Source organism: Nuphar pumila, chromosome 12, assembly GCF_984573655.1.
Source record: "Nuphar pumila chromosome 12, dmNupPumi1.hap1.1, whole genome shotgun sequence".
Lineage (NCBI taxonomy): Eukaryota > Viridiplantae > Streptophyta > Magnoliopsida > Nymphaeales > Nymphaeaceae > Nuphar > Nuphar pumila.
In genome coordinates, this window is record NC_143260.1 from 38731029 (window position 1) to 38803117 (window position 72089).

General features: G+C 38.3%; 4 protein-coding genes and 1 pseudogene across 6 annotated transcripts in view; 2 read left to right on the forward strand and 3 right to left on the reverse strand.

The window, feature by feature from the left end:
* Nucleotides 1-4532: 4532 nt before the first annotated feature.
* LOC149820775 (serine/threonine-protein phosphatase PP1-like) lies at nucleotides 4533-9572 on the reverse strand. Its single transcript, XM_089983240.1, has 4 exons — nucleotides 9247-9572; nucleotides 6419-6978; nucleotides 6147-6350; nucleotides 4533-4921 (listed from the first exon to the last, which is right to left on the reverse strand). The coding sequence occupies exons 1-4, from the start codon at nucleotides 9416-9418 to the stop codon at nucleotides 4898-4900; spliced, it is 960 nt and encodes a 319-aa protein (XP_089839366.1). The 5' UTR covers nucleotides 9419-9572; the 3' UTR covers nucleotides 4533-4897.
* Nucleotides 9573-22228: 12656 nt separating this feature from the next.
* LOC149820776 (late embryogenis abundant protein 2-like) lies at nucleotides 22229-23716 on the forward strand. Its single transcript, XM_089983258.1, has 2 exons — nucleotides 22229-22487; nucleotides 23331-23716. The coding sequence occupies exons 1-2, from the start codon at nucleotides 22417-22419 to the stop codon at nucleotides 23563-23565; spliced, it is 306 nt and encodes a 101-aa protein (XP_089839384.1). The 5' UTR covers nucleotides 22229-22416; the 3' UTR covers nucleotides 23566-23716.
* A 16537-nt stretch (nucleotides 23717-40253) lies between these two features.
* LOC149820777 (uncharacterized) lies at nucleotides 40254-40667 on the forward strand. Its single transcript, XM_089983835.1, has one exon. The coding sequence runs from the start codon at nucleotides 40254-40256 to the stop codon at nucleotides 40665-40667; it is 414 nt and encodes a 137-aa protein (XP_089839961.1).
* Nucleotides 40668-60630: 19963 nt separating this feature from the next.
* On the reverse strand, nucleotides 60631-61560 carry LOC149820778 (uncharacterized protein At5g01610-like). The gene has a single exon (XM_089982288.1). It carries the CDS (start codon nucleotides 61349-61351, stop codon nucleotides 60866-60868), a length of 486 nt encoding a protein of 161 aa, XP_089838414.1. The 5' UTR covers nucleotides 61352-61560; the 3' UTR covers nucleotides 60631-60865.
* A 4574-nt stretch (nucleotides 61561-66134) lies between these two features.
* LOC149820779 (exocyst complex component SEC15B pseudogene) overlaps nucleotides 66135-72089 on the reverse strand; it is a 13471-nt pseudogene continuing 7516 nt past the window's right edge. Inside the window, exon 2 of one of the 2 annotated variants that reach the window (XR_016426417.1) lies at nucleotides 66135-66601. The product of XR_016426417.1 is annotated as an exocyst complex component SEC15B pseudogene, transcript variant X2 (transcript). Of the gene's footprint in view, nucleotides 66647-72089 lie in introns of both variants that reach the window. The other variant, XR_016426416.1, reaches the window with a different exon arrangement.

The window sequence follows — 72089 nt, forward strand, 5'->3', positions numbered from 1 at the left end:
GGCTTGAAACACTTTGGGCTTTAATATTTCATCATAAAAATGAGTAATCATATGGTGGGTTTTGGTTGGAGCAATACTAACAATGGGAATTGGATCAGGACTTTGGTTGGAAAGAGTTTGTTCTATGAGACCAGTGACATAAGTTGAGGTACTTGTTGGGCTCAGCTCACTATGAGATAGAACATGTGGTGCACTTTGATCTCGAGTGGATTCTACTGAAACGATTCTATTTGAGGTGGTCAAAGTAGAAATAACAACAGGAAGTTGAGCCTGAGCTGGTTTGGAAGAGGTGATCTTGAATCTTAAAAGGGAAGCAATTTTCAAAAAAAAATAGCATGGTGTGATGTGTACATTTTTCAGACATTGAACTAAGACAATAGTACCCATGGTGTTGTGGAATATAACTTATAAAAACTTATTTTTCAGATTTGAAATCCAATGTCTCTTATAAGGGTGCAGGCAAGGAAAACAAACACATCAGAAAATTCTTAAAAAATCATAGCCAAGATCTCTATTAAACAATTTCTTCATGAGAGAGACACCATTAATGACTTTAGAGGGAATATGATTAATAAGATATACTACAATACTAAAAGCAAATGTCTAATATTTAGATGGTACTCTAGCTTGTGCCATCAATGACAGTCATGTGTCTACAATATGTCGATGCTTACGTTCAACAACTCCATTCTGCTCACGAGTGTAAGGACAAGAAATTTTATGTCATGTGACACACTCGACCAAATACTTGGAGAGAGGTTGATACTCTCCTTCCCAATCAATGTGAAGATATTTTATCTTTTTTCTCATGATATTTTCAACATGCATCTTAAAATTTTTAAAAACATTCATCATATCGGATTTATGCTTAATGATATAAAGCCAAGCAAACTTAGAATAATCATCTATGAATGTAATGTTATATCTATCACTATTACTGCAAGTCACTAGGGCAGACCCTCACACATCAGAATAAATTGTCTAAAGGACCATAAGAAGTGTTTGAGAAACGTTCAAAAGGTAAATAATAACTTTTTCCTTTCAAACACACTTCACACATTATTATAAAAAAACTTATCGTATCGCAACTCAAAATTATCTAACATTTGTTGCATTATACTAAGTGCAGGATAACCAAACCTCTTGTGCCACTAACCAATGGATGTCTTCTCACCAATATAAGCCTCTTTTGACGTGTTGCCTATATGAAACTGATAAAAGCTTTTCCTACTTGTTCCATATAGAAGACAATTCTCTGTAAGACAATCCTTCACACAACAATGGTTAACATGAAATTCAAAATAGCCATTATTATCCTTGTATAACCTTTGAACTGATAACAAATTCTTAGTAATACTTGGAACATGTAATATATCCTTCAAAATTAAACCATGACGATCAATGTGATTAATTTTCAAACATGAGTCATCTCTAATTTTTACTAAGTTGGGGCCTTGATATTCACTGTGAATGGACAAATTGTTGATGTCATTGGTGACATGATGAGTGGCTCTAGTGTTAAGGTGCTAACCTTTCTCACTATACACCAATGTATTAGGATGAGGCTCAACATGAAGAACCGTGGGAGGAGCCAAAGTTGATTTACCTTGAATTTGGTAACACTAATGAGTCGTATGACCTAGTTTATCACAATACGAGCACACAATCTTAGGTCTCTCACTTTGATTAGCATTGTTGTTAAACCTTCCACCCAACCTGCCTCTTCCTCTATTATTTTCACGATCCCCCCTACCACGACCAGGTTGCCTGGTCGTAAAGTTGGATGCCGAGACAGTCGTGTCTATGGTATCTTCATCAATGTCTTTAATATGAACTTCATGAACTAGCAACAGACTATGTAACTCGTCGAGTGTAATAGGCTCTTTTCGAGTTTCTATTGACATCTTGAAGGACATATACTCACTTGTGAAACCTCTCAATATTTGAAAAATCATGTCTTCTTCGTCAATGGGTTTAGAAGCAATTGCCAACTGATGAGCAATAGCTCTAGTTTGTTGAAAATATTCATCTAACAAAAATTCCTTTTCTTGAGATCCTACAACTGCAACTTCAGTTGCATGGATGCGGGATCTTGTATGAGCAACGTACGAACTATTTGAGTGTTGATCAGTTAAATATGATCCAACTCAAGATGAGTTGATCATATTTCAGTCACTCTACATAAGTTGAATTTAAATCAAGAGAATTTTCAATAAACCTAGGAGGAGCAGTCTTGCTGCCAACAATGTATCCCATAAGTTCTTATGTATGTAAAGTCAGTATGAATTAAGACTCCTAGAGAAGATAATTCTCTAAGGTTAATTTAATGGTGCACAGTACTGGGCATGGATGAAGACGAGAGGCTGGAGACCATACCAGATATATTCGCAAAAGTCGACATGTTCCCAACTGTCAAACTTGAGTTGTGCTCCATCACGATCAGCTGGAGAGGGATACGAGACACGACTGGTTATGGTATCTTTGATACCATAAAACGACCCAAAAGAATATTCACACACAACGAAACACAGTTTAACGTGGTTCGGCAAAGAGATGTGCCTACGTCCCCGGTGAAAACACTCACTTCATTGGCCTGAGAGCTTGGTATTCATTGTATTTATAACCATACAAGTCCTTTATGAGGAGTTTTCTTGGGATACAAGTCTACACGTTTTTGGAGACTACTGTGTTTTGAGAAAGCTTGCTCCTTAGGTAAGGTGTCCTTGTTGGACAACTTTCCTTGAATCTCTTCTTTCTAGAACTTCTCTTTTAGTTTTCCTTCTTCTAGTGACAATCATCCTCACTGGGTAGCGTAGATAGCTTTGGCAACTCTCTTCTTGCTCATCATGGAGTCTTGAGCCAACGTAGGTTCTTGATCTGGATCTGATACACTGGATGGTCCAATCGAACTATGTGCTCTAACAATTTCAATGCAAGGCGAATCTTAGTTTTGCTGGCAAATTCGTGTTTCTCTTTGGCTAGATCACAATTTAGCAAAAGGGTAAAATCATCAAAATTTGACGAAAATCAGGTGGGTGGCCGTATGAGAGAAATATTGTGATATCTTGCAGCTACACTAAAATACCATTATTTTCAGGGATAGTACGGTCATTTTCCAGAAATTTTTTTCTCATACACAGGAAAACAGTGAGCAGTTTTTCTCATAGGCAACATTCGAACAGAGACCCCTCGGTTATGAAAACATACAATGGAATTTCCTCTTCAAGAACGTTAAAAGAGTGTCACCTTTCACCTTAGAACGTGGGAAACAGGCCAGTTTCGTATAAAAGTGGGTCACTTTCCCACGGTCGGTGAAACAAACATTACCACGGGAAAGATGTGGTGGGGCCTACATCTTTAATGCGAAATCCCTGTTTTCATATGAAAACGGTGTAAGGCCTCCCCCATGGAGAAGCAGGTTACAGCGAGAGAGAGAAAGAGAGAGAGAGAGAGGGTTTCTCACGAAAAAACCTACTTCCTGCAGGTGAGCAACACCTTCTAAAGTGGGAAAAAAAAGTCACAAAAATAAAAAGCAGGAGAAAGACTTTGAAAACTGATCAAATGTGCAATACCCGGAAGCAGATCAGGTCATGCTGAACATGAGCGTTTTTGCTCATGCCGACATCGTGGCCATCCGATTTGCATTTTAAAAAGCTCAAAAGTCAACAAAACTACGTGGCATTCATCCAAAATGCAAACAGATGGCCACAATGTCGGCATGAGCAAAAACGTTCATGTTCAGCATGACCTGATCTGCTTCCGCAATACCCACGCCTTGTTTTAGACCACCAAGACTTTGCATTGTTTTAGAACACCAAGACTTTGCATTCCCAAATATTCATGATCTTTTGGAAGCAAGATCCCAAAGTTACACACAAATAAATGGGAGAGCTTTAAATGGAAAAGCAAAACGCATGAACGCAGAAGCAAAATACAACATGAGAACTACTAACGAGATAAATGAACTCTCTATTGCATGACCCTTATACAATGAAAAGACGGGGGAAAATAAGTTATACAAAATGCTGCAAATTTTCATGGCTTATTGTGCCCTTGAGACAATTTACAGAACCTGTAGAAGCTTTGTGATCACCATTGAGGCATACAATCATCAGAAAGGTTCTACACATCATGGATAGTAAACAAAATAATTGGTGAAGGGACACTGCAAGGATGAAGCACCGCCACAATCTGTTCTCTAGGGAACATTTGAAAGTGGGAAAATGACAGGAAAGAAAAAGGTACAGTATTTCCAATTGTTCCAAACAAGAGTTTTTCATATGAATTTTTTTTCCATCTCTAGACATGGAAAAAAAATTCATATGACAATCTCTCTCTCTCATTTTTCACGTCACTAGGACAAAAGAAATCATATGAGAACATCTCATATATAAAATTTTCATTTCACATGAGATATTTTTTCACTTCCAAACCGTGGCCTTAGAAAAAAAGTTTCTTGGCTGTTGGTTCAGAAAAGTTCATCAGTTCGAGAGGTGCACTTAAAATCTGGTTAAATAATAGACACTAGTCATGTTAAACAGATACTGAACAAGCAGTACAAGCTGAAGATATGCAATGTTTACATAAGTCCACAAGAGAACGCAAAGACTTCTGGTTATGCTGAAAATTCATCAAAGACTCTCATTTATGAGAGCAACATGACAGACATCCGATAATACTGTACAAGAGAATTATAAAATCATTATTTGACATATCATACAATCATCAGCAATCACAACTAAGCAATAAAATATATGCAATCGAAGATTGAGCAACACAAGCATTGGATGACACCCCCAGTTTTAAGCTTTGCCTGGAGAAGAATTTCAGTGTAATCTCCACAAAATGAAAGACTTCCTGAGATTTATTTGGCCAGGAAGAATATATGAAGATAAACTCATACTTTTCCCCCTTTGCTGACCTGCACATGGCAAGGAAGCAAAAATGAGGAAAAAGACAAAAACTCTTGAACTCATGCATCCAGCTAAGCACTAGCAGATATATCCACCTTAAGGTAGCGGAATGCACTCATCCAGCTACCCTTGCATCTGGGACACATCCTACCAAAATGGGATGCAAGGAACTCTTGCATCCCATTTTGTGCAGGACGCAAGAGTCCAGCATTTGACATAGGACGTGGGGCCCATGGGGGATGGGACACAACAGTCCCAGCAGACCCCTGCATATCAAATGCTACCTTATGGTGCTATTGCTATATTAGCAACTCAAATGGTGCAATAATGCATTATCAAGAGGCAGACAAATAAACAAAAGAGAACCAGATAATTATACAGTACAAATATGACAGTGTCCATGGTGAATGTGAGATCTATCAAACGAATCACCTACAGCATTACTGGTTTTAGTAAATGTCAGAACATGTGAAGGTATTTTCAGCTAGATTAAAAATACCCTACCAGCACTTGGATATGTGATTGTTTCAATACCAATATGTTAACGATACCATTGTTGTTTATAGTGTATCGTACGATACATATCATTCTTTTTAAAAAAATGATACGATACACACTTGTATTGCGATACAGGTGTGTATTGTATCTGTATCATATGTAATGTACGATACTAGCTTGTATCATACTGTATCGTATGATACAGGGTGTATCGTACGATACTGTGTTAGCACACTTTGTGTTAGCACACTTTAAAAAGGACCAAAAAGTAATTTCGCATTTTTAGGTTTTAAACACCTCTTGAGGGTCGACTCTCTCATTTGATAGAGAGGTATCCACACACCCTAGGTGTCGTGAGAGCAATTTGGGGGCCGATCCGTGCGCAAAGGAGAGGGATTTTGCGATTTCATCAAGAGTGCATTTTCACTATTTTTCCACTCAAAGAAGTGGGTTAAGGTAAAAAACTTATTTCTTCATGTGCATGTGCATGTATAAGAAAGTTGCACTTACAATTTGACCACATCTCCTACATCATGCACAAGGACAGATGGGTTGGCTAGTAGATGATTCTGGCAAATCTTAAACTAAGGTGGAGATGTGCAAACTTGTTCTCATTAATCTGAATATCATCACATTCTTGATATGCATCCATGCACACATGAATAAAGAAGCCTCCCAAGTCTATCCTTGACAAAATCAAAATAATGGTTTTTTTTCAGAATTTAAAGATTATACCTTCTTAGGTGTTCTTGGTAATGGACCAGAATTGCTAACTGCAGGTCTTGTCTCAAGTGGTCTCAGAATTTGAAATGAACAGATTAAGGATCCATCAATACTTAAAAAAGCCCCAGCATTGTCAAACTCCCCGCAATAGTTTGGTGCTGAAAATATGGTTACTAGTTTCCTTTTCCCAAAGAACTCATATCCGTCCTCTACCACCTGAAAAATCAAGAAATTACAGAACATTCCAAATGATACAGGCAATAATCAACAAGATGTTCACTGACCTGATGAGCCCGGCATATGAGTTCTAAGTCATTCTTTTGCAAAAAGTCAGCAACAACATCAGCTCCAAATGAGAAAGATACACCTCTATCACTCTCTCCCCACCCTTGAATTTCAGGATTTGGATCAGACCAAAGCAGGTCACAAAGGAGACCTGCATCAGGTACATCGGTTGGCCGCTCAATGCTGTTTATCTGGCTCAAACTGTCTAACTCTCGGGAAAGACCTCCGTGCATGCAAAGAATCTTATCTTCTATGAGGGCAGCAACAGGAAAGCAATTAAAGCAGTCTGTGAATATCTTCCAGAGTCTAACATTAAATCTCCTTTTGCACTCATCATAGAAACCATATATTCTGTTTATTTTTGAGCATTCATGGTTTCCTCTCAAGAGAAAAAAATCATTTGGATACCTAATTTTATATGCCAGAAGCAAACATATTGTCTCCAAGCTCTGTTTTCCACGATCAACATAGTCTCCAAGAAATAAATAATTTGCAGTAGGCGGGAAGCCACCCAATTCAAACAATCTTAATAAGTCATGGTATTGCCCATGTATATCACCTGTAATAAAGAAGCAATTAAACAAAGCAAGGATGGAACTAATTAACAGGAGGAATGCATTCAAAACTTAGTGCAACAAGAAGCAGCAATAATCCTATAGCACTTCTTGCTTTCCTCACTCAAGCAGAAGAATACAACTCATCTTAAAGGCCCAAAAGAAATGACGGAAAAATAATAATAAAACCACAACAATATTACCCATAATAAACATTCATGCCCCTCCCAGTACAAATGTGCATGCACACCTGCGCAGTGCATAGGGATGGGAAACGAGACGAGCAGCTCATTGTTCAGCTTGGCTCGGAGATTGAGCTCAGCAAGCCAAGCTATGAACCAGCTTGTTTAGGTAAATGAGTGGAGCACAAACATGACAAGCTTGGCAATTATAGGCTCGTTTTACAAATTATATATTTTATGCATTAGTATTATATATATATATATATATATATATATATATATTATACATAATATGCAAATTATACATATTTTATACATGTACTGTACATATATTATATATTTTTATAATATTACCAAGCTTTAAAAAACACTTAAAAACATTTTTTAGAAAACAAGCCATCTCGTGATCGGCTTGCAACGAGCTCGGGCTTGACTGGGCTCGTGATGAGCTCACAAGCCGATCCCGAGGTAACGAGCCAAACCTGAACATCCCAAGCTCAGCTCATTTACCAGCCCTAGCAGCGCGTGTAGAGACACATGCAGCACACAATCAATTTCAAGATATTCTGTTTAGCATCTATTACGCCAGTTGCATCATGTGCATTTACATGCATAGTTATGACAATATTTTGTGAGTTGGAGTCTACGCTAGGTCTCTTATTGTCACAATGGAACTCAAAGGAGAGTTTTCTGGAGGATTTGCTCATCCATTCATGGTCCATAACACCCATACTATGGACAATTTTAAAGCTGTTCCATGGGAAACAGTAAGGTTGTGTTTGCATCACAGAGCGTCCCATTTTGGGCAGGACATGGAGCCCATGTGGGATGGAATACAACGATCCCAGAAGACTTCCATTGTAAATTTGAAAATATGCATGTGAATTAACCCTTATAATCCTTGTATTTGGCCTTTAGCTCTGCATTTGCTCAAGGAATCCTCATGGTCTTGAGTGAAGCCTTGAGAATACAGAAATATGTACTGAACCTAAAAGTTCATATCAGACAATCTTTTTCACCAGATGAACCCACAAATTTCCAATGGCATTTGAAATGACAGACAAATTTCGAATATATAATTCCTGTAGAATATGTGTGCTTCATCTCGGATATTACTGCTGCCACAGAGCATGAAGCACAGCTTGTGTAGTGCTTGGATGCACCTGCTTATCCCAACAAGGGGAGGTAAGACGGAAATTGTGCTGTGGAGTAGGGCACAATCTCCCAGCTTATGCTATCTAAATTCCCCTTCTTTTCTAGGAATAACCATAATGAAAGACTGTACATACTTCCTCACACCATGAATGGAAACAAGAATCCGTAAAATCAAATAGGAAACTCTCGTAAGGGTATAACAATGATGGATTCGCTTCTCCAAAGTAATGCGCTACTTAAAATGGGGAAGTTTAACAACTATCTAAGAATTTGTCGGGCGAATGAGATGGCGATATTACAAAAGGACTCACAAGACAAGAACCACATTGAAATGCAACCGCATTGTGGCATTGATTAAAGCAACTACATGCAAGATTATACTAATAGCTAATCAGATTTCCTCGCTGCGGTTTGCCCCAAAATACAAAAACACGATTGAATTCAAACAGAACAATATCACAATTAAAAGGCATTCCATCAAGTACCCAAAATAGTAATAACAATCATAAGACAAACCCCAAAGCATGAATTGCAAAAGAATTTGAGTGACAAGAAAGATCATCCAAGTAATCAAACAACTTAACTCATACAAAAGAAAAAGAACCAAGTCTAGATTCAGTAATTACTTTCAAGTACACCAAATTATTCACTAAAAAAAATGTCAACCAAAAAAAAATTATCACCCAATTCGAAAAACCAACTCTCACACATCAACCACCGTCAAAGCATAGAAACAAGGAGAATTTAACGCCCAAAAAACTCAAGAAGCACATTCAATCAAAAGGAACAGAACCAGCTCAAAATTCCAAAATCAAACACAAAGCACTAAAACCATTCGAAACCAACCGAAACCCACATCATAATTTAAACAAAAAAATCCCATCCGAATCACACCACCCATCAAATTCGACCAAGAAAATGACCCCAGAAACTAACCGCAGACATTGATGGGTGCCTGGAGTTCGAGGAGGTTGGGCTGAGAGAGGAAGACTTGCTTAGATCTCACGCAGAGCATCCGGATCTCCTCCTCCGAGAGCCTCACTTGCTTTCCCAGCTTCGCCTGTTTCGGCTGCGCTAGTCGACCAATGATATCGTCGATAACGTCCATTTTTCCCTACCAAACGCCACAACCAAACACGAAGAAGGAAAAGTTTTCCGAAGAGAGAATCAAGAAGAGCAACGAGAAGAAGGAAACCCAATTCCGGAATCGATATTCCGAAATCGACTCGGTGGAGAATCCATGGCGGCCTTTATCAAAAGAGTCGAAGGAGAAAGAGGAAGAAATCCGGAAAACAACAAAAGAAGAAAAAAAATATCTTCTTTAGTTCTCAAAGTCAATTAAACGGCACCCCTAGAATGAATTTAACGTATTTTACCAGGGAGTTAAAACTTAAAGGTTAAAGTAAAAAACATAAATTCCCACAGATAGCCTTGACATTTATAAAATGACAAGAATACCCCTATTATTCGGCTACTAGTCAACGTTAGGACTGGATTTTTATTAAAAACAGATAAAGCGTAAAAATACCAAAATATTCTTATATTTTTTCAAATTAACGGTCTTGCCTCTATTCTGTGATTGCCTAGTCAACGTTTTGATCGATTCGGTCTATGGACCCAATCCAGTCGTAGTCTGAGGCTCTGAGTAGCTAATGACTAGGTGAGCTTGGTCAAATACCAAAGGTTCCGATGACGTACCCCAGGCAGACCGAGCCATGTAGAACAGATCATGTCGGTCTGGGTTTTGGACTAGCTTAGTCGGGTGACCATCCATGCTAGAAGGATGTAGTTTGACTAAGCGAGACTCAGTGCTTGGTCTTCCTACTAGAAGACCATTTCCAGGAAAAGCTTCAAGTTTGGAGTAGGCAAGGCTCGGGTGGGCTTTACATGGCTAAGTTGGATATTAGTGAGACTCGATATTCAGTTCGGTCTGACCAAACTAGTTCCTTCTGGGCTCGGTCGAGCCTGGGGAGGCCATTGAGTCTTGCCAGAGTTAGCAAAGTCTATTTGGCTCTTGTCTGAGTCAACTCAGTAAGTTCTAAGTTTGTGGTCCGAGCTAGGTTTCAGTCAGACACCACCTAGCCCCCATTGTCCAACAGCCCAAGTTTTTGACAATTTTTATCAGAGACCTAGTCGCGCTGGCTAAGCCTATCGTAGTTACAGTCACTATTCTAACAAGTGTACATAGTGACAAACATTTTTATCGGCAAAAATCTTGTTTTTTAAAAACTTGCAAGAAATTGAAATTTTTTCATAAATCTTGTTTTTTTTCTAGCAAAATCTTGGCAATAAAAAATTTAAAAATATAAAAAGTATTTTTTATAAGAAAATATTAATAAAAATTATTTAAAATTAAAAAGACATGGGTTTTTTTATGATAAATAGCCATTTTAAATGTAAATATCACATTTAAATCACAATATTTAAGTTTTTTTTATAAATCTCGCAATATTTTGAAAATCTCACAAGAAATTGCCATTTTAAACTTTCAGGTAATTTATCATGATATTATCGCGACATTTTAAAAAATCTCACGATATTTGTCACTATGACATTGTAAACCTGTGACACACCCCTTGCTCCCGAAAAAGTTTTTTCAGACAGAAAAAATCTGGGGTTAGGCAGACCCCTACCAGTTATACAATCATATCGTTTGGGGTTCGAGCTTGGAATGTCTCAATACAAGGTGACGTGCACTAACTGCTCCTACCAGACAACCGATCCGAAGAAGTTGTCAAGCTTTTGTTGAGCAAAGGCTGCATTGGCCTTGCATTCGTTAATGCAAAAGGCTGATGCTCGTCAGAATGGAACTCCGACCACCCGTCTAGTGGCCAAGGGCCCTTACACAGCACCAAGGGCTCACGGTAGCCCTGGGTTGTTTTTCAAAGATGGTAAAATCATAATTTTAAAGGTTGGTTAAAAATAAAAGTCAACTATAAAATGACAATCTAAGCCGGTTTAAAAACGCGTTTTTGACGTATAAAAGGTTAGCATCTCATTGACCAATTCCAGATATATATTGGTAGGGAGGACTTTTTTTTTTCTTGTTTGGTGTATTTTTGAAGAAATGAAAAAATGTATCAATAATAAATAGATAATAAAGTCTTATATTGTGGAGGACTCAACCAACGAGCTTATTCTAAAACACGGACACCAAATTATGTTCATCTTAGTTATTTATTTCATTAAGCAAGTTTCTCCTAGGGATGGCAGTGGATGGGGAAAACGGAGCCCCGCCCATTTGGATCAGGGATGGAGGTTAAAATCAAAACTCATGCGGGGGTGGAGGCAGGGATGGACTTACGCTTTTCCGCACCCTGCCCCGTCCCCAATCCTTCTTTAGGAATAGCAATGGACTGAAGGGAAACGGGGCCCCGCCCTGCCTCGTCCCATTTGTACAGGGGATGAAGGACTTGAAACACGGATGAAGGCGGGGATGGAGGTTAAAATCAAAACCTGTAAGAGGATGGAGGCAGGAATGAAGGGCAGGATTTTGAGATGGGGCAGGAATGGAGGGCAGGATTTTGAGATGGGGCAGGAGTGGAGACCTTGTCCTCCGCCCCCGCCGCTACCCTGGTCCATTGTCATCCCTAGTTGCACCAATCTTATATATTGTTATTGTGGACTCCATCACTCGACCTGTTTGTGGGTGCAAACGGATCAGATACGGGTCATGTCAGATCCAAATCTAAATAAAAAATGAATTGCTTACAATATATCAAAATTTCATGACTTAAAAAATCCTACTTTTATGTCAAAAAAACATGATCCAAAAGCATGATTCCTATCAAAATAAATTATCTTGAGTACATTCATAAGGTTTAATTGACAAGTTACAACTTACAACCATGATTTATATTAAGTGGGAGTAGGTATAACCCATCCATTGACATCCTTACTTGAAAATATTGTTTTTTTGTACTTTTGAATAACACCCATTTTGAAAATATAGTGTTTTTACACTGATATTAACAATATAAAACTTATTTTAATATTTTTATTTATTGATTATATTTTTAATATTATTTTGATATCTGGTATACCAATATCATTATGTGGTCTTGGCTACATAGCAACCGTAAGTACAGTAGGCAAAGCCAGTGTGGCTAGGTATGTGGTCTTGAGAAGCAGATCAGGTCATGTTGAACATGAGCATTTTTGCTCATGCTGACATCGTGGCCATCCAATTTGCATTTTAAAAAGCTCAAAAGTCAATAGAACCACGTGGCATTCATCCAAAATGCAAACAGACGGTCACGATGTCGGCATGAGCAAAAACGTTCATGTTCAGCATGACCTGATCTGCATCTGTGGACTTGGGGGTGATTTCTCTGTGTAAATATTAGAAAAAAAAAGGAATTCGTGACATAAAATCTCAGAAGCAGATCAGGTCATGCTGAACATGAGCATTTTTGCTCATGCCGATATCGTGGCCATATGTTTGCATTTTGGATGAATGCCACGTGGTTTTGTTAACTTTTGAGCTTTTTAAAATGCAAATGGGATGGCCACGATGTCGGCATGAGCAAAAACGCTCATGTTCAGCATGACCTGATCTGCTTTCTGAAACTCGTATCGCCAGTTGGCTGTCTGCATATAAGAAGAATGCCAACTGTTTTACACCTAAAGGTTATATATGGAGAAAGTAAGCAATTAATTGCTCCACGACTCGTTCGTTACACCGAATAAGAAGAGGAACACCTTTCATACGAAAGACACCTTTCTCGACAGAATCACTGGCGATGATGTGGGAAAAGATGTCACACAAAAATCATGGGGCCACTTGAATAAACGAGTTTCACGTAGAGTGGAAAGTGACCCACTTTCGCACCATAGTGGGCCATTTTTCTCCAATTCTCACATGAAATTCTTGACTTACAAGTGAAATGGTGGTTTTCTTGTCGTCTAACGTAAGCTAATTCACACGGAAAAATAGAAAAAACGTAAGCTAATTGTGATGTCAAACCCTTAGAATAGGTCCGCCGTGTTTAAATTTGTTTCACGTAGAGTGGAAAATGGCCCACTTTATCACCAAAGTGGGCCATTTTTCTCCAATTCTCACGTGAAATTCCTGATTTTCAAGTGAAATGATGTTTTTTTTGCTGTGTAACGTAAGCTAATTCTCATGAAAAAAAAAAACATAAGCTAATTGTGATGTCAAACCTTTACAATACATCCACTGTGTTTAAATTTGCTATTCCAATGTACTCGATGGGTTGAACATCATATTTATTTTTTTTTTAATTTATAACACGAAGAAACCACACTCAGCATGAAGACCTGGTTGCACTGGCTCAGCCTGTCATACCTCCGGTCATCGTGTCGGCAGCGTAAAACGCCAATGCTAGGAACCCTGCTCTTAAGGCCTACCCATTAGCTTGCACAGAGATGCACTGCCCATGAGAATTGAACCTTAACAATATGTCGTCTAGCAGCCAAGGCCCCACCCCACTATGCCAACCCCCCTCGGGTTACACGATACCATCAATTCAGTGTTGGGATAAACCACCACATTGGTGGTGGTTACCCACGATGTGGATAACGCTTCCCCACGGAAGGTGTTCCTCCTGTTAAACCCGCACTGAATCAGGAGAGAATGGTTGCACAAACCGTTCCCACTCGCCCTGATCATCGACAAATACAGAGTAAAAAATTAGTTTTTTATATACAAGAAAATATGAGAGAAGGTTTAGAGCCTTACCTCTCCATTCAGAGTATTTTCATCTGGTCGCGGGAATCGGTCCTACTCAACGACTGCATCCGGCAGCCAACGCTTGTAGAGGGCCACAGTCCGGTTGAAGAGAAACCACTCCTTGCTTCGATCAACCTCTGCTCCAGCCGACCTCCACCACCAGCAGAAGTACTCTTATGGCTGCCTCAGGTACACAGTCATCTCCTATTGATTTGTTGTTTTAACACAGTGTTTGCTTTGTTGTGTTTTCTCTATCCCTGTGCAGGCCACCTCCATTAAGAGGAGGCGATCCCGAACAACCCTACAATGGGTTATGGGCCCACACCCCACATTCGCTGTGCGGGGTGTGTTTCTAGTCGTCTGGCTGGCTGTGCAGGTTGTCGTAGGGCGACACTGCAGCTGGTCATCGGCACCGGCGACTGTCATTGTAGGGTGACAAAAAAAAGGTTTCAGGTTTTTACCTGTGGCCGTTGGGCTGCAGAAGCATCAGTTGTCGCCAGTGGAAGCCGCGGAATGATGCTGACTTTCTGGTTGGCATCTATCCGGCGATGTCAGTATTTGGCCGACGACGCAGCACAAGGGTTTCATGTTTCTTTTACTGTCGGGTGAGGAGAGATGATGCGCCGGTCCAAGCTCCGTGAGGGTCGCCGGCAGGTGTGGCAGCTCGCCGACAGGCGACATTGGTCGCCGACAGGCGACGTCGGTCGCCGATAGGTAAATGGCAAAACCCCCTTTTTTTGGCTTCTTTCACTATTTTTATAAATAGATACCCTCGTGTTTCTGTTTTTTTATTTTTAAAATAGTGAAATCGGGTCCATATATTGGGTTTGATCTGGTTCATTCCAGATCTTACTTGGATCCGACTAGTGCTGGGTCTTACCTGGATACGGCTTCCAACTAGGTCAAACCTGAATCTAGTTATATACCGGGTTAGACCCAGATCAAGTTAAATCGGGTCAGACCCGAATCCGGTTATATATCGGGTCTGACCCGGATCAAGTTAAAACTGGGTCATACCCGAATCCGATTATATACCAGGTCCGACTCGGATCAAGTTAAAACTGGGTTAGACCCGGATCCGGTTATGTATCGGGTCTGACCCGAATCAAGTTAAACTAGGTCAGACTCGGATCCGGTTATATATCGGGTCCGACCCGGATCAAGTTAAAATTGGGTCAAACCCGGATCCGGTTATATACCGGGTCTGACCCAGATCAAGTTAAAATCGTGTCAGCCCCGGATCCGGTTATATACTGGGTCCGACCCAGATCAAGTTAAAATCGGGTTAGACCCGAATCCGGTTATAAACCGGGTCTGACCCGGATCAAGTTAAAACGGGGTCAGACTTGAATTCGGTTGTAATCCGGGTCCGACCTGGATCCAGTTGAAACCGAGTCTGACCCGGATCCGGTTATATGCTGGGTCAGCTTCAGATCCAGTTAAAGTCGGGTCCGACCCAAATTCAATAGGGTCCAGGCACTATTTGGCCTGAACCGGATCAAGGACTGATTCAGCCCTTTTCGAGACCGATTCAGAGTCGTTTTGACCGGTTCCTTTTAGTTTCTCACATGTTTCGAGATGCTAAGACCATGTTTTCATAAATATAAGAAAATACAAGGATTTTGGCATATTGTTATAGGGTTTTTATGAACCTTTGTTCATACTTGACACTGATTCATAAGGTTCAAACCCTTAGATAACCGGTTCAAAGCTATTTCAGACGGGTTCAGAGTGCTTTCAAACCAGTTCCTGCTTAAGGACCTAAGGTTTTACCCATTTAAGCTTGTTTTTGTTATTGTTTATATATTTATTTGAAATTCTGCATGCGTAAATGATTGTCTAATATTGGCATTAAGGATAGTTAGATGACTTAGTGTATTCACGTCACCAAAGTGACGAATACATGTATGTCATCAAATAATTTCAATACTATCATACAGTTTAAGTCGATATTAACATTGTACTTAGATTCGTGAAACGATAAATGACCCAAAGGTAGTTTTATCGTGTTTGAAATTTAAGTAGGGTGGAATAAGGTAAATGTGTTGAGATACATCACATATGTGTATCCAAAGGTACCTTGTGTCGATGGTCTAACTTCACAAGAACCTTAGTTTTACCGAATATGGTCGGTAGGCGAAGTGGTTTTGCGTGTCGGAACTCTTACCAAAGTAGAACTCCGATGACCCCCTTCACTCGCCTGAAAATAAGCATATTAAGGGCTTTTATTCATTTGCTTTTTTCATTAAAGTTTTAGTCTTGTACGAATGCCTTTTTGATACATGTCTTTTGTTGTGCAGTTTCTAGTTCTGTGATTTTAAATGGTTTTAGTTATATACCTTTTCTAGATGGATCAAATTTTAGTGATTGGAAAGAGATTGTGTTTTTTACATTAGGGTATATGGATCTGACCCTAAGGATAGATGAACCCGCTGCTCTAACTGATCAAAGCACTACTGAACAAAAGAGTGTTTTTGAGAAGTGAGAGCGCTCAAATAGACTTAGAATGTTGCTTTTGCAATCTAAGGTGGCTAAGAATATTCGTAGTGTCATACAACAATACAGGACAATTAGAGAGTTTTTAAGTGCTATTGAAACACAATTTATGAGTTCAAACAAGGTTAGAGTCAGTACCCTGATGTCTAAACTCATATCTATAAAATATACTAGAGGGAAAAACATTACCCTGATGTCTAAACTCATATCTATAAAATATACTGGATGGAAAAATATTTGTTGGCACATTTTGGAGATGAGGAATATAGCGTCTAAGCTAAATAACATGAAGCTCAACATCTCTGAATCTTTCCTAGTGCATTTAGTTCTAGCATCCTTACTCTTGGAATACGGACCTTTCAAAATCTCTTACAATACACATAATGATGAATGAACATTCAATGAACTTATGTCCAATTGTGTTGAAGAATAAGAGAGGTTGAAAGGGAAGAAGGTGCAGAGTGCACATATGGCTTCTCATGCATCCAAGGTAGGATCAAGGAAGAATGCATTTAAAAGACATGATAGGAAGAAGCCAACTAGGGATAAGTCGTCCCAAGACAAGCAATCTGACTCTACTCTCATAAAGTACTTCTTTTGCAAGAAGAAGGGATATAGGAAGGCAGATTGCATAAAGTACAAAATGTAGTTGGAAAAGAGAAGTAATTTGTCATTTGTTTCTTATGAATGTAATTTATTATAAATTCCTAAAAATAGTTGGTGGATTGATTCTGGTGCTACTGTTTATATTTTCAACTGTCTACAGTTGTTCATGAGCAGAAGGAAACCAACAATGCATGAGAAAAGTCTCTATTTGAGAAAAAAGATGTGTTCACATATGAAGGGTGTTGGAATATGCATGATTACTTTAGATACAGACGTAGTTTTAGATATTTATGATATCTTTTATATTCCATCATATAGTAGAAACTTAATTTTAATTTCAAAATTGGATAAATTTAGATATTGTTTTAAGTTTGAAAATTCTAAATTATTCATTTATAAAAATTCAATTGAAATTGGTTCTGCATTAGTTTATGATAGTTTGTATAGATTGAACGTGAAGATCCAAACTCAGGAATCTCTAACTTTTGAATACGCATTGGTTGAAAATAAACGTAGCTTGATAAATGATAAATCTTACATGCTTTGGCATCGAAGGTTTGGTCATATCTCTGAAAAGAGAATAAAGACACTCGTAAATGAAGGAATCTTGAAAATTTTAGATTTTACCGACAATGACCCATGTGTTGATTGCATAAAGGCTAAGCATACAAACACATATAAAGAAGGTGTCAAACGCAGTAGTGAGATATTAGAGATAGTTCACACAGATATATATGGACCTTTTACCTCCTGTTATATAGGCAAAAAATATTTTGTCACCTTTATTGATGACTATTCATGATATATGTATCTCTACTTGATTTTTGAAAAATCTGATGTTTTTTAGATGTTTAAAAAATTTAAGAAAGAAGTAGAGAAACAAACCGATAAAATTATTAAAATAGTTAGGTCAAATAGAGGTGGTGAATATTATGGTAGGTTTATTGAGATGGGGCAAAGGGAAGGACCATTAGCGTGATTTCTCAAAGAGGAAGGCATTGTGCCTCAATATACCATGTCTGCTAGTATCTATCAGAATGGTGTAGCTGAAAACAGAAATCGTATGCTTAAAGAAATGGTCAGAGCTATGTTGAATTATTCAACACTTCTGATAAAGTTGTGAGGTGAAGCCTTAGGGACTGCTGTGCATATTTTGAATAAGGTACCTACAAAATTTGTGCCTAAAACTCCTTACGAGATATGGATAGGTAGGAAACTATCTTTGTCTTATATGCACATATGGGGATATCCTGCAGAGGCTAAGTTGTATAACCCCTACATTAAAGCATTTGATCCAAGAACAACCAGTGGATATTTTATTGGTTATTCAGAAAGATAAAAAAAGGTACAGGTTTTATTGCCCATCTCACTCACCACAGATTATTGAAACAGATAAGGCAAAATTTCTTGAAGGTTCAGTAGGATTAAGTGCACTTTAAAACCTTGGTTTTGAGGATGTACATGATCTAGTTTTGTCACTTGTTAAAAAAAATAGTGAAAGATACTGCATTATTATTCCTAATGATGATGTGGTTGATCATTCGGTTGTTGATGCACAAATCCAAAGTGAATCTATTGTGAACAATGCGGAACAACACGAAGAAGATGATCAGGTCCAATCTGAACTTGAAGAACGACCTATTTGGAGATCTACAAGAATTAGGAGATCTGTCATACATCCTGATTATGTGATGTACCTTCAAAAGCCTGGTGATTTTAATGGATAATGACCCGTTGACTTTTATGAAAGTTATAGAAAGCAAACAATCTACATACTGGATAGAAGTCATGAAAGAAGAGTTAAATTCTATGGCTAAAAATCAAGTGTGAGATCTTGTCGAGTTACTTAAAAGAGTAAAGCCCGTAGGGTGTAAATGGGTCTTTAAGACCAAGAAGGACTCCAAAGGTAACATAGAGAGACATAAAGCAAGATTGGTTGCTAAAGGATTCACCCAAATGAAGGGCATTGACTATAATGAGGCATTTTCTTCTGTCTCAACTAAAGAGTCAATGGGGATAATTTTGGCCCTCGTAGCTCATTATAACTTAAAGCTACGCCAGATGGATGTGAAAACAACGTTTCTCAACGAGGATCTGAATAAAGAGGTATATATGGATCAACCTCTTGGTTTCTCTAAAAATGATTGTCTGGTTTGCAAGCTCAACAAATCAATACATAGACTTAAGCAGCCTTCCCGACAGTGGTATATTAAATTTTCCAAAGTCATTATGACTTTCGGGTTTACAGAAAATATTATTGATCAATGTATATACCTTAAGGAAAGTGAGAATAAGTTCATTATATTGATGTTGTATGTGGATGGCATTTTACTTGCGACTAATGATATAAAGTTGCTTTCAGAGACAAAACAATTTCTTCCATCACATTTTGATATGAAAGATATGGGTGAGGCTGCTTATGTTTTTGGCATTGAGATACGTCGATACAGAGCAAAAGGTTTTTTAGGCCTCTCCCAGAGTTCCTATATAGATAAGGTGTTAAAGTGATATGGGATGGAGAATTGTTCTCCTAGTTCAACACCCATAACAAAAGGTGACAAGCTGAGCCTAAACGATTGTCCACAGGACGATATTGACAAAACACCGATGAGTACTTATCCATATGCATCAGTTGTTGGCAGCTTGCAGTACGCACAGACATGTTCTCGACCAGATATTTCTTTTACAGTATGAATGCTTAGTAGATTTCAGTCTAACTCAGGTTTACCCCATTGGAAGGCTGCCAAGAAAGTCTTGCGGTACTTGCAAGAGACAAATGACTATATGTTGACATATCATAAAGTTGATCACCTTGAGGTCATTGGCTACTCAGATGCGAACTTAGGAGAATGCCTTGATAGTAGAAAGTCTACTACTGAGTACATCTTCTTACTTGTTGGGGGCGCGATCTCTTGGAGAAGTAGAAAGCAGACAACCACTGTTGCTCACACCATGAAGGTAAAATTCATAGCATTGTACGAGATTACCTCGCAAGCTATATGGTTAAAGAACTTCATATCACAGTTAAAGGTGATTGATTTCATTGGGAAGCCACTGAAGATCTACTGTGATAATAAAGTTGCAGTATCCTTTTTTAACAACAACAAAAGTACTACATCATGTAAGCATATGAAATTGAAGTATTTTGTTATTAAAGAAAGGACATAGAATCATTTAGTGCATATTGTTAATAATGATACCAAAGAGATGATCGTTGATCATCTTACTAAAGGGCTAGCACCGGGATTATATTCCGAATATGTAATGAGGATGAGCATGTTAAACTCTTTTATGACATGCATATAAATAAAGTGATCACTTTCTGTTCATGATTCTCATTATTTTTGTTGTTAATCTCATGAGGATTAGAGATTCAACTAAGGACCTATAGAATAGAATAAAAAGGTCATTCTATTCATCAAGTTATTCCCATAAGGTTTTTTGGTTAAAAGTTTATAGTCGGAACAAGCAGAAGAATGTTGGAATAAACCACCACATTGGTGGTGGTTACCCACGATGTGGATAACGCTTCCCCACGGAAGGTGTTTCTTGTATTAAACCCGCATAGAATCAGGGGGGAACGGTTGCACAAATCATTCTCACTCTGTGCCTATAAAGGGGTATCATGAGTGACCCCCTGATCATCGACAAATACAGAGTAAAAAATTTATTTTTCATATACAGGGAAATATGAGAGAGGGTTTAGAGCCTTACCTCTCCGTTCAGAGTATTTTCATCCAATCGTGAGAATCGGTCCTGCTCACCGACTACATCCGATAGCTTGGGCTTGTGGAGATTTCATGTAACTCTTTTTTTTTTTTTGAAAAAATATATGAAAATGAGCAAACACGTTTTAATGACATTATCTACATTATAAGTATGTCAATTTATAAAGAGTCTTATTTTTGCTTTTATAATATTTTTTTATATTTATAACTAAGAAGATATCACACCCTGCACCAAGACCTGGTCGCACTGACTCAGTCTGCCATACCTACAGTCATCATTCCGGCTGAGTAAAACTCCGAGGCTAGGACCCTTGCCCATGGAGCTCTTTTCTAATATTTAGGATTAGGATTTAAGATATCAGAGAATCAGATATCGAGTTTGGATCAATGGTTAGTCCGAACCAGATTCATTTGTATCCCTAGATCCAGCACCTGCACAGTGCACGATTCTTCGTACGATCGTTCGTAGCGCCTTCGCAGCCTCAAATGCGGTCAAAAGCTTTCCATCAAAAAAAGAAAAAACATTTGGTCAAAAGATTTAGAGGGTTCTTTTAGACCACGACCCAGAAATTTAAGGCATTTCGGTAATATAAAGTCAGAAGAGGCTTAGAGGAATTCACGGCCGTCGGTTGGGTTGGGGCCGAGCTCGAATCTCCACGCGTATTCCTTCTTGGTCAGATGACCGAGTAAAATTTTGACACGTGTCATAATCACGTGACCTTCCACGAGAGTCTCGCTGGACCCCTCGCGAAGCGTCCGCGTCGGTCCACTCTTTTTGAAAAGTCGACCTCTCTTACGATTTGACGAAAATACCCCTAAAATGAACATTTGCCAATTAAAAAGGCAGCGTGGTCATTAGTGCAACTGCCCTTTATGGACATATTCAAAAAAGGAAAGGGCATATTTGGCAAAGCAGGAAATATCGCGAACAATCGTGTAGTCAATTTTGACCCCTTCTTCAGCCGCGGGTTTCTTGGGGGTGTCAACGGGTCGGGTTTAGTTCGAATATAGGTGAAACCAAACCTAAATCTGATTTGAGACTATGGTATCGAGTTTGGACTCGGATCCAATCAGAATCACCAAAACCATACCTAGATCTTATAAGAATTACAGACCCAGACCATACCCGATAAAATAATATTTCTTATTTTTTAAATTAAAAAAATGCAGTTTCGAGTCCAAACTCGAGTCGGGTCGGGTGTGGTATGAAATTTCACAAACCATATTCGGCTCCATATATTAATCCTACTTTTCGAGTTCGACCCGGATTCTAATCAGACCTTATTTATCACTGTTCATAGGGTTTGGTATGAATCGGATCAAAATTAAACCCGACCCAATTAACACCATCGTCGAGTGCCCTCGCTCTATATAATGACCCTGAAGGAGGCGACGAGCATCGACAGAGCAGGGGAGGCGGAACGAGTGATACGGTTGTTCTGGTGCGAGGAGGGTGAGAAAGAAAGAAGATTAAGGAAAAATCTTCTTCACCCTTCTTAGCATTAGTTCCCGTCTCCCATCATTCTCCAGAAAGAAAGAAAGAAAGAAAATCCCCAATCATTTTAAAGGGATAAATCAGGAACAATGGCCCGCTCTGTCGCAAACTCGAGATTTTTCTCTGCTGTTTCCGATCTCTCCACCATCTTCATCAGCCGGTATGCAAAACCCATTTTTTCTCGTTTTCTTTTTCTCGGTTTTAAATGGTGTTTTGGATGTTACCACTTGTCTCAAAAAACTGAGATAAGTTGGCGTTTTATGTTATGTTTCATAACATACAACCTCCCATCTTATTCCATTATCCCATCTGTGAGTTAAGAACTCTCTTATGTTTTTCATTCAGTGTTCTTTGTTCCCTGTTGTTTTGGGGGATGCCTCTGTGGACAAACTAAATTTTTTTGAGTTTTTTTTTATAAATCGGTTCTTATAAAAAAAATGTGGGGTCAGATTCGCACCAAAAAAACAAACAAAAGTGCTGAAAATGCACTTGGATATTCACATTACCCTGTATGACAGGAAATATTTACTCAGGTAGCGTGTGCCTTGGATATCTATGACATAACCTATATTGGTAGCTCCCAAGGCCCCTTCATTATTTTGGTAAGGGTTACTTGTAAATGTTACCAACCTGACGGAAGGTCACAAGGTCGAAACTGGGTGCACTCTCGGGGTGGGCAGCCAGGCTTCTAAGGTTTTACTAACCCGAGACCAGCCAATTTGCAGTTGGTTGTTGATAGGGTTTTTTCATACTTAGATTGGTAAAGTGGTCAACATAGGTAAGATCACTAATGATAAAAATGGTCTATTGAGGGATGTAACACACAAAGTGCCCTGAAGCAACTCTGGCTTTATACAAGTGGAATCCATGCGTTGAGTGGATTCAATTGTTTTTGATGGGTTACTTCAATGAATGCGCCCATTACATCTTTTTTTTTTTTTTTTTTAATATTGGAGGAATCCTAGATGGTGTTGGCAAGTTCTCAATTGGTTCATGATTTCAGGCGGAATTTCTCGGCTCGATCGTCCAGCGTGGTGGATAATGCGGTGAGAGGGGGCAGCCGGCAGGTGATGCAGAGGGTGGAGGAGAATCCTAAAGGCGTCTCCGGTGAGAAGTCATCATGGATGCCGGATCCGGCCACCGGATACTTTGTTCCAGAGGACCAATTTGGCCGGACTGATGACGCCCAACTGAGACAGATCCTTTTGAGCCAGAGATCCGGCAGTGCAAGAAACTAAGAGACAGAATAACAAAGGAGAGGAGGAGAGTTTTGGTGTCTTTGTTGGTATTTTATCATACTTTAGATATGGGGTGTAACGGTAAACGGATCATGGTTATATGAATTCTTGCATGTACGACGATATGGAAGAATTTCTTTTTATTACCAAACATGGGTTTTCTTTTAATTTATTGAACTTTTTTTTTATTTATATTTTATAAGTAGAAACGGTTCCCAAAATGGGATTTAGTTGAACTGGCTCTGCCTGCCATACTTATGGTCGTTGTTATGATAGCATAAAACTTAGTGGGCTTACCTCTTTCAACTAAGAAGTCGCCAAGCTTCTATTTGCTAAAGGGGTGGCACCCATGGGATTTGAACCTATACCAGCTGCCTAGGTCCCATCCCACTACTCACTCGTTGGAGCTTATTTTTTCAAATTTTTGTGGAACTTAATTTTCTAGATGTCAAGTTATGACGGTTGGAGCTTGATTGCATAATGCAATTAGGTGATTTCGTGCTCGGGTTCATTGGGTTAAAAACCTCAGGTCTCTCTTGCCCATCCATCAGGCGATACAGTTTTAATCTCTTAAGAAAGAAGACGTGTACCTGCGGGTTTTGAACTCGTGATATTCTCTCTCATCAGGCAAGCGGTGTAGGGATGGCAGAGGACAAGGGGGGAACTGCCCTGCCCCCCCCCCCCGCCTCACCTCGTTTAGAGTGGGGATGGAGAACATGAAATGAGGATGGAGGCGGGGATGGAAGTTTAAATCAAAACCCGTGCAAGGATGGAGGCGAAGATGGACTTACACTTTCCCCCACCCCTCCCCGTCCTCGATCCTTCTTTAGAGATGGCAGTGGACCGAGGGGAAACGGGACCCCGCCCTGCCTCGCCCCACTTGGACTGGGTATGGAGGACATGAAACAGGTATGGAAGTTAAAATCAAAACTTATGCGGGGATGGAGGGTAGGATTTTGAGACGTGGCAGGGGTGGAGACCTTGTTCCTTGCCCCCGCCCCGGTCCACTGCCATCCCTAAAGACGTGTTGTTAGCATAATTTCTGTCAAATCTAAATCCGCATTGGTCCAACCTCAGCAAATAGGATTGGATAGCCGTGGATCTCTTTCACATCCATGTCCATTGAAAACCTTGCCCTATATGTTTGGTTGCATCTCTTGTGATTTGGAATCACATGAGATTCATTTTAAATGTCATTTCAAATCACATTCTGTTTGTTATTATTTGCATGAGATTTAAAATCACAATGTTTGGTTAGTAGTGCAAATGAGAGATTCCAAATCACATTTGAATGCAGCCAAACATAATCTCTTTGTTTCTTCAAATACAAAAAAAAAAAAAACAAGCCTCATTCATTGGTCTGGCAAGAGTTATAGATCAAGTTAATCACAGAGTTTAGCTTGGAGCCTTAGTAGAGTAGAGACTAGTTGTCAGGGGCGGCTATATATAGGAAACTAAATTAAGGTGGATACAAATGCATAATAAAAATATACCAACTAAGTCGGTATCCCATGTGGTAAGTGGGGTGTCTGTCAAGCTGAAAGCTCAGGAATCGAATGCCACATGAGGTGGCTGTTGTTCAAGGTTCCGCCTAACCCCAGCTTGCCTTTTATCAGATACCACCTTATATCTTAAAAAGAATGACACTGAGAGGAGTCAAGATCGAAGGGAGGGCAGTAAAAAAGTCGGGTCTGGGTAGTACCCACCCTGAACCCGACCTTTCAAAGGGCACTGTGGGTCCACCCCTGCTGGGTTATGATTGGGGGGTAAGTTGACCCAAAGAAGAAGTCTGGCAAGACTCAGCTTAATCGGCTAAGCTTCACAGTATTCCACGCATAAATGGGCGAGTGGAATCATTTTTTATTCTTGGACGAGCTATTCGTGGCCACCAATCATTTCTTTCTTTCGTTGATTCTGCAATGATAATTGCATACTTGACTAGACTAAAGGACCTTTGTCCTCTTTAGAATCTAGGCACAAAATAGAGAGAGAGAGAGAGAGAGAGAGAGAGAGAGAGAGAGAGAGATTAAGTATTTTTTACATCTTTTCTTTTGCTTGGTAGTGGAGTGAGGATTCTTTAGGCATCCCTTTGCATTAAAAAATGAGTGGGTACATTGTGAGAACCCCAATTCTGTCGATTGGGAACTATCAACATGCCTTTATCCTGATGTCAGGGCGCTCATGGTTCTCCCAGTTGAGTTTACCCAGTTTTTCAAACGTTCCAGATACTTTTTTTTTTTTGTTTATATTTACACGGAGAAACCGTTGGCTATGCCCGTTGTACTTACTGTTACTGTCCTGACAGCGTAAAACTCTGTGGGCTTACTCCTTGAACAGTATAACCATTTTCAATTGCCAAAAGTGAGAATTTAGGCCACTATCCCTTTGCTTGAACGTGCCTCCCACTAGGGGTGGCAATCCGGTCGGGTCGATGGGTTGGGTTAACGGGTTGGTGGGTGGGAATACCTCAACGCGAACACGATCCATTTATTAAACGGGTTGAATGTGGCAAACAAAAACACGACCCATTTATTAAACGAGTAACTCAACACAACATGGTAACCCGACACGAACACGACCCATTTATCAAAAAATAAGGTGCCTTCAGCGAGAGAGACAAAACTTTGGGCTTGCTTTGCTTGGGTGCCAAACCAAGAGGAAGAACAAGAGGGAGAAGAGAAGAGGGTGGTGGTGTGCGCCTGTGCGGTGATGGCAACGAGGTGGAGATGAGAGGTCTCGGGTTCTCGGCTGTGGCGAGATAGGAAGGAGTTAGGTGAGTGACTAAAGTGTAAAGTTATGAGTTAGAGTTAGATAAGTTAATATATATATAAATGGGTTGCGGGTTAATGGTTTCGTGTAAATGGGTTGCCCCGCCTACCTAACCCATTTATTAAATGAGTCAAACGGGTTGGCGGGTTGGCATACCCCTAACACGAACACAACCCATTTAATAAACGGGTTAGGTGGGTCGACCCGTTTAAGCTAAACCCTAACCCGGCTAAGAAGCAGGTTGGCAAGTCAGGTCAGATTTTGCCACCCCTACCTCCAACCCTAACCACATTCATCTACAGCACTATGCTCCAAGGTAGATGGTGATTTTTATACAATTATACAACACTACCATGTTGTTGTTTTTTTTTTTTTGAAAAGCAAGCTGGGGTTAAGCAGACTCCCACCAGGGGTTTGAACCTGCAATGTCCCACCACAAGGAAACGTGCATTGACAGTTCCAACCAACCACGCTGATGGCTTGTTGGTGCACCACCATGTTGCTTGATCTCATATTATTCATGAAATTTGCTACTCATGAAAATTTTTTATTGCATATCTCCACATGCACAGTACTATCATGTAAGGCTGGTGGGGGTGTCAATGGGTTGGGTTTACCCAGACTCGACCCAAACCAAACCCTATAGGGTCCGTGTATATGGTGATAAATAAGAAGACCCGATTAATACCTGGGTCCGGATCCAAAAGTCTGATTAATACATAGACTCGGGACTCGGATCTGACTTGAGTTTCAATTAAGACCCATAATTTTCAATATAAAAATGACAAAAATATATGATTTTTACTGGGCATGGTCCAAGTTTGATTCATGTAGTTCTTATCAGGTATGGGTATGGTTTTTCTTATAGTGAACCCGATTAGACCTAGGTCCGGACCGATACCATACCCAAAAATGTGGTTCAAGTCTGGTTTCAGTACCAGGCTCCAAACCAAACCCGACCCGTTGACACCCTCAAAGCTGGGAAACAAGCTGAGAGAGCCGCTCATAGTTTAGCTCATGTTCGGCTTATAAACAGCTGGTTTAACCATGTCAAATGGCTCGGAAAGATGAAGATGAACATTAGGTACTTGGCTCTGCCCAACTCGTATAAGCTTGTTAAGTGGCAAGAAATATATTTTACATTTTTTTTTGGTAATCCTAATTCTTTAGGAATAAACAATGTATTTTCTCTATAAACAAGTTAGCTCAAACTGGTTCATTTAACTAAAGCTCATTATCAGTACTCGGCTTGGCTCGTCACAAGTCTGCATTTCAATAGCTCCTCTACTTAATTTTTTTTTTTGGAAAGGCAAGTTGAGGTTAGGCGGACCCCTACCAGTGAACAGCCCCCCCCCCCCCCCCATGTGACAGAGGGATTCGATCTTGGGCCTTCAGCTTGACAAAGGAGCCCACTTGCCCCATGGGATACCCCTCTACTTTAAATTTTGCATTTCACTGTCTTGGTTTGATTAATGACCATAAGCCATCAAAGGCCATTTGAACTGCCAAAATCATTGTGACAAATATCAGAGATATTTTAAAAAATATTGCAAAAAAATGTGATATATTATTTTACCGGTTTAAACTTCAAAATATCATGATATTTTCACAATACATTTAAAATGCCAAAATCATTAAAGGTTTTGAATTATTTTAATTAGAAGTTTGATTTTTTAACAAGACCTTAAACTTGTATTATTTTTTAAGATTTTTTATTTTCTCTCCTATTTTTAAAACTTAATTTATTTATTTTTTGCTGATATTTTGCCAAAAAAATACAAGATAAATCAAAATTTTCAAAATTCACAAGAAAAAACATGATGATAAATTATCGTTTTAAACTTTTTCACTATGGTTAAAATGATGCATTATCAAACATTTCACTATTAATGAATTAATGAATCTAAATAAAGAGACATATTTGGGTATCATAGAGGGAATGATTCTTCATTATCATGGACTATATATAGCGGCAAGTATCTGCAAGTTTTTCAATAAAAAAGTGAAAAAATGCAAGAAATTGCCTAGACCAAAAAATAGAAGTATAGGTGAAAATTAGTTTTTTTCATATTTAGTTTTTTTTAAGTTGTATTATATTACAATTATTTTTGCTAATATTTTTCAAAATGCAAAACAACTTCATTTTCTAATAATAAAAAGTATGATACTGGAATATGAACTATATGTCATGTGTTATCAGATCTATTCTATTTTAAACTTTTTATCACTGTTTTATTCACGCATGAAGGACGTTTGAACCTAACTAAACTGGCTCCTTAAAAAAACAGACTAAATAGATTGAGTTAAGGCATCTAAGTTAAAAGACTGAAGCTAATTAACAATCAAACTATTCTAGGTGCTGTTTGGATGACGCCAAAAACCCAGTTTTGGCATCAAAACCTTGTTTATGTCGTAAAACCAGGTTTTGGGAATGCTGTTTGAATTTTTTTACATTTACATGGAGAAACCACCTCCACAATCACTGTCCTGGCAGCGTAAAACTCTCTGGGCTTACCCCTTTCCCCCATTAGAATCACCACACTTCGGCTTGTGCAAGGGGTGACGTCCATGAAATTTGAACCTAGACCACCTGCCTAGTAGCCTAGGCCTCATCCCACTGCACCAAACCCCTTTGGGCGGGAGTGCTGTTTGGATGATGCCCCAAAACCTGGTTAGGGTGAAAATTTTACCCCATTGGGCTAGGGCATTTGTTTAACTTGCCCTAACCCAGTTTATGGGAAACCTCATAAACAAGATTAAGCTTGGAACTGTTCAGATCTGTCTTTAGCCCTATCGTACTCTATGTAAAAAAATACCAGCAAAAGCAATGATGTAATGGGTTTGGATTCGGATCAGGTGTAGCCAATACAATATTTGACTAATCGTGGATAACGGATTCAGATTCGGATGGTAAAAAACTCATACCAGATCCGCCTTTTTACATGTAAACGGATTGAGATATTTGTCGGATTTGGTGAAAAAAAATCAAAACCATATCCGCATCTAATTACTAAACGGAATTGAATTAAGTCAAATATCAGATAAAATCTGATTCCTTAACATCCCTAAGTGATAGTTTTTGAATATCATGATTTTATCTCGATATCTTCAAACGCTAATATAACTCCAGAAAAAACATGATATTTTTGAAGTATTGCCCGTTTTGAAATATGTTGGGGTTTTGTGACAATGTTAATGCAGTAAAGAACTTTTTTTTACATGAATTGTTATTTTTATTTTATATTTAGTCTTTTTATATTTAGCATTCTTACATATGCCGATATTTACCAAATATTTAAAAAAAATATACTTTTGCAACATGCCCTGAGGTCTTCCCTCTCGTAAACTACCCTAAAGGGATGCAACTACTTTCCTATGAAAAGGGCAGCTCGGGCAAGAAAATACTTTTCCCAGGAGCTGTGACCTAATTTTGATAGGAAGAGTTTCTTTTGCATTTATTATGTTAGAATCAAAACCAGTATCATAGTGCAAATCATATTACAATACAACATGATATGCATGTAAAACATTTGATTCAAATCGTAACAGGGTTCAAGCATGTCATGTTCAGTTTTAAACCAAAATCCAGGCGAAGACAACAGATCAAACATATGCAAAGAACAACAATAGAATCATGTTAATATTCTATAATAGGCTAAGGCGTATAAAAATACTTCTCTTAGATAAGATTCGCCTCCATATACGGTGCAAAAAGGATCCAGCGTCCTTCTCCCAAGATATAAGCCTCGGTGATCTGGATCGGTACACTCTGATGGTAGACCACCCTTCGAAGACAACCTCAGCGAACGACTGTCGTAGAACTTCCCTTTCCGGGAAACAACCAAAGGGCAACTAGAGAGAGCAGGGCAGGGAGAGAGAGAAAAGCAAAAACTCAAGAGTCACATGCATCTGTATCTCTATAACCGCATCCCTCTAACCATGTTTTATAACCCCTGAGCGGGTACTAAAACATGAAAGAGACCCATTACAAATTATGAAGTAACGTGACTCATCAACGGAATGATCCGTTATCCATTTTTCTTTTCCCATTATTTAATCCAAATAACAATAATTAATGTGGGACAAAAAGATCATTGGACTTAGATAATGGATATGGCCCTAAAGGGCCAATTATCCAAATCCAAACCCGAGCTCGGCACGACGGGCGCACGCGTGTGTGTGGTAGCCATCATATCCCCTTGTTCTCTGGAACAAGTGATAGAATCTCCATATAGGTTATAAACCCCACAACCTTTTTGAGATTTTTCAATATAAGACTATTCCACATCATCAAAGTCCAAAAAAAACTTCATAAAAGAGTGGTACTCAAATTGCTTTCTTCTTTAAATTAATACTCTTCTTACATCCAACATTCTCCCACAAATTCAAAGAATGAAAACAGGAGGAAACAAAAATGCAAGATGGAGTAATCTGCAGCAGGACATATCATGCTTTCAGTAATGGTACCTTCCGGTTTGAACCACTACCTTTGTTGACTAACTTTACATCCACAGGAACGAAGTGAACTAAAGTCTTGAACTTGAACCTTTGGTATAGTAGTATCCATTAGCAACAACATGATAAAGGTTTTGGTTATAATCTTTAGGGGCGATGAGTTAATGGCCATGCGCCTAAATCCTGTTTCATGAGTGACTTCAGAAATAACCCAACTCCTTAAACTACAGCCACACAGTCACACTCATATAGGTGAGCTTCTTCAGAGATACACTGCTAACATCACGCCTAGAAGACTTTGAACCCATTCAGAATTTTCACTCTTCCTTTACGCCTATCTACAATACCTTTCTAGAGTAATCAGAGAAAAATACACAGATACATAGTATCACATTAAGAATGTGCTATCCAGTTCACCCTAAAGTTTGTTATTATCTCATTCAACCTACTTTGTGAGATCTCCACTCAGATAGGTTGGGTTGCCATTGTAAATAAACTACTGATGGATTTCAGGCTCATCCCCTCTCTGAATTTCAAGACTAATGACTTATCTAGTCTTTTCGTTAATGGATCAACTGTGTTCTTTTTGGATCCAACATAGTCTACAACAACCACTAACTGAGACACCAGTTCTCTTACGGATTTTATTCTGATTTGGATGTATCTTTTCTATTTTTTATTATGTTTTATGCTTTTGATCTTTGCAATTGTAGCCATATTGTCACAATGCACAGATATTGCAGGAATTGGTTTGCTCATTAAATGAAGTTTCTCTAGAAGTTCTTTTAACCATTCAGTTTTCATTCTTATGATATCTAAAGCACAGAGTTCGGCCTCAAAAGTAGACCGTGACAAGATGGTTTGCTTTACTGATCTCCAGGCGATTGCGCCGCCATCCAAGGTAAATATATACCCCATTACGCCATAACTGCCAGAGTTTATGGCTATCCAGCTCGCATCACTATATCCCTCAAGAACGACAGAGAATCTCTTATAATGCAAACTCAAGAAAATTGTTCCTTTCAGGTACTTAAGTACCCTGTCCAATGCCTTCTAATGAGTGTGATTTGAACAACTTGTGTATCTACTTAATTTTATCATAGAGAACGAAATATCTGGTCTCCTACAATATGCAAGATACATCAAACTTCCAATAATCTGGAAATACCTTAATTAAGACACAGAAACACCAGTCGTATTCTTATAAAGAGGAGTAGAAGGGTCATATGGAGTTGCTACAGATCTTTATTTGTCATAGCCAAATTTCTTAAGTACCTTCTCAACAAAGTGAGATTAAGAAATAATTATTCCATCAACTGGATGAGTCAGCTTTAAGCCTAAGATCATATTTGCAATTCTCATATCCTTCATATCAAATTTACTACTAAGAAACGACTTCGTCTCATTCACAATTCTCATATTGAAACCAAATAATAGAATATCATCTATATACAGTCATAAAATGATACATGCATCACTTTTAACTTAGCAATAAATACATTTATCAAATTCATTGACAACAAAGGCAAATTATAAAATCACTTTATCAAATTTCTCATGCCATTGTTTAGGTGCTTGTTTTAGTCCATATAATAACTTAATAAGTTTACAAACTTTATTTTTATTACCAGGAGCCACAAAACCCTCAGATTGATCCATATAGATCTCTTCTTCAAGATCATCATGCAAAAAGGCGGTCTTTACGTCCATTTGATGAACCAAGAGATCATAAATGAAAGTCAGTGAAATAAGCATCCTAATTATGGTCATCCGTGTAATCGGAAAATAGGTGTCAAAATAATTTATTCCTTCATTTTGTTTAAACCCCTTGACAACAAGTCTAGCCTTGTACTTATCAATGGATTCATTTGGTTTTAACTTCTTCTTAAAGATCCATTTACACCCAATAGTAAAGTCACCACGAGGGAGGTCAACCAGTTCCCAAGTGCCATTAGAGACAATGGAGTTCATTTCACTTTTTATGGCTTCTTTCCAATGCCTTGCTTCAGGTGAAACCATTGCATCTCGGAAAGTGAGAGGATCATTCTCGATAAGGTAAGTGATATAATCACTTTTCAAATCCTTGGTAATCCGTGGTCTCTTGCTCCTTCTTGGTTCAATCACTTCTTCAGACTCATATGGTCCAGAGTGAGAACAAGATGGCCCAACCCCCACACCTGTCATCCTTTATATATGTTCGGAAATGAAATCAGAAGCTCAAGGTACATCTGAAGAAGAAAGATTATGAGGTACACCAACTTTCATGGGAAATACATCCTTAAATAATGTAGCTTCTCGAAGCTCAACAATAGAGTTTACATCTATGACATATATCTCAGACTTAATTACTAAAAACTTATAAGCATAGATGTTCTCTACATAACCCAAAAAGACAACATCTACGGTTTTAGGACATAGCTTCTTCCTGTTGTTCTCTGAGACAAGTACCTCTGTAAGGCACCCTCACACTTTGAGGTATTTTAAGCTAGATTTTTTACTTTTTCAGAGTTCAAATGAGCTACTATCCTTATGCTTCTGGGAAATTCTATTCAAAATATGGCAAGCTGTATTCAAAATATAGCAAGCTATATTCAGAGCATCCTCTCATATATAGGTAGGTAATCCAAAACTCTCAAGTAGAGCATTTATCATGTCAGTTAGGGTTCTATTCTTTCTTGCTGCAATCCCATTAGATTGAGGAGAATATGAAGTGGTAAACTCATAAACTATGCCAACGGATTGGTAATATTCATCAAGTTTGTTAGACGTATATTCTCCTTCTCTATCAGACTTCAATCTTTTAAGTTTTCTACCAGCTTGTGTTTTTGCTTCATTCTTAAAAATAAGAAACTTATCAAAAGCTTCATCTTTTGATTTTAGCAGATATACATAACAATATTTAGTGTCATCATCTATAAAAGCGCTAAAGTACTTTTTATGATTTCTAGTTGACACTCCATTAAACTCACAGATATCTGTGTGCACCAAATCCAATATTTCAAAATCTCTAACAATCGTATGAAATGGTTTTTTACATTATTTTGTTTACACACAAATTTCATACTTTTTAGTTTTATCTATGGAATGTTCAGGAATCATCTTTAAGTTCATCATGCGTTTTACAGAATTGAAATTCACATGACCCAATCTATTATGTCTAGGGGTGGAAATTTCTGACACGACCCGCCAACCCGCCTCTTAGGCGGGTTCGGGTTGGGCTTAAGCCAACCCGTTTAATAAACGGGTCGACCCGCGTAACCCGTTTATTAAACAGGTCGGGTTCGGGTTGGGGGTATGCCAACCCGCCAACCCGGCTGACCCGTTTAATAAACGGGTTAGGCGGGTGGGTCAACCCGCCAACCCGACCCGCCAACCCGCCAACCCGACCCGCCAACCCGTCTGCCAACCCGCCAACCCGACCCGTCAACCCGACCCGCCAACCTGACTACCTGCCAACCCGATCCGTCAACCCGCCAACCCGACCCGCGAACCTGAAAACCCGTTTACCCGACCCAACCCATTTATTAAATGGGTTGGCGGGTCGTGTCGGGTTACCCGTTTATTAAACGGGTCGGGTTCGTGTTTGCCACAGCCGACCCATTTAATAAACGGGTCGGGTTCGGGTTGAGGTACGCCAACCCGCCAACCCGACCCGCCAACCCGACCCGATTGCCACCCCTAATTATGTCACAAATCAGATGATTCTATATTATAAGCAACACTAGACAATGAATCAAAAGAAATATCATTATCTAATTTATTACTACAAACATGTTTAATACGAAGTTTAATACGAAGTTTAAACAAACCATCATCTAAATATCCTTTGTCAATAAATGTTTCAGAATATAAAATAACAACTTTATTATATTTAAGTTAAATTTACAACCCTCTCTAACTAGACATGAACCACTTAAAATATTTCTTCTAACTGTATGCACATGGTTCACTCTCTGTAGAGAAAGAACTCGTCTTGAAGGAAACTTCAAGTCCACGCGTCCAATCCCCAACACCTTTGTAGCCGTGGAGTTGCCAATAGTCACGAATCTGCCTTCAGCAGCCTGGTAGGAGACAAAGACAAACTTATCAGCACACACATGCACATTAGCCATAGTGTTAGCCAACCATTCAGTTGACTTATAAACATGATAGATTTGAGGGCTAACAGAAATATGCCCAGCACTGGTCCCAATGGCCTCAGTCACCATATTAACTTGAGGCGTACCATCTATGGTCCCATGAGCATTGGACTTTTTGGAAGGACACTCCTTGGCTTAGTGCTTAACCTGTCCACAATTCCAGCAAGGTTTGCTCTTTGTCTTTTTCTGAATTTTGGCCTTAGGTTTAAATTGGGTTTTTATTGTATGTTTAGCTTTTTGGCCCTTGTCTTTAAAAGATCCGGTCATCATATTAACTTTAGATTGTTTAGTTGGCATCACAACTTGTTTTTGACTCATGTGCTCTTCCTCAATGGCTATGGCTACTATAAGATCATCCAGGGAGATCTTTCATCTACGGTGCTTGAGAGACATGCCAAAGTCTACCCAAGACTTAGGAAATTTTTCTACGATAGTCATCACTTGAAACTTCTGAGAAAGTTTCATATAAGCCTCAGCCAAACTATGAAGCAATAACAGGAACTCATTTGCATGTTCAGTGACCGACTTGCCCTCAACCATCCGATATTTCAAAAACTTGACAACTGAGTACTTCTCAAGACCATGGTCTTCGGTATTGTACTTTTTGTCAAGTTGATATCATAGGGCTTTAGCAGTGGTAGATAAGGAACTGTATACGTCAAACAGAGTGTTGGACAGAGCCAACAGAATGCAACCACGACATATACCATCCTTCTTTTTCCACTCTACAACCGCAGTAACAATGACGAAATCAGGATCAGTCTCAGAAATCGAAGAGCATTCGAACTCTATAATAGATAATAAGCCTATAGTCATGAACCAGATTTCCATACGTTGTTGCTAACGCTTGAAATTCTGACTGGCAAATTTTTTAGGCATACCGAACATGTCTACTTTTGGTATAAAACTGGATGAAATCGACATGCTTAGAATCTTCTCTAAGACTGTTAGAATCAAAGCCAGTATCACAGTGCAAAACAGATTACAATACAACATGATATGCATGTAAAACATTTGATTCAAATTGTAACAGAGTTCGAGCATGTCACGTTCAGTTTTAAACCAAAATTCAGACAAGGATAACATATCAAACATATGCAAAGAACAGAATAAGAACAATAATAGAATCATGTTAATATTTTGTAATAGGCTAAGGCGTATAAAAATACTCCCCTTAGAGAAGGTTCGCCCCCATATATGATACAAAAAGGGTCTGACGTCCTTCTCTCAAGATACAATAGCCTTGGTGATTTGGATCGGTGCACTCCGATGGTAGATCACCTTTCGAAGACAACCTTAGCGAACAACTGCCGCAAAACTCCCCTTTCTGGGAAACACCCACAGGGAGCAGGGCAGAGAGAGTGAGAAAAGCAAAAACTTGAGTCACTTGCATTTGTATCTCTTTAACCATAGCCCTCTAACCACGTTTTATAACCCCTGAACAGGTACTAAAACGTAGAAGATACACATTACCAATTACAAAGTAACGTGACCCATCAACGAAACGATCTGTCATCCATTTCTCTTTTTCCATTATTTAATACAAATAAAAATAAATAATGCGGGACAAAAAGATCATTGGACTTAGATAATGAATATGACCCTAAAGGACCAATTATCCAAACCTGAGCTCGATGGGCGGGCGCACGCGTGTGTGTGTGTGGTAGCCATCATATCCTCTTGTTTTTTGGAAACAAGTGATAGAATCTCCATGTAGGTTATAAACCCCACAACCTTTTTGAGATTCTTCAATATGGGACTATTCCTCATCATCAAAGTCCAAAAAGAACTCCATAAAGGAGTGGTCCCCAAATTGCTTTCTTCTTTGAATTAATACTCTTCTTACATCCAACAGATCCGCCTTTTGACACGTAAACTGATTGAGATATTTGTCAGATTTGGTGAAAAAAAATCAAAACCATATCCACATCTAATTACTAAACGGAATTGAATTGAGTCGGATATCAGATAAAATCTGATTCCTTAACATCCCTAAGTGATAGTTTTCGAATATCATGATTTTATCTCGATATCTTCAAACGCTAATATAACTCCAGAAAAAACATGATATTTTTGAAGTATTGCCCGTTTTGAAATATGTTGGGGTTTTGTGACAATGTTAATGCAGTAAAGAACTTTTTTTTACGTCATTTGTTATTTTAGTTTATATTTATTCTTTTTATATTTAACATTCTTACATATGTTGATATTTACCAAATATTTAAAAAATATATACTTTTGCAACATGCTCTGAGGTCTTCCTTCTCGTAAACTACCCTAAAGGGATGCAACTACTTTCCTATGAAAAGGGCAGCCCAGGCAAGAAAATACTTTTCCCAGGAGATGTGACCCAATTTTGATAGGAAGAATTTCTTTTGCATTTATTATGTGCCCAGTAATATTTTTTTATGAAAATATTTGTTTCACTTTTTTTTTAGGAAAAAGACCTTATTTTATATAATAAAAGGATTAGGGATGGCAGTGGACCAGGGCTGGGACGTCTCAAAATTCTGCCCTATATCCCCCACACGGTTTTGAATTTAACCTCCGCTATCATCTCCATTTTATGTCCTTCATCCCCTGTCTAACGAGACGAGGCGGGACGGGGCGGAGGGAAGCTTAAGTTTTTCCCTGAACGGGTTTTGATTTTAACCTCGTTGTTTCATGTCCTCCATCCCGATCCAAACGGGACAAAACTGAGCCTGTTTCACTCGGTTCACTGCCATAGCTAAAAGGGACTCTTTCATAGTAAAAGGCATGACAAATACTGACAGTAGGGTGTGGAAGCATGTTCACTCGAAACCCTCTTCCACGTAGGAAAATGCTTTCGCGAGAGGGAGGTGTGATGCCACTTTCATAAAAAAACCGGTCGCGCTTCGTGGGAAAGATTACGGGCTCCACCAAATAGATATCACAAGGCGTTCCTTTTATTGTCCGTACGTAAGAAAGCGGCTCAATTTCATGCGAAAGAGGCCTCTTTCTCAGGTTTGGGGGTGAAACAAACGCCCCCAACTTCTTCGACGTAATCCGGCCCCTTGGAACTTGCAAGGTACTCTCTCTCTCTCTCTCATGGAGTCATGGGTGCGGCACCAACAAAACTCCTGCCCTTTGTTAACAATTATTTGACTAGAACGGATTTGTCCTCCACTAATAACTATTTGATTATTATATATTCGATCTATTTTGGAGGGGCATACCAAGTGTTTGTGGAAATCCATGAACGAGAATTCCTGCAACCAAGATTTGTTGGGTCTGCAAACATGGGTTTGCATAAGTTGGTTTTTGTATCTTTCTATTGGGATGCGAGGGGCTAGAACGAAATGTCTATGGTGATTATATGGGGTCTTGGTATCTACGGGTTCACTTGTACGTACGTATTCTAGAACAACATAAACATAGATGGTAATGATGGAAACTCCGTACAGTGCCACAAAGATATTTCTTCTTGTTCATCCCATATGAATTCTAAGAAAGATGACCACTTATATTTTGTTAGATTCATAAATTAGATTTAGAAAAAGAGAACTTGCATTCATGAAGTTTTGAAAACATGCCTGAATGAATGATATCCATTATCCTCTCATTTTGAGGAATTTGTTGTTAACCTGAAGCTTCTTAGATAGGTGGAAAGTGCACCCTTCCTATAAACTCGTTTTTGAAGCTCGATACTGGTAGCTTTGAAAACTTGATGGAAATCTCGATTCTCTCACGCTTCTCACATGTTTAGTCCATGCTTCTTATATGTCCTCCTCTTGCTTTTCTTTTCATGTTTTTATGTGCTTTCTCACGCATCCCACTCTCTTCCTACGTATGTTTTCTAAATTGACAATCATCATTTTTAAATTTTGATATAAGTTTAATTCTTACATTAAAATCATAAAACTTAAGAACAATAATTTTATTTTTAGTTTTTATTTGTGTTCTATTCTATTCCTATTTTATTTTTCATTCAATTCTCAGATTGTTTTCTTTTTTATTCCTCGCTTCTCGCTTCCTATAAATTCTCGCTTTTTCTTCCTAGTCTGGCAACCTTGGTGGTTCGACTATTGTTGTTGTATTAGTTAATGTTTAATAATAAGATCATGCCATCTTGATTTTGTAGCAGCTTGATTTTTAATTCTGCGAACTATGGTTATTCAAAATGCTGAAAGTTTCTTTCTTGGATTGTTGGATAGAGAGGCTTTGTTTCCTACAGTGTCATGATCTTAGGGGATTTAATGATAGCTAAGAAAATAGAGGAGTCAATATACCCTGAAATGTTTTAAGAAATGCTTGAAAAGAAACAGAATTTTCATAGCACATGAATCTTTTAAGAATTGTAATTTGATTTTGGTTTTCTATTTATACTTAAGCCACCCTAACTTAATAATAATTCTTAACACATGACTACTTTTCATGTTTTATATTGTCACTAATTCACTGTTGCAGCAAATTCTATCTTTTCTTGTGGACTATTTAAACATCTGTTGTCAGTTAATTTTCTCATGTAGCTTATTGCATATGACGAACTTTTTTGATGTGTTGATGTGTGTATTAGTGCCAGAGTTTATTCTTTTTATTGTTGCCAGTTAGCAGGAAAACACTAGTTTGTTTGCTAACTTAGTTAATTTCTGCATGCGTGCATTAGTGGCAGAGCATAATCTTATTATTTTTATTGCTTCCAGTTAGCAGGAAAACATTAGGTTGTTTGCTAATTCAGTTGGTTCCGTGGATAACTAATGGTAAGAGCATATTTTATGCTACTTATACATGTTATCTGACTAATAATCTGGGAATTGCTTAAAAGTCAAACATCCACATTGTTCACATGAATAACTACTTTGTGTGTGATTTATATAATATTGTAGGAGTCACATCTTATCTGCAATCAAACCATCTAACAGGAGCCAGTTTATTATGCATTTGTTGCATTGTCATGATAGCTATATGCCTATTTTGATACAGTCTAGACGCCAGAAAAAGAATCTAGACATTTACCTTGAAAGTCTAAACCTTGTAATTCATTTCATAAGGTCCTGATTTGCGTCTTACCTAGTTCTCAGGGAGTAAACAACCATAAATTATGATATTATCCCTCTCACTAACTCAAAGTATCCCAACTATACTATATGTTTCAAGCCTTAAAAAATAGTATCTATGATTTTCCTTTCCTCTGTCAGCCATCAGCATCAATAATTTCAGTCAAAATATTGTGTGATGTATAGATTAACATATTATGGATGTCTACCTCAGTAATGAACATTTACTTAACCAACTTATGCTTCACATTCTGCTTGGACTTCTTTCCTTTTATATACAGTTTCTGTTGTTGTTACTTTGAGCAGGATGGTCTGCATTAAAGACTTGGTTCCAGCTGCCACAAACAACGTAAATACTCAATTCATATTGTTGGACAAAGGAGCGCCCGCTATAGAAGGCCCTGAAAGGGTATGCCTAGCACTTGTTGCCGATGAAACTGTTGCAGTTCACTTCCAGTTTTGGGGTGGAGAATGTGATGCCTTCGAGAAGGGCGACATCCTTCATCTGACTAATGGGATCTTTTCCTTTCACAAGAGTAAGCTCTTGCTCCGAGCTGGTAAAAGGGGCAAAATCGAGAAAATTGGTGAGTTCACCATGCTTTTTGTTAAAACTTTGAATCTCAGTGAGATCACTTGGAGTCCTGATCCTGCAAATCCCACCAGATATGTTAAGGGGGTTGTCCTATCACCACACTCTCGGTTGTTTCCTCCTCTACCTTGAACTTAAGCAATACTTTATATGAAACTTCCCATGTACAGATGTGGTAGTGCTCAATGTGTGTCCATTACAGGTGTTAAGCATTCTAGAATCACTCTCTAATTAATGTAACTGCACAAATTTGAGAGGCATCAACTCATTGAGGATATATTCTATTCCCAGTATTTACTTTGTGACAAACATAATATATAAGTGTTTGCATTAGCAGAAATGCATTTTCTTAACATCAGTTTACTTCCCTTCTTTCATATTTCACATTTGTGTGAACTGAACTAAAATCCTTTAAGCTAGGTTGGACATGGTTTTTTTGAGAATTTTCTAGGCATCATCTAGATAGGCGTTTCTGTTCCCCAAGTTAGTGGGTGTTATCACATAGATAACATGACTTCAGTGGAAGTGGCTTCTTCCAATTTCCTATTTTTTCACTCTTCCAATTTTTTATTTTCCCATTAATGTACAGGTTATCATAGCAATCTATGCCAAAATGCTAAAAGTTTTACTGATTCAAAGAGTTGACTAAATTGGTGTTAAGCCAAACATCAATTATCATATTTGTCCCACTAATGTCATCCCTCTTGGCAACCTTTAGAGGCCCAAACATCATATTCTAAACATAGCCTTGATCTCTAAATGGATAAATTGGTAAGTTCACTAGCCTTTCAGTAATCAGTAAAATATACTACAGCTAGATCATGCATGGGACGCAAGCGACCGCCACACTATCAATATCATGCTTACTCATGAATGTCTTACCTTCCAAATAAACCATATTTTAACATGGTTGGCTTCAGAGGTGAGCCACGTATGGCAGGGTGGTCGTGGGCCCCACCTGTGGTTTTCCTTGGCGAGGGTTCCTCGTCATCAAAAAAATTATTTATCATGGTTGGCATTCATATGCTAGTGACCCACACCCACCCTCCCAGCTTGAGCACCAACCATCTTCAAGGCAAAGTTAAAAGGTTGGAGAGCAAGCATAGCAAGCAAATCCACTGTGATGTATCACATATTTAAACCATTTCCTTTCACTAGGGATGGCAGTGGAACAGGGGACAATGGGGCCATGCCCCGCCTCGCCTCGTTTGGACGGGGGATGAAGGGCATGAAACGGGGATGGAGGCGGGGATGAAGGTTAAAATCTATCCCCGTGCAGGGATGGACTTACGCTTTCCCCTGCCCCGTCTCTGTCTCAATCCCCGCCTTGCCCCGCCCCATCCCCAATCCTTCAAGGAATGACTATAGACCGAGGGGAAACGGGCCCCCGCCCCGCCTCACCCCTGTTTGGACTGGGGGTGGAGGTTCGGATTTTGAGACGGGGCAGGGGTGAAGACCTTGTCCCTCGCCCCGGTCCACTGCCATCCCTACCTTTCACCAAAGGACCCATGGAACAGAGAAGCAAACACAATCATATTAAGCTGCTACAATAAGGACTCAATTCCTAGAGGGGTTAGTCCTACGATTCTGGCTTTGTGGAGCGCGAATCAGAACTCAAAAAGAACCTGCATCTGCATGAATAAGGGTCGGGCTAGATCTAAGGTCATGGCAGGGTTGTAGCAGCAGCGGTCACAGGGTGCTACTGCAGTTGTTGTAACGGCGTGTCTGGGTAGGTGTCAGACATGCAACTACGAGCAAGGCGTGTCGCTAGTAGGAGTGTCTACAGCAGCTGCTGCGGTGGTGTGTTTGAGTAGATGTCAAACAGGCAGCAACAAGCAAGGCATGTCGCCGACATGGACATAGCTAGGCGAAAAAGTGAGAGGCGTGTCCTAAGACACGGTTAGAGGTGTGTGGAAGGAACGAGTAGCTAGGGCATGTTCCAGGGCAAGAGGAGACGATCAAAGAAAATGATAGGGAGAGAGATGGGGACCTCACCTGGTGGGTATGAAAATTGAGGCGGATGGCAAAGGAAAAAACATGAGCCAACAACGAGCAAGGATGGATGGACGGGTGAAGGAGCAAAACAAGAACAAAATTTAAAGGTTCGATAAATCTTATTAAAAAATATAATAATTGTACATGTCTATTTATAAAAACAACAAGAGATAAAAGAATAAAACCTACATTTACAATTAGGGATGGCAGTGGACCGAGGGACAACGGGGCTCCGCCCCGCCTTGCCCCATTTGGACCGAGATGAAGGGCATGAAACGGGGATGAAGGTTAAAATCTATCCTCGTGCGGGGATGGAGGCGAGGATGGACTTAAGCTTTTCCCCACCCCACCCCACCCCATTCCCTTCCCAATCCCCACCTAGCCCTGCCCTGTCCCCAATCCTTTAAGGGATGACTATAGACTAAGAGGGAAACGGGCCGCTGCTCTGCCTCACCCCCGTTTGGACCGGGGATGGAGGACATGAAACGGGGATGGAGGCAGTGGTGGAGGTTGAAATCCATCCCCGTGAGGGGATAGAGGCGGGGATGAAGGTTCAGATTTTGAAACGGGGCAGGGGTGGAGACCTTGTCCCCCACCCTGGCCCACTGCCATCCCTATTTACAATCTCACCTTAGATGATTTCAGGATGGCATCTCACCGGAGTCTAAACATAGGCAAGACTTCAAGTTGGGTGGGATACTCAAAGAATTCTGAGAGAAGTGAGGGACACGCTTCTCTTGTGCAATACCAACGAGTGGGTGTTGTGTGTTCTCCCCCAAAGACGAGGGGTTTGCTATAGTGCATGTTTGGGGGTTTGAATGAGCGCCACATATATAAGCACATGGGGCTCGTATCCTCGTGTGTGTCAGCATCACTTAGCATCAGAGTCTGGTGCGATTGCAAAGACTTAAGTACCCTTTCCCTCCATTCTCATCATGAAACAATGGTTCGAAAAAAGGACAAAAATATCCTCCATCCAGAAAAGGGAGGATGATCTTAACTCTTCAAAAAGTCCAAATGTTCCATTTTTGCCCTAAGCAGTAAACTCCTATGTTGCCAGCAGATCACTCTTTGACCATGCACCATATGCTGTAACAAAAGATCCCTTTGATGATGCACCCTTTACCGTCGTCTATTGTCGACGGAGCACCCTTTGTCGTAGTCTCGAGTCCAGGTTCCCGCTATGGTTTTTAGCTTGTGTTACAACACATTGACGCCTTCTCGTTCCTACCTTGTGTTACAAAATATTCTCGGGTTCGTTCCTACCTCATGGAGATAACTATAAATCGATCGACTGGTTCGATCATTGGTGGGCGTCATAGGGGCATTTGTCATCCATCTCTTTTTATAGTCTTCTCTTCTTCTTCGTTTTCATTAGGCAGTATGGAAAAAAACAATGACGCACAAACATTCCAACAAGTGTCACTAAGGCGTCATGAGTACCTTTTTATGTCATCATGCTATTGTTGAAGAACGTATGTTGTCGTGAGTGTCATTAAGACATTGTTTTGTTATTGCAAGTGGATATTATTTTTTTGATGGTTGGAAAATTAAAGATATTTGTAAGACGTTGGGACCTGTTGATAAGAATGCGTGTTTACAAATGCGAGGAACGACCTCTACCCTATATGGTATTGTCCATTCACTCAGTATATGCAATGTAACACAAATCGTGGTTGTAGTAACATACTACCAATTTGTGAGATATTGTTTTGTTTGTTAATATCGATTTGTAAGCTATTATGCTGAATTTCTGTATCGATTTGTAATATATTTTGCGATATGCATATCGATTTATAAGATATTATGTATTTTATAGTGTCGATTTGTAAGCTATTATGCTGAATTGCCGTATCAATTTATAATATATTATGTGATATATATATCAATTTGTAAGATATTATGTGTTTTCTAGTATCGATTTGTAAGATATTTGTAGTATGATTTTAAAATGTGTGTGTGCGGAAATACATTATTGTGCGCTTGCGGTGGTGATTTGCGTATTCAAATCACTGCTCATTTAGCGATTTCTATTAAAATCGCTTAACAACATCGTAGATATAATTAAATCGCTATCATCAACACACATATACGATAAATAATTTCTTTTATTAGCATGGTAAATAATAACTTGATGCATAGTATAAGCAAATAATAAATCGATGTTGCTTTAATACTGTAATTCATTCAATCATTTCTTTGACTTGCTTAACCTTATCGGTTTTTGTTATTATATGCATCTTGAATAAATCATAGTAAATGTATGCGTTGGCTAACACAAATTGATATCTTGCTTATGACAGTGGTGAGTTTATCTAGTTGCAGTGAAGATGATGTATCTCAATCATTGGAAAGTTATGGAGAAGTGAACATCTGTACTAATGATGCACCTGAAGAAATGAACATGTGCACTAATGATGCACATGATAAGAAGAATGCAGGCATTGGATTCACTCTTGACTTGAATGTTCCAGCAGAAGAAATGCAATTCGATAATGAGGTAGACGATCATGACAATACACTTGATAAAGGTGCAGGCACTGGGAATGTACATGATAGTACACTTGACTATGTTCCCGTAAAAGGAATGCAGTTTAATAATGAGGAAGTTGCATATAAATTTTATAATGATTATGCCTTAAAACTTCGCTTCAGTGTTAGAAGGTATTCTTGGTCAAAAAATGCATAGGGTGTCATGGTGAGAAAGACATGTTTGTTCTAAGGAAGGTTGAAAGAAGTCAAGTGAAAATCCAACAAAGAGCAAGTCAGATTCAAGATGTAGATGTCCAACGAGAATGGTGTTAAGAAGACTTCTGAATGAGAAATATATAGTTTGTACTTTAATTAGTGATCATAACCATGAATTAGCAGTTTCATTTATGACTCATATGTTAAGGTCACACCGTAAAGTAACTGAAGTGCATGCTGCAATTGCTGAAATAGCTGAAAGCGCAAACATTACACCAAGGAAGACATACAATTTGTGTGCGCACATAGATGGTGGTCGCGAGAATGTGTCATTCACACCTATGGATCTAAGAAACCACTTGAGAAGGAAGATGACAAATAACATAAAGAATGGAGAAATATGTTCTTTGGTTGATTACTTACAAAAGAAATCAAACAATGACCCTGGTTTCTTTAGTGCAATACAGCAGGATGAAGAAGGATGTGTTGTGAATATGTTTTGGGCAGATTCAAAGTCAAGAGTAGATTATGAATGCTTCAATGATGTGTTTATTTTTTATACGACAATGAAGATTAATACTGAACAATGGTCATTTGCGCAGTTTGTCGGAGTGAACCATCACTCACAGAGTTGTATATTAGGCGGTGCTTTTTTGTATGACTAGACCAAAGAAAGCTTTGAGTGGTTGTCCAGAGTATTTACACAGGCAATGAATGAAAAGCAAGCTGAAGTTGTACTTACAGATGGTGATCACGCAATTGCGGCTGTAGTGTCTCATGTATGGCCAGATGCACAACATCACCTATGTTTGTGGCATATCTTTCAAAATGCAGTAAAGAACATAGGACACATATTTAATCAGAAGACAGGGTTTGACAAAAAGTTTACAATGTGTGTACTTGAGAGCGTAGACGAGGTCACCTTTATATCTGATTGGGAGAAAATGATTCAGATGTACGACCTTAAAGACTATGTGTGGTTACAAAATTTATATGTAGACAACAAGAAGTGGGCATTGACATATGGAGGATAATACTTTTGTATAGGTATGATAAGCACACAAAGAGCTGAATCTATGCATGCCACACTGAAGAAAACCTTGTATTCATGTTTAACAATGTTTTGCTTTATGGAACAATATGAATTATTTGTAAACAGTTTTAGACAGAATGAACTTGAACAAGATGTGAAATGCTTCAATACATGGTCTGTAACTTTGGGCATGAAAATATTGATGCAACCTGCAGATCTGTATACACTAACTGTATTTGAATGGATTAAGAATGATGTTATACAGATCATGAATTACAACATAGAAGGATCTGTGCAAACCGAAAATATGCATAAATACTATATTGTATGGAAAGGCGAAGAGCATCCCAAAATGCAAGAAGCACATGTTACGTACAATGTTGACAACAGAACAGTTGAATGTACGTGTAAAATGTATGAATTCAAAGATATTTTATGTTGTCATGCATTAAAGGTATTTAATCAAGAGAAGATATAAGAAATACTTGAGTCATATTTAATGTGAAGATGGATGAAACAAGCAAAGATTAAACTACTGGATACAGATAATGTCAGTCAATCTAGTGTTGATGAGAAGTACCACATAGCCTTCCGTTACAAACAACTATGCAGGTCACTTATGCATGTTGCAGATTTGACATCGAAAAGTGAAGAAGTCTATGTATCTATGAGAAAAATGTCAAGGGAGTTACTTGAAAACATGCAGTTAATTCACCTTTAGTCTGTTGCAACTCATGAAAACCAGTCTAAGAAAATGGGAGCAAACAACGGAGGTAAAAATTATGCTTCCCTTGACACTCATGAGAAGTTGCGCCGATGCGTAAACATCATCTTCAATAAATCAGGAGTCAACATTGTAGATTATGATAGAAAAATTCACCTAGCGAAGGGTATAAAAAAAAACCTACCTCTGATCGCAGTCATCAGAGGACAAATTGTGCACTAGAATTGGTTGGCAAGAAAAGGTCTAAGAAACAACCAACCCTTAAGCAAAAGCAACCAACCCCTCTGCATGAACATGTATGTAATATATTATATTGGTTCTCATGTAAATTATATTACATGCAACTTATCAATATCTAACTTGTGTAATTTTCAACATGCAACAATACCCTAGAGATGTGCACTACAATGTTGGAACCTTCAATCCTCCCGACCAGTTTGAGTGGAACGATAGCATCAGTTTTATAAGTATTTTGGTATGTAATCAATGTTGGGAGGATGTTTGCATTTCTTGTGAAACTTAATATAGTATCTTATATTGTTCTGTTTCATGACATACTCAGTTCAATTCGAAAGTGAGCTATGGAACACAGGAATTACGTCTAAATTTTGTTTAATAATGCATCATTCACATGTATAAATTATTGTAATATGTATCCTTCACTTGTATAAATTGTTGTCCCATCTAGCCTACAGAGCTATAATTTTGATACCATAGGTAAATCGTCGTTGTTCAGTGCTTATATAATTAGTAAAAATTGTTGTCTCATCTAGCCTTCACATATACAAATCGTTATACATATACTGTAGTTGAATCATTGCGCAAAAAGTTCTATAAATAAACTGTCTTAAAAGTAAAAAGTTGTTACATTTACTACCTATGCATGATCGTTGTTAAATCGTTGTAGCTTAATTTTTATACCATTAGTAAAACGTCTCTATGGTGATATATTTGGTATATAAATTGTTATACCATGTAGTGTCCTATCATGATTTACACAAGCTAATATTTTTTGTAAATGAATGTAGTTGTAAATCATGTAGATTTGTAGTTAAGAAGTTATCGCGACAACGATATGTCTTTGTTTGTCTTTGTGAACGAAATCGATTTATATTTAAGAAGTTAACATGATTTGTATCGTTGAACTCACCTCGATTTGTACTTTACTAATTCTAAATGAGACGTCAATTTGTACCGTTGAAGCAGTCATTATGTAAATCGTGATAGAAAATAACGTTGACATAGACATAGTCCGTAAAAGCAAATCATGATAGCACATAATCTTCATACGTATAAATTGTTTCAACCTTTTATCAATCATTGTGTAAGTCATGATAGGAAGACCGTAAAAGCAAATCATAATTTCCATTGTACACAACGCTAATCGTTTTTATGATTTTTATTTACGAAGGTCGAACATTACAATGATTTGTTTAGTGGCACTAGTGTTTTACACTTATTAAAAAAAAATTTACATTTATAGATGTCCTATCGTGATTTACAACCATAAACATTTCATAGATACATCGTGACTAATGGTTTGATTTAGATACAATACATGACCATCATCATCACCGACCCAACCCGTTGTCAAGGTCTAAACCCCTAATCTATTTAACCTCTCTTTCTCTTTTTTGCGGCAGCGCAACACAGTTTACAAAATCTGTTACAAATCTTTGTACATCATATTACTCCTAGGAGGGTCACGTCGTTCATTGCCTTCTAGGTATTCTTTCCATTTGAGATTTTTTCTCTTTCGCAATTAGAAACTCCACCAATTTTTTGCATAGTTCTGTGCGGAATCCTGGTATATCATTCTACAACAAAAAGGTAATGTGAGACCAATATATAAATTGAGTCCCCAATAATGTAGAATAATAATACATGTTTAAGTGTAGAGCATACACCATCGAAATCAGGTTGTTGTCCTTTGTATATTGATTCAATATACTTAATTACAAATATGCCACAATCGACGCCATTATTTTTTAAATGAGCATCGTGTGCGCATTGAAACCTCCACTCACTAATGTCGACACCCAAGACTTCTTTGACGAATCCCTCCTATGGTTAATGCAGAAGCAAGTAAATTTTGGGTCACCGTACAAGATACGATACACTTATAAATAGAAACTTACCAAATGAATAATGACACGTTGTATACCAATGTGAAAGTCCAATGAGTTGTAGCACCATATTTGTTTTTTTCGTAAATTCATCACGTATAAGACCAAATGCTCACAAGATTGCCACAATGTTGGAATCAATATCTGCAAATCGATAATAAAATATCTTACAAATTGATATAAAAATTCACATTGATAGCTTAGAATCAGCATACAAATCGATATTAAGAATCAAAACAATGTCTTAAATCGATCTAATATCTTTGACAACAGGTTTCTTCACTTACCTTTTCACTTGACCAAAAGTCTCCATAGTGATCATCGTTACCCCAGCATTGTAATCCATCTTGAAATCCAATGGCGTATGGTAGTCGGCGGACAAAACTCTGTTGAACAAAATAGTGATAATAGTAAGGTTAAAACATGAAGCAACAAGAGTAAATAAAAAAAGAAAATAAACATATAAGAAAACTGATATATCATGAAATAAGGGGTGATGACGCGTCTAGTATTGGTTGCTGCATTGCTTTGAATATACATGATGAAATCGTATATAGTCTATTTGCAACAAATATGCATGTATTAACATACATACCCATGGCATAAGTAAATATATAACTAATAGTGGTTTCATATGTATACAATTACTCATAGTGTTTCCTTCTGCAAATTCATCTTGTAGCCGGTTGATGTTATCTTGGAGCCCTTTGCTGAGTTTTCGGGCATTTTTTTTTGATGTTCCACTAATATTAGCAGAATATTCAATAAATGATATTGCAATTCCTTTCTATAGTACACAACACAAATCAAATATATGTCATAAAAGAAACAAATTTTGAAGAAACTCATCATGAGGTTTAGAAAATATATGCCTGATTTGCCATCGTTGGCCATGTAGTTGTCGTCATCTCCTTGCTTGCTATCGTTAGCCATGTAGTTGTCGTTGTCTCCTTCCTTGCCATTGATACCCCATTTGCGATGAAGTAGGTTATATGTTCGATCCACAAACATATCGTTTATAAAAGAAATGTCGGTTCATCTGTTCCTTACTCACGAAGCGAAGCGAAGCGACACCCTCCTAAACTTGTGCGATATGTCATTCATTTTTAAAGGAAATGTCATTTCACATACCACTCATTTTTAAAAATCGTGCACAAATAAATTGCATTGCACATTAATTAAATTAAAAAAACATTGTTTCATCTGTCTTTTACAAAAAAAAAATTATAACTGGTTGCAAGCCAATCGGTATCAAGCAAAGATATCTTTTTGTTTGTCTTTGTGAACAAAATCAATTTGTATTTATGAAGTTACCTTGATTTGTATCGTTGAAGTTACCTCGATTTGTACTTTACTAACTCTAAACATCATGTCGATTTATTTATTGTTTTTCCTTTCTGCCGTTTATGAATCAGTCATTGTATAAATCATGATAGGACATATCATTCACATAAACAAAGCTCATTAACGTAAATCGCGATAGAACAAATCTTTTCTGATTTATGTCCATGATTGTACAAATCATGATAGGACACTTCCTCTATAAAAAAACAAATCGCAATCTGTTATAGAAAGAATTATATAATTATAGAATGTTACGTCACAACAAAGAATTATAATTGGTTGCAAGCCAATCAGTATCAAGCAAATTGCCATAGCATGTATCATTACAGTAAAATCGATTTACAACTGTTACTTAAATCGGTATCAAGTTGTAAATCGATTTGTATTTATGAAGTTACCTCAATTTTTACCTTTTATCAATCATTATGTAAATCGCGCCGTAAAAGCAAATCATAATTTTCACTGTACACAACTGGTGTCGATTCATTTTCCATTTACAAAAAAGAATTATAACTGGTGTTGATTTATAGTTTACTAAGTCTAAACATCATGTCGATTTGTTTATTGTTTTTCTTTTTCGCCTTTTATGAATCAGTCATTGTGTAATCGTGATACGATGTATCGTTTACATAGAAAAAACTGGAATAGGCAAATCGCAACAAGATATTCAAACGAATTTGGTGAGATGGGATGCATTCGATTGAATTGATGGGTTTAGGTGGAGTTGTGATTGGAATGGGTTGGTTGTGAGACCCATTTAGCTCTCATCAGATTCAAACACAATCTAAACTACTATGTATATATAGAGAGAGATACACATTTACATATATATATTTTAAGTAGGATCCATTTGGAATTTAGATAGATCCAAAACTTAAATCCGAAATCCCAAACCCTGAGCCCTAAACCCTAACGCCTAAACTATAAACCCTAAACACTAAACTCTTAAAAGCCAAAACCCTAATCCCCAAACCAAACCCTAAACCCTAAAGCCTAAACTATAAACCCTAAACCCTAAATTCTAAACCCTAAAACATAAACCCTAAACCCCAAACCCTAAACCCTAAACCCTTATCCTCTAAAACCCTAAACCGAAAACCCCAAACCCTAAACCCCTAAATCATAAACCCTAAAACCCTAAACCATAAACCACAAACCCTAAATCATAAACCCTAAAACCCTAAACCACAAACCCCAAATCATGAACCCTAAAGCCTAAACCCTAAATCCTATACCCTAAAACCTAAACCCTAAACCCTAAACCCCTAAATCCCTAAACCGCAAACCCCAAATCCAAAACCCTAAACCCTAAAGCCTAAACTATAAACCCTAAACCCTAAATGATATGTCTTTGTTTGTCTTTGTAAACAATATCAATATGTAATATAGTGATTTACTCATCAATTTGCAACTATTACTGCGACAACGATATGTCTTTGTTTGTATTTGTGAACAATATCGATATGTAATATTGTGATTTACTCATATCGATTTTCAACTGTTACTAAAATATTGTGAACGAAATAGTGAAATTGATTTGCAACTGTTACTTAAATCGGTCTTAAGTTGTAAATCGATTTGTATTTATGAAGTTACCTCAATTTGTACTTTACTAAGTCTAAAGATCGTATCGATTTGTATACATGTGCATAAAAACCTATTATATGTAAAACCCTAATATAGATCTGTATAAAACCCCATTCTATGTAAAACCCTACCTAACCTGACCCGACCCATGGTCCATGACTAAAACCCTAATCTATTTAACAACTCTTTCTCTTTTCTGTGGCAATGCAACTTTTTCATCTTCTTCTTTTTTTCTCCTCTGCCTTCATCTTCCTTCTTCTTCTTCCTTGTATACCGAAGCAAGCACAGATATTCTTCATGATAGACAGGGAGTGATGCAGATGACCATCTATTTGATATATTCCTACTATCGTACCCTCCATCGTTCGCAAACCATCCTTCGCAGTTGAAAAAATATTTGTCTATTCTTCGATATATTTCATGACAAATATGCTACTCATGCGGGTTGTATCTTCTCTGCCTGTTGTGATCCATACCTTGTGCAGCTTGTTAAGTTCTGCCTCGAAGCTTTCTGCACTAGCAAGCTGGATTTCATGCGCACCTGGATTGCACTCGAAGTACATCACTATTTGGATATGGAGCTGATGCTGATGATAATGTATGTTTTCTTTGATGATGGTCATATATTGTATCTAAGCCAAACCATTGGTCATGATGTATTGTAACTAAATACTCATATTTTTTGTAAATGAATGTGGTTGTAAATTACGTTGATTTGTAGTTATAAAGTTACCACAACAACGATATGTCTTTGTTTGTCTTTGTGAGCGATGTTGATTTGTATTTATGAAGTTACGTCGATTTGTATTTATGAAGTTACCTCTATTTATAGTTTACTAAGTCTAAACATCCTGTTGATTTGTTTATTGTTTTTTCTTTCTGCCTTTTATGAATCAATCATTGTGTAAATCGCGATACGACATATCGTTCACATAGACCGCTCGTAAAAGCAAATCGCAATAGGACAATAAAGGATTTATACACTTATAGAATGTCATGTTACACAAAAGAATTATATAATTATAATAAAGAATTACAAAATTATAAAAAATAATTATTGGGACATCGATTTGTATTTATGAAGTTACTGCGACAATGATATATCTTTGTTTGTATTTGTGAATGATATTGAAATGTAATATCGCTATTTACTCATATCGATTTGCAACTGTTACTAAAATATTGTGAACGAAACAGTGAAATTGACTTTTACTTTAGTAAGTCTAAACCTATCACGATAGAACATATCGTTCACATAGACAAAGCTCGTAAACGCAAATCGCAATAGGACAAATCATTTCCACTTTATGTCCATGGCTCTACAGATCGTGATAAAATACTTTTATAAAAAAAGAGTTGTGATCTCTTATAGAAAGAACTAAATAACTATTGAATATTACGTTACAACAAAGAAATATAGCTGGTTGCAAGCCAATCGGTATCAAGCAAATCGTGATAGCACGTAGCCTTTATACGTACAAATCGTTTCAACCTTTTTATCAATCATTGTGTAAATCGCGATAGGAAGACAACTCGTAAAAGCAAATCATAATTTCTGCAGTACGCAATGCTAAATGCGTTTTCAATTTTTTTTATGAAGGCCAAACATTACAACGATTTGTTTAGTGACACTTGTGTGTTACACTTATTAAAAAAAAAATCTATATTTATAGAATGTCACATTACAAAAAAAAATTATAGAATTACAACAAATAATTATCGAAATAAAAAAATCACATAATGTTTATTCAGTGGCACTTGACAACTCAGATGGACTATGACATACAAATCGTCTCTTTCTTTTCCTTGGTGGACTCTCTTTCCTCAGTGGCCTCTTGGTTCTCTCGATCTTATTAAAACCACTGGTAATCATCTCTACCAGTGTACCATATTGTGACCACATTTGTCTTCCCAAATTCTTCACTTGCTTCCGTAACTCCTTATTCTCCCTCTCCAACATCTCTAATCTTATGGCAGCGACTACCTTTTTTTTGTGAGTTGTGTTTGCTCCTCATTGCGTGCTGCAACTGAGGGAATCGTTGTTGCAGCCGAAGGGAAACGATGAACGTTTTTTCTATGCTGGGAGACGACATGATAGGGAACAAGAGGGATGCATGGGTTCCTAATATTTTCACATTGCTTCTTCTCAATCTCCAGATTTCGATGCATGGGTTCCCAATATTTTTTGAAATAGTTGAGGTCATATTATCGTTATTTATAATCATATGCTATGGCACAAATACCACCTTTGTACCAAAAATCTAATTGTTCTCTGAAGCGTTTATGTCAATTCACGTTCCTAGCCCCACCACTATTCATCATCCTTCTCACTTCCACAGGCTGCTTTGGGGTAGACTATCCCAAGCCAACTTGTAGAATAACTCAACTACCATGCTGCAACTTGGCTTCAAATTTGCTAAACAACCAAATATCGCAGCTAGACAGTCTCGCAGCCTCAGCAACAACCTCTTGGTCCTCGTCCTCCCCATCTCCATACGGTTTCCACAAAACCTGTATATTAGTGATTATGGTTTAGGTATAAACATAATTATTCATGCTAATGAATGCTAAATATTAAAATGATTTATAATAACAAGTGCTAAATATATTATAACAACTGATACTAATGAGTGATTTGTATTAAAATGATTTACACTAATGAATGCGACATATTACAACGATTTACAATAACAAATTTTAAATGCTAAAACGATAACACTTTATACTAACAAAGACAAAATCCTGCAACGATCATTACTTAAGAATGCTAAAGATTACAACGATTTATACTAATAAAAGTTAAATGCTAAAGTGATAATGATTTGTACTAAGGAATACAAAATCCTACAATGCTTATTACTTAAGAATGTTAAACATTAGAACGATTTATACTACTAAATGTTAATGCGATAACGATTTGTACTAAGGAATACAAAATTCTGCAATGATCATTACTTAAGAATGCTAAACATTTCAATGATTTATACAAATGAATGATAAATGTTGAAATGATTGTAAACGATTTTAAACCATTTACCTCATTTAATTGCAGACCATCTAAAATAAACTTAGCATTATTCTCCTTGACATTTATTCTAGCCCACCGTCTGATCTTTGGAAAACCATAAATCGTAGGGCCACACTGAGGATGCAAGGCGACAATATGCTCTCATGCCCAGGCCTACAAAATCAATATATTAGTAAGACTATAACCTTCAACGATCTTAGTCTATAGCTACCAAATATGTAATAAATAATTACCTGGACAAATGGCCAAACCCTACGATGGTTTTTGTACCCTTACTCGCACGATAAAGTTGACTGTACAAGTATGCGAGCATAGCAGCACCCCATGCACAGTTGTCCACTTCATCTAAGTCTTCTAAGAACTGCAGTCACAAGTAACTTAACCTCGAACCAGACAAATTTGAAAATAAAGTAAGTCCAAAAAAATAAACAAAGAAGTCGCGCAACTCTTGGTCAGCTCTTTCAGATACATATGTAGCGGACCGGCCTTCTCATTTATTATAAAAAGAAGAAACTTTCATCAATGTGGAATTGCTTCTACCAAAAATACATTGATTTCAGTCCTCCATCGATATTCTTAGAAGGGCCGTGCACTTGTCCCTTCTGTTATAGTTTGAATCTTGTAATAGGACAACACTTTCATGGCACATAAGACCCGTAATTCGTGCCAAATCTTCTAGGGTTATGGTGATCTCAAAGGAATCAAACTAGAATGTATTCATCTTATGATTTCACTTATTTACCATGTGGGTCATGGTGTTCCAGCACATTTCAAAATAATGTTGGTCCAGAAGGTTGCCGAAGTGCATATTTCTTAATCAATTCTTCTGATATTCACTCAGTTGTTCATACCACGACAGGCCTACAGGCCACTAACACCGCCCTCTGAGCTTTTCACCTGGTGCACTAATTCTCTTTTGACCTCTCTGTAACACAAAATAACATATTATTCGTATCAAATCAAAATTAGTCTCATTTGTACTTCTACACGTCATTGTATATAATAATCGTTATATATAAGAATCGTTGCATACTCGTTATCACAGTAATCACTACACATAGTAATTTCTATCGCAATAATTATTATACATAATAATACCTATCACAGTAAATCGTTCACAGTAATCGCTATCACAATAATCGCTATACATAGTAATCACTATACATAGTAATTATTATTATAGTAATCGCTTTACATAATAATACCTATCACAATAAATTATTTGCAGTAATTGTTATCATAGTAATCGCTATACATAGTAATCGCTATACATAATAATACCTATAACAGTAAATCATGACAGACAAAAGCGATTTATGTACCTTGGTCACACTTTTCTCCTCTTCATCCCCTCCCTCCATCCTCTACCTTTCTTGTTGCTCCATTATTCGCTCATCTACCTTTCTTGTTCCCCATTCATTCTCTCCTCCTCTTCTCTTCCTTTGTCTTTCTTATTGCTCCTTCACTCTGTCGCCTCCCTCCTCTGCTTTTCTACTTCTTCCTTCCTTCACTCATTCGCCTCCCTCCTCTATTTTTATACTTCTTCCTTCTTTTCCCTTTCTTTCTCTTCCTCTTTCTGCTTTTTCTTTCTCTTTTCTTCTCTTCCTCCTTCTGCTTTTTCCTTTATCTTTCGTTATCTTCATTGTCATCCTTCTCTTTCTTTTGCCTTTTCTTTTCTTCCTCGTCCTCCTTCTCCTTCCTTTTCCTTTCATTCTCTTTATCGTCCTCCTTCTTCTTCCTTTGCCTTTCATTCTCTTTCTCATCCTCCTTCTCCTTTCTTTGTCTTTTATTCTCTTCCTCGACTTTCTTCTCTTTCTTCATTTGTCTTTCCTTCTCTTCCTCATCCTGATGCTTCTTCATTTGCCTTTCATCTTTCATCTTCATCATTTGCCTTTCTTTCTCTTTCTCTTTCTCCTTCTTCTTCAATTGTCTTTCCTTCTCTTCCTCTTCTTTATTCTTTCTTTGCCTTTTCATCTCCTCCTCCCCCTTCTTCTTCAATTACCTTTTCTTCTCTTCCTCATTCTCCTTATTCTTTATTTGCCTTTCCCTCTCCTCCTCCTCCTCCTCCTTCTTCATTTGCCTTTTCTTCCTTTGCTTTTCATTCTCCTCCTCCTTCTTTCTTTGCATTTCCCTCTCCTCCTCTTTCTCCTTTATTTACTTTTTCTTCCTTTGCTTTTCATTCTCCTCCTTCTTCCTTTGCTTTTTCTTCTCTTCTTCATCTTTAGTTCTTCCTCATCCTTTTTCTTTTGCTCTTCAGTTTCAATATCTGATGGATAATGCTCTGCATTATACAATTCCAATGCTTTGTCCTTGTCTTTATCATTTTCAATCTCATTATATTTTGGTACATTTCATAACGCTCATATATATGAGACTGGCGGATAATTTCTCTAATAGTCATCTCATCGGTGGGGGCTTTCTTGTCATACGAGCTTTAGTCATTGTTAACATGCACAACACATAAATTTAACTGCATCATTATATGTTACAACTGCCTCCCCAAGTATATAATATTACAAATTATCTTATTTGTTAAACAATCACCAACATTACAAATCATCACAATATTTGGCTTAATAAGTAAACATCGTTGTAAGATTTAACAAACTTAAGTACAAATCAAGGTAACTTAATAAATACACATCACTACTGCTTTAAATATATAAATCAGTGTTGCTTCAAACTTACAAATCGTTGTAGAAATTGCAACCTTCATAAGTACATATCATTGTAACATTTGGGCTTCATAAGTAAACATTGTTGTACGATTTAGAAAACTTAAGTACAAATCGTGGTAACTTCATAAATCATAAATACACATCGCTACTGCTTCAAATGTATAAATCATTGTTGTATTGAACGTACAAATTGTTATTTCATTAAATGTATAAATCACTATTGCATTTCAACATACAAATCATTGTAGAAATTTAGCCTTCATAAGTACATATCGTTGTAATGTTTGACCTTCATAAGAACAAATCGTGCTAACTATTTTTCGATGCCCAGAAGGTGGATAAGTACAAATCGATTTGTTTCAGTATAAAAATAGGTGTTATTTAGAATAAATAGTACAATCAGTTGTAAGATTTAACATTTAGATTTACAAATTGATTTGTTTACATAACAAAACCTTAAACGAAACTCACCGAAACGCCATGAGTTTTGGTAATCCGACAGTGGAGGAGAAACACCCAGAAGATAGATGCAGCTGATGGTGGCAACGATGCTCTCACTGCATAGACGACGATAAAGGATGCTCTGACGACAGCATACGATGGCAAAGGGTGCTCCGACGACAGCAGACAATGGCAAAAGGCGCATCGTCAGATTGAGCTCTTGTTATAGCAAATGGTGCAAACGTTTACTGCTTAGGGAAAAAACGGAACGTTTGGACTTCAAAGAGTTAACATCATCATCCCTTTTCTGCATGGAGAACATTTTTGTCTTTTTTTGGAACCGGCGTTTCACTTTTCTAGATGGAGGATCTTGAATCGTCATTTCACTTTTCTAGATGGAGGACAATTTTATCATTTTCTCGAACCATCATTTTATTGTGAGAATGACGAGAAAAGGTACTTAAGTCATTGCAACTGCACCAAACTCCCACGCTAAGTGATGGCAACACACATAGGGATACGAGCCCCACGTGCTTATATACATGACACTCATTTGGACCCCCAAACACGAAACATTTGCTACAGTGCGTCTTGGGAGGGAAACATATAACTTGCTTCGAATACCATATGAGCAAAACTAGCTGGGCAGGTCTAGAGCAATCTACGAATAGAATGTGGAGCACGTGTGGTCCGTAATATCTACCCATATATTCTCACATACTGAAACCATTTTTAAAAGTTAGTTTACAGTAGGTATGACTAGGGGTGGCAAAATCTGACACGACCTGTCAACCCGCTTTTTAGCCGAGTTCAGGTATGGCTTAAACGGGTTCGGGTCATAAACGGGTCGACCCGCCTAACCTGTTTATTAAATGGGTCGGGTTCGTGTTAGGGGTATGCCAACCCGGCTGACCCGTTTAATAAACGGGTTAGGCGAGCGGGTCAACCCGTTTACCCGACCCCGACCCACCCGTTTACTCGTACCCGACCAGCCAACCCGCCAGCCAACCCGTTTACCCTAACTGGACTCGCCAACCCGTTTACCTGACTCGACCCGTTTATTAAACGGGTTAACCGTGTCGGGTTACCCATTTAATAAATGGGTCGGGTTCGTGTTTGCCACAACCAACCCATTTAATAAGTGGGTCGGGTTCGTGTTGAGGTATGCTGACCTGCCAACCCGACCCTATTGCCACCCCTAGGTATGACTCCCAAAACCAAGGTGAAAACCTGGTTTTGGGTTTCAAACCAGGGTTTACCCACTCTTTGGATGCTACCAAACCAAATTTTACCGTTTTCAACCCAGTTTATCGGGAGGAGAGGTAGCAACTCCCACCACGCACCTTCTCTCTCAGTGTGACAGCCCTTCTACCTTTCTTTATGCCAGCCTTGAGCTGGAAAATGGCTGGACTGATACCGACTGTTTTTTTTTTTTCAAATCTCATGACTGGTAGGCCATTTTCCTGCCAGCTACCGGCTAGTAGATGGTCGCGCTGGTGCCGTCAAGAAAGGGCAACACCGACCTAACCGTTTTCTGGTTGGTGACTGGCCGAAAAATGGTCGGTCATGCTTTTCATATTTTTTCAATGTTTTGGACTTTTGGACATCGTCGGCCATTTTCTGGCCAGCCACCTGCTGGTGCCACAACGCAAGGGAGACATTGGCTCATCCATTTTCCGATCAGTGGCTTGTCTAAAAATGGTCGGCCGTATTTCGTTTTTGGGCTAGTAAGTCATTTTCTTAACCACCACCAGTCGAAAAATGGCCAGTCTGGTGCTGCCTGACAAGGGTAATATTGGCCTGACTTGTGGCTAGTCAGCTTTAGTTTTATTTTTTTTTAAGGTTTTTGGTCACCCAAACAGCCTTAAGTTGGAGATTCGACCAGTCATCCAAGATCCTGTAGAGTCGGTAAATATGCTACGAGTTTTTGACAGAGTTTAGATAACCTTTTGTTTTCGTAAATCCAATTTTTTGGCCAGAACTAGATTAGATAGAGGGGGGTGAACAAGTCTTGGAAAGATCATCCCCAGACTGGCATCCCCCAGGATGATTACAATGTACAGTTTATTTCGACTTCAATGAACTGTTAAGGTCTGCCTAACCACAGCTTAACTATATTAAAAAAGGTTTGTTTTTGGCAAAACTTGCTTTGCCAAAAACCAAGCTTTGTCCCTGTCATCCAAACAGGCCTAAACGGCCACATTAGTGGCACCAAATTCAAGAATCATCATGCTAGATTTCAAAAAGCAGCACATCTCACAATGTTCAGAACAAAAACAGATCTCCAGTCATACTGAATACCAGACATCTTAGATTGAGCAAGCACAAACACAATCTAAAACCTGGTTGATCTCTTGGCTTTAAACAAAATACTGGAAATCACTAGACAAAAAATCTTCAATTGCTAATATTAATGAGAGAGAGAGAGTAGGAAATTGACACTGTCAAGAACTAGAAGCAGAGACAAGTATAGACAGGGAAGGCCAAACAAGACGTTTAAGTCATAACCAACCATTGCAAATGAGTGAAATAAGACTGGCTTGACAATAGCATTGACAGATCTCAATTACGCAGAGGTTTCCTTACAGGTAAAAGTCAAGTCACCCGGCACAAATCAATCACTATAACAAGTCATTGCAAGAACAATAGTAGACCCCCTTAATCCTGGTACTGCAAAACATCTCAATTATGCTGAAGCTGCAAGAGAGACACAATCCAGGCCGCACCCGCACTGCGGGCACTCAGAAAAATTCGACATCGAAAAGCTCGCCGACGCGATCCCGACCGAGAAGACGAGGTCGTCGCCGTCGACCGTGATCTCCACGATGCCGAGCCAGAAGAAGAGCACCTTCACGCTGATCCCACTGAGGCTGTAGAGCTTCTTGGAGGAGATGTAGCCGGTCACTGTGGACTTGTATTTGATGTCATAGGAGCCTTCCAGGGAGAAGCTGCAGGTGCCGTTGAGGTACACGGAGAACTTGCCGGTGGAGGAATCAAACTCGTAGCCCACCACACCCTTGGGCAGTAGCCCTATGGGGAAGCCATACTCCTCCAACACTTGATATGCTGTCAAGGAGGTGTCGTTCCCCACCGATGCCTCAGCCAGCAGCAGCAGCAGAAACACTGCTAGAGTGGCCAAGATGGCCTTGGATGGTGAAATTGCCACACCCATCTTCCTATTTCCTCTTCTTATCTCAGTTGTTTATGATCTTTGGTTGGAGCATGAAGGGTGTGAGATTACAAGAGAGTAATTTCAGTCTATTTCTCCCTGCTACAGTTGGGGTGTGAACGCATGGAACGACTGTATGGTAGAGAGAGAGAGAGAGAGAGAGAGATCCACCTTACACTCCCTCTCTCACCAAACTGTCAAAAGGACATCCCCTATCTAACAGTACCAACTGGGACTGGTGCCCCCATATACTGACCTCGTGTTTGGGAGGACCGAAGGTTGAACACGTAAATTGAAGTGTGACCGATTGATCAGCACTGTTTGGTTGGAATGGAGACTGGACAGCGCATCAGGTCAGCTCTGACCTTGGATGCCGTTCATCTATGAACGGCAGCCAGAAGGCCGTAAAGTTTGTTTTTGTTTTAGCTGTTTATTATTTTGAACTGTGGATGCTGTTCATTTAAAACTTGAATGGCTCACAAAAAATTTGTGAGACCCATCTAAGAAATAGCCTGTCCATTCGTGGTGTTCTCATCAAATGGATGAACGACATCCAAGACAGTAGCTGATGCTCTCTAGTTGGAAATAGAGAGAAGAAACTATTATGGGTTATGTGCCTTTAGAACTGGTGATTGGCCAATAAGATCAATGTTGTCAGTAGCTCGAATCGGCTATTTTTTATTTCTTTTGGCGATATTGGTATTGGCCTGTATAGCTGAATCGGTGGCCAAGCTATCTGGCAATGTCATGTGGATGTGAGGGTAAGTGATGCCAGTTCGACTGGCAAGTTCAAAAGAATTTTGAAAAACGGGGCACGAGGACACTGGATTCTTTTAACTTGTTAATTATTGAAATTTATTTTCTTGATATTTTAATATTTTAAAATATATTTTTTAAATAATATTAAAAGTATTAAAAATTATTAAGAAAATCATAATTTTACATCCAAACCACTCAATCCATAGTACATTTCCTAGTAACTGGACTATGCTGAACACATTTGTGAGGCCACATATGAGTAGGTATTTTATTAACGAAAATCAGGAACAGGGCAGGAGAAAGCGTAAGTTCATCCTCGCAAGGGTTTTGATTTTAACCTGCATCCTCACCTTCAATCTCGTTTCATGTCCTCCGTCCTCAATCCAAACAGGGCGAGGTGGGGTGAGACCCTATTTTCCCTCAGTCCACTGTCATCCATACATATATAACAAATAAAACTCGCACCTATGAGATTCAACTAGAGATTGCCATGTTCTAATGTGTAACCTCTACGTGTATTAGAGTGGGTGAGTTAAATTCATGATCACAATGGGAATGCCTAGTAGTATGCTATCTTTAAAGCCATAGTTGTTCACCTAACTCTTCAGCAATAAAGTTGATGTAATTTATTATCGACATGCATCAAACAATATATATATCCACTAATATCAATTACAAAAAATATATATCTTTGTAGCGGAACAAGACATCTGTCACAGCACTCTCCCCAAAATATCAGAGTTCTCTGCAATTTCTAATCAACAGCTCAACTTTATACATGTGGGAACAAGCTAGGGGAAGGAATAATTTCTAGAAAATGCTTAAAAAACCATGAAATTTGAAAAAAAAAATCACAGTTGCCAATCAGCTTTAGATTTTTCATAAACTCCGTAGTTGTCTATTTGTGACCAGCTATTAGTTTGCCATTGAGTTAACTCTTACCCTTGCAGCAATTGAACTGCACATTGGGGGCTTCTCTTCGTGATGATTAAAATTAATGTTTTATCTTTACTTTGGAAGTCCAATCACCTTTTATCTTATTTAAGATTGGTTTGACATCTCATAAATCAAAATTATTATCTTACCCCTATAGGACTTTTAGTAAGGAATTGAAACGGATTGAATATGAGCTTATCTCATATGAATCCATGGGTTTTTTGTGATGTTCAAGTTGGATCTAGATCCAACTTTAGACCGGTTTTCAAGAATTCAGTTTTGTGGGGTCCATAAAATAAGATCCCTAACTAGATTCTCGTAATTTAAAGATTTGCTTTTACTAAAAATACAAATAAAACACTAAGGTCAAGCGTGGTCAAGTTGCATATTCAATAAAAATCATAACCCAAACCCGATAACACATCTCTTGTTGGGTAATTTTCAATCACATACCTAAGAATTGGGGTTTGGGTGAGGTCAGGTCGTGAATACAGCTCAAGCCATTGATGGCCCTACCCTTGACATCAGGAATAAAAATAGTTGAATATGAGCTTAGTCAACATTGACCAAAACTACATTCTTGAAAACATGTCTAGATTTGGTTTCAAATCCATCTCAAACATTAGAAAAAAATCCATGGATTTTTACAGAATTTAAACATCACTTGTTCTTGTTCAAGATCCACCAAATTTTGGGTGAAACTTCAAACTTTTCATGCTCAAATAAAGTACAAAAAATGATCGAATTGTACAACAAAAACTATGTGTTTCCAAAAATACCTCACAAATTACTGAATTCGTCAAATGGACAATTTTACAACTTTTCACCTTTTTTTTAACGTGTTTACCTCTTGCAGTTGTGAATTTTCAATTTTCACGGGTCACAATGATAAAAGTGGATGGACTCACAAAACTTGTCAACAAAATCATATTTGAGGTTGTGATATTCTAAAACACTTGTGAAAATCGCAATGAGTATCGCAAGACACGCTGCAAAAATCCTTTAAATGTTGTGGTACCTTGCAAAATTCAAAAAATATATTGCATGAGGTATTGAAAAATTATGAAAAACTTGCAAAAGTATGTACTTTATAAATTTCTAAACGAGTATCACAAGAGCATTGTTAAATTAATTTTTCTCAGGAAATTTTGATCTATATAAATTATGTTTCATTTTTCAACCTTTCATTTTCATCTGGATGCCTTATTTTCGCAACCCTAGAGTTTTAGTAGTCCTCAACTTCTTACTTGCATTTAGATGCCCTATGTAGATGTAATTTTGACATAAAAAATAAAAACTTGGATGTAAAGTTTATTCATGATTGTATTAAAAAACTTAGTTGTAATTTTACATGTAAGGTTGATAGAATTTGCAGTTTTTCTATTATGTTTATGGATGAAGTTTAGTTGTAAATTTTAGTTTTGTTTGTATGTATTGTTAAATAGGCATATTTGTTCCATAATAATAAAATTTAAAGCAAAAATATAGCATAAGAAATTCACATATTATGAAAGAAATTTACATATATATACGTGTGAATTTTTATAGAAAATTTGCATACATATTTTTTCAATAAACGAAATCACTTATACATTCAATTCATTCTATTCTTTCACAAAATAAAGTTCATACATTTCATTCATTTCATTTTTTTACAAAATGAAATTGCTCATACATTTTGCATTCAATCGATAGTTTCATAAACACTGACGGTAAGATACGTTGATTTTATATCATCATCGTCCAACACATCATTTCAGGTATAACAGTTCGTTAGAGCAGATAACTTCTTTATCATTATCCTTCAAATTCTCTATGACGAGAATACAATACTCACAAACAACTAGCAAATTTGATAAATTATAGGGCATTTTTTAAAATGTGTTATTTTTGTCATACAATACGATCTTTCGAATAAAGTATGTGTCTAGATTTGGTTACATCCAAGTTTGACATAAATAGATCACCTTTATGCATTATTACTTTATACTACAGTAACATTATAGTAAAATTAGTCTTATCCTATATAATTTACCATATTTGCTTCTTCAATTCTTTATTTTGTCATTAGTGGAAAAAAATTTATTAAAAATATACGTCAGTTTCACTTCAGAAAGATGTTAATGTGGAGATAGTATAGATGTGGCCAGATTGCAATGAAAAAGATGTCCATACTTGTGCTAACAGAGAGAGAGAGGCCAGGGAAGAGGGAGAACACATGATTAAATGAGGATAAGTTCCCTAATAATCAAAGCTTTCTTGTTTGAGAAAAGTTTTATCAACTTCTCATGGATATGTTGGTTATTCTAATAGATAACTAACTAATCTAGGTGACATTTGCTTAACCCAAGCAAAACCTTTGGTTGATAATTGAAACCTTAAAAAGTTTGGTGTACATCAGTAAGTCTGAATTAGATTGAAATGTTTGGTATGTTTTTAAAAATTTCCCGTTACTTTTCATACATTAATTAACTTGGTAGGGTGGTTTTCTTGTAAGTTATTTTATTACTTAGTAATTTTTTGTTCCCAATGAAAAACAAGTTTGAAAATCCAAGAGAAATACATTGCATGAAAATTTGCCGTTTTAAACTTATTATTATAAATATCAAACAGCAAGTCCAGCCCTCAAATATAGTTTTTTCAGGGGAGATTAAACAATTAAGTTTGACAATAACAAGTCGAATTTCCTAACAGCTCAAAATTTCATGTTAGTGCCTTGCACAGCTAAGCATCACCAAATAAATAGAAGTTTTACTGCTTTAAAAATAATAACTGTAGACAACTGTTAGAGGCAACCATGAGTTCACCTGACATGAGATGCCCATTGTGGCATCTCTTGCCACAAGGTCGAAGCTGGGTGTACTCTCTGGTTGGGAGGAGGAACCTCGAGGGTTTAAATAACCAGAGACCCACCAAAGTGCGGTTGGTGACCAGGGGTTTTCTGTTCGCCTAACAAAAAAAAAAATGATCAAACTGTTTAAAGTTGTACCAACTGATATAAAGCACAAGCATAATATCCAAGGATTGATGAGCAAAAGAAACTTGTAAATCTGCAATGCCATCTAAAAGTTGAAGCCACAAACTCAGATGGTAAAAGAATCATAATCTTATTCTTGGAACTGCTTTAATCATTCAACAAACTGGTTGAGGTCAAAAGACCATAATTCTGAACAAAAGAGAGATGTATCAACCCACAGAATACTCGGGATCATCAAGGATTATCTAATGATACAAAAATATTAATCCTCTGCTGTTGTTGCACATGAATGCTCAGAAATATAACAAAACAAAGACAAAGGTGCATTTTTCTTACTTACAAACAAATTGAATCAAATTAATAACTTATTCAGATGCTGAGAAGCACCGTAGTCTTCCTCCAAAAGTGGGGACAACATGCGTGAAAGAGCTCCCAACCGAACAATCATGCAAGAAAATTCTCTTCTACATCCCCTGGAATAAACTGTCAATCTTGAGAAATTTGCCATCCATGAGAAACCGGTGTTCCATACAGTCAAAGTTTAATTTCTGGCAATTTCTGGGCCACATGCTCAAAACCACCTTTCCTTCAGCATGCAAAAAAATCACATCTTTCTTAGAGCCTCACTGTTATGAATGCAGAACCAAGACAAGTCTCAGTAAATGGGAGATACTGATAATGTAGGTTCAGGATCAAGAGAGAGTGAATCTTTAGCATATAACAAATCAGAAAAATTCAAGGAAATTACAAATATCTTAAAAAGGAATCTACAGAAAATAACTTGAAGCATAAGCATCCAAGAGATTCACAATCATGAATCATCCCAATAAAAAAAACACCATTGAAGAAATAAAGAGACAAATCATGGATCCAGCTATGCCACATGGACAGAGCTTTAAGATATGGGATATGGTGGATTATGTCTTGTTTTCCATTAAGTATAGCATGGAAGGGGATACAGTACTGTGTGGTTAAAATAGGGTGCTAAAGCAAAATAGAGATCTAATTATCTGGATGTCTTCCTAAGATTAGCACTGCATACTACTCAACCTCTCTTATAGAAACAACAGAAATTCGCCAAATGGTTTTAATTGGGCATAGGAAGCTGCAAATGCACCTAGCACCAAATTTAAAATTTAACCTGGTTTTGCAAGTCACAAAATACAGAGACTGCTATTACTAAACTCACACATATGTGATCTTTGTAATTTAGTGATTTACGCAAATTACCAGGCTGCCATCAGGATACATTCAGCGGACATCACACAAGATCACCAAATTCTTTGACCCCCAACAAATTTTGAAGCACCATGGATCCTATCAATTAGTAACATTTACAAAGAATACACATTAACTTCTTTGCATTCCCAATGTACAACTAAATGGACCGAGTTGTTTGTGACCAGCTCAAGTTTTGCTCATTTAGCAGCTTGTTTGAAGTAGGTTTGGACAGACAAAAAAATGAGCCCATATTTCAAGCTAGAGATGGTTCGTGGCCTGAGTCTGGACATGTCAAGATCAATATGTCACATAGATGGACATGGTTATAACAGACAACATGGGCACAGCAGCCATGAGGTGGGTGGGTGGGTGCATGTGCGTGTGTGTGCACAAGCGTGCATGCCTGCACATTCAAAATCCACAACACAAATTGTAAAGAACTAAAACATGAATGCCAACTCAACAGTGCAAATTCATAGTTCTAAACCATTATGATCAATAAACAATAAATAACAAATCCAAGTTAATATTTGAAAAGGAAAAAAACAACCATGAAGTAAAGGACCAAGATCATAACAAAATTAGATGAAACTAAGAAGAGGGTGTTGACTGTGTTTAACAATAGTTTGACCATGTGAAAGAACTATTAAAGTGTGTTTGTCATTCATGTCAGTGTCATGTTTAGCATACACATGCTAAATGAAATGTCCATGTGTTATAGCTTGTCACTCAGCTTGTCTCAACTCAAGCAGGGTTCTTAAATTAAAAGATATGCTAGAAAATAGTGTGCGTGCATATGGCTCTGTTGCAGTTGTTGGGAGTGTGTGGCTGTTATAATGGAGGCATGGTCTTAAAATCTCCACTTCATCCCTTTTTTCCGCTATAGCAGTAAGAAGCAACGTTAATTACTTTATATAGGAATGAAGGTTTTGCTTAAACTAATGGTGAACATGAACACAATATCGAACAAACACTAGGCCCAAACATGCTGAAAAATGAAACTTGGCTTATTCAGCCCACCTGGTACCCTCCCAACTGCTGAGCTTGTTAACATCCACTAAAGGTGCAACTTGCTTTCATCATCACAAATTATGATTTGAAAAGAGTTCCATCTAGAAGCAAAAAAGTATTTCAGGAAATTACAATAAGTTTTGAGAAATCACATTTCATATTGAAGATCGGCAATTACCCATTGCCTAATCTATGATATTTGTGATAAGGAGCACATTTCATGTTGACTCAAACTTTGTGAATCACTGGTAAGAAAAAGATACCTTGCTGCTAATTTCTAAATCATAACTTCCAGCGTCATTCCTTCAACATCACTTCCCCCTTCATTTTATTTCATCCCATTAATCATCATGGACCATGGGTTCCACCCCTAGTTTTTCCCCTTTGATCCACAAGCTAGGGATTCAGACCTCCTCCTTTTCATTCACCATAGAAAGACTTTGATGGAGATTGGAGTGAGTCGCAATAGGGGTATCTGAATCCATTTGGATCCAATCATGTTATTTGAAATTTTTAAATTAAATTTGGCTCATACTTAGGATTTAGATCTATAATAGGATTAGGGTTTTAGTTTTTCTATAAACACTTGTTATGTTGGCTCTTGTTGATAATTCGATGATGATTTATTCATAATTTTTTTACTGAATTTATTTTTTCCTAGTTTCTTTATATTGTAGTGTAAGAGTAGCAGCAACATAATTGCATCAATTAGTATTAGAATCAAGTTCAATGCCTTTATTCATTTGGATGAGCAATTTGGGGATGGCCATCATCGAAACCATGAAGCGCAACTCGAAGAGCAACATCAATCACATATGACCTATGTCACATGGGTGCGGGTGCGGGTGCGGCACTTTCAAAAACCTTGGGTTCGGGGGTGCGGCAATATATATATATATATATAGGAGGGTCCGGGTGTTCCCCTGGCGCGGGTCCCGACTTCACTGTGTATTTTTTACTAAAATAAAATACAAGCAGACACGACACGACAGGTTAATTTTTTTCGGACCCGACTTTGGTTTGGACACACAGTAGCGTACGGACCGTCCGGCGGGTATGAGCCGAGTGGTGCCGAGCAGGAAGGAAGGACAGCAGGCGTTCACATGACTCAGCGTTCACATCAACAGCCACAGTCCCTTTAATTTCCGAATGCGCCAAAATTCCCCCCCTCCCCCTCGCAACCCTGCCTCTTTGTTTCTCAATACTCAATAGTTACTATTCTTGTTTAAAGTTAGGAACATCATTTCACTGACTTCCTCTGACATCCATTACCATTTAAAAGTTAAGTCATGACTGCTCTGAAGCAAAAATCGAATGGCTAGATTTATTTCGAAAAGGACTTTTATACCAAATTCAATAAAGGTGGCAGTTTACGGATTAAAGTCTTGACTTTTATGTTCAATCGTTGTTTACCGCATCACTCACTCGACGTCATAAAAAAAACCCTCAGTCACGGCGCCTACCTGACCCCATATAATCAAGAGAGCGCGGCCTCCTAAATTTCCCTCCAAGCCCTAATACTCTCTCTCTCTCTCTCTCTCTCTTGGGGGTTAGGGGGATGGCAGATTTTGCTCCTAATGTGGAGGATGGAGCGCTCTGGCTGTCATCCGATGTTTTCCCGGACGAAATCTACTGTCTGAACCATCACCCTCCCTCCAAATTCAAGTTGGAGTTCTACGAGCTCACGTCCTCCATGGAGAAGCTCGCCCACCAACTTGTGTTTGCCATTCTGAACGATTCCCACCACCATTCTCCCCACCCTCTTCCCTACCTCAACCCCTTATCTCAAGTAAAATCCCAACATCCCCTCTCTCTCTCACACACACACACACTACAATTTTTGTTGTTTGAAGGTACTGATCTCTCTCTCCCTCGGGTTCAAGTGAAGCCCCAAAGGAGCAATGAAGGGTACGCGTTTCAGCTACTCCAGTTTTCAGGTAACCGATTTTGCTAAAAACTGGTTCAACCCTGGTTGCCAGTTGAGGAAGTGGGAGCGGGAAGCGATACGGGAAGCGAGGCACTTTCAAAATTTTAGGAAGCGGGGAAGCGTGGGACCACTTAGGACCGATTCGGAAAGTGTCTCAGAAGCGACCTAGGAAGCGTCTCGGAAGCGATCTAGGAAGTGTCTCGGAAGCGAGGGGGAAGCGAAAAAAAATAAAAATAAAAAATAAAAAATACAAAAAAATTGAAAAAAAAACAGGGAAAGCGAGGGGGAAGCGTGCTTCCCATTAAAGAGAAGCGCGTCCCCCATTAAAGGGAAACGCGTCCCCCATTAAAGGGAAGCGCGCTTCCCAAAAAAAGGGGGACGCTTCCCCCACGCTTCGGAAGCGCGACGTTTCGCGCTTCCCCTTTTAGCTAGGCGCTTCCGGTAACCCTGGGTTCAACAGAGCGTCTCAAGGCCGGTTCTCGGTTCTACTCAGATTCTGATCAAACCGGACCATAACCAGGTAAAAGAAAATGGACCAAAATGACCTTGGGTGCGTTGACCACACCCAGGTCGGGTTGACCGCACCGGGTTCCACACCCGCATCCACGTCGCGTCGACGCGGGTGCGGCACTTGTCTGGCTGAATCCCTGTGACATAGCATATGACATACGACTGCTCGAAGACTCGCAAATTGGTTGTATTTTTGGCTGCTAACTAAGCCTATCATATGGTCATTCGAGTCTTCACAACGTCCAACCATGACAGCTATTGTGATTGGCAATATCGGGTGGTCACTCAATTCTTCATGGCCTCAACCAATAATGGCCCAATACCACTGCAACCATAGTTGGCAAATGACATGCGACTACTCGGAAGACTTTCGCAAATTGGTGGTATTTTTGGATGCTAACTAACCTTATCATATGGTCATTCGAGTCTTCACAACGTCCAACCATGACGGCTATCGCGATTGGCAATATCATGTGGCCACCCAATTCTTCATGGCCTCAACCAACAATGGCCCAATACCACTGCAACCAAAGTTGGCAAACTCGACGATCTGACTCAGGAATCGTCCGAGTCAGATCGGCTTGTCCAGTAGTTGGGCTGACGATCCAGCCCAAACTTGTTTTAACCAAGTTCAAGTCGTAATCGTTTAGGAATAGCCCGACTCGGCACTGACTCAGCAACTCGTCGAGTCAGTGCTGAATCGAACGATTCAAGACTGTTTCAATCCAACTGGTTCTGACCCGATTCATTGGGCTGAACCGATATGCATAAAGGTTTGTTTTAAAACGAACCGGCTTTAAAACACAAGGGGCTCGAGTCTCTCGATTCTTCTCCTCCTTCCCCATCTTTAGACTGAAACCCTATTACCCTCCAGTACCTCCCCTCCATCACCACCGTCGGCGACCACCAACGACCGCAAGAGACGCTGACAACAGGTTCTTTCTCTCTCCTCCTTTGCCATAAAGCAAACAAAGAGGAGATGCACGATGCTCTCTCTCTCTCTCTCTCTCTCTCTCTCTCTCTCTCTCTCTCTCTCTCTCTCTCTCTCTCTCTCTCTCTCTCTCTCTCTCAGGCAATGCACTATGCAAATTTTTTTCCCATACTATTTGTGTTTCTCAGTATCCTAGTGTGCGCAATGCACACTTTGGGTGTTTTTCACCTTATTGTGTACCATGTTTGTCTGTGTGCATTGTGGGATTATGTGAATCTTTTTTTATTTTTTTCATTTTCCATTGTGACAGGATGATTGCATATGATGGCATGTATGGAATTATCAAACTTATCTAGAATCTAAATTTTGTGAAGTTGTGAACTGTGAAACAGGTTGATTGCAAATTTTGAAGTTTGATGATAAATTGCTAATTGTTTATTATAGTTTTTAACTTTTTATTAGTGCCAAT

Coding starts and splice junctions, on each gene's coding strand:
- LOC149820775 (XM_089983240.1), bottom strand. CDS start 9,418: ATGGACGTTATCGACGATATCATTGGTCGACTAGCGCAGCCGAAACAG. Junction 6,351..6,418: donor TCATATGCCGGGCTCATCAG/GTCAGTGAACAT, acceptor TTGATTTTTCAG/GTGGTAGAGGACGGATATGA. Junction 4,922..6,146: donor TACCAAGAACACCTAAGAAG/GTATAATCTTTA, acceptor TGCCATGTGCAG/GTCAGCAAAGGGGGAAAAGT.
- LOC149820776 (XM_089983258.1), top strand. CDS start 22,417: ATGGCCCGCTCTGTCGCAAACTCGAGATTTTTCTCTGCTGTTTCCGAT. Junction 22,488..23,330: donor TCCACCATCTTCATCAGCCG/GTATGCAAAACC, acceptor TCATGATTTCAG/GCGGAATTTCTCGGCTCGAT.
- LOC149820777 (XM_089983835.1), top strand. CDS start 40,254: ATGGTCTGCATTAAAGACTTGGTTCCAGCTGCCACAAACAACGTAAAT.
- LOC149820778 (XM_089982288.1), bottom strand. CDS start 61,351: ATGGGTGTGGCAATTTCACCATCCAAGGCCATCTTGGCCACTCTAGCA.